General features: G+C 31.7%; 4 protein-coding genes across 8 annotated transcripts; 2 read left to right on the top strand and 2 right to left on the bottom strand.

The window, feature by feature from the left end:
- Positions 1-20,273: 20,273 nt before the first annotated feature.
- On the top strand, positions 20,274-26,119 carry LOC116142981. 4 transcript variants are annotated; one of them, XM_031428402.1, is made up of 15 exons: positions 20,274-20,624; positions 21,725-21,847; positions 22,048-22,086; positions 22,169-22,264; positions 22,913-22,993; positions 23,078-23,196; positions 23,287-23,388; positions 23,560-23,679; positions 23,828-23,890; positions 24,043-24,109; positions 24,444-24,497; positions 24,576-24,665; positions 25,266-25,316; positions 25,408-25,446; positions 25,552-26,117. In XM_031428402.1, the coding sequence occupies exons 1-15, from the start codon at positions 20,607-20,609 to the stop codon at positions 25,648-25,650; spliced, it is 1,161 nt and encodes a 386-aa protein (XP_031284262.1). In that variant the 5' UTR covers positions 20,274-20,606; the 3' UTR covers positions 25,651-26,117. The 4 variants fall into 4 exon arrangements, with proteins under 4 accessions (XP_031284262.1, XP_031284261.1, XP_031284263.1 ...); XM_031428401.1 differs by having other exon boundaries at positions 21,716-21,847; positions 25,552-26,115; XM_031428403.1 differs by lacking the exon at positions 20,274-20,624 and adding an exon at positions 20,699-20,739 and having other exon boundaries at positions 21,716-21,847.
- A 4,209-nt stretch (positions 26,120-30,328) lies between these two features.
- Positions 30,329-31,218, bottom strand: LOC116142984. Its single transcript, XM_031428406.1, has 2 exons — positions 30,915-31,218; positions 30,329-30,761 (listed from the first exon to the last, which is right to left on the bottom strand). The coding sequence occupies exons 1-2, from the start codon at positions 31,002-31,004 to the stop codon at positions 30,492-30,494; spliced, it is 360 nt and encodes a 119-aa protein (XP_031284266.1). The 5' UTR covers positions 31,005-31,218; the 3' UTR covers positions 30,329-30,491.
- A 12,137-nt stretch (positions 31,219-43,355) lies between these two features.
- Positions 43,356-50,225, bottom strand: LOC116142963 (zinc finger CCCH domain-containing protein ZFN-like). Of its 2 annotated transcripts, XM_031428380.1 has the most exons (9): positions 50,070-50,225; positions 48,669-48,826; positions 48,198-48,260; positions 47,145-47,264; positions 46,348-46,638; positions 45,594-45,920; positions 43,961-44,770; positions 43,736-43,848; positions 43,356-43,645 (listed from the first exon to the last, which is right to left on the bottom strand). In XM_031428380.1, the coding sequence occupies exons 1-7, from the start codon at positions 50,152-50,154 to the stop codon at positions 44,507-44,509; spliced, it is 1,308 nt and encodes a 435-aa protein (XP_031284240.1). In that variant the 5' UTR covers positions 50,155-50,225; the 3' UTR covers positions 43,356-43,645; positions 43,736-43,848; positions 43,961-44,506. The 2 variants fall into 2 exon arrangements, with proteins under 2 accessions (XP_031284240.1, XP_031284239.1); XM_031428379.1 differs by having other exon boundaries at positions 43,736-44,770.
- Positions 50,226-65,744: 15,519 nt separating this feature from the next.
- On the top strand, positions 65,745-67,878 carry LOC116143000 (GDT1-like protein 3). The gene is made up of 7 exons (XM_031428418.1): positions 65,745-65,828; positions 65,912-65,980; positions 66,365-66,478; positions 66,657-66,755; positions 66,952-67,024; positions 67,635-67,720; positions 67,816-67,878. The coding sequence occupies exons 1-7, from the start codon at positions 65,745-65,747 to the stop codon at positions 67,876-67,878; spliced, it is 588 nt and encodes a 195-aa protein (XP_031284278.1).
- Positions 67,879-72,089: the final 4,211 nt, after the last annotated feature.

Raw genomic sequence — 72,089 nt, 5'->3', positions numbered from 1 at the left:
ATTTTTGAATGATTTTAAATCTAGAGCTCTTCATTTAAAGAATTTGCTTCAATGCTCTAAAAAAATTGTCTGGAGTTCTCAGACGAACGACGTGGTCATTTGTCACTCAAGCTCCTTTGAACTTTCAAGTATATGTCTCCTATTTGTATGTGCTTTTCCTTTCAATCAATTTCTCTTTTTTCTTAAAATTGTTGGGCTGTTAGTTTTCAGTTTACGCAATGATATCATGTGTCCATGTGACTATCACATAAATTTTTTTCATATTTTTATTTTAGATCTGCTCCATAGATGTTTTCCTTGAGCTACAACTTTGATTTCCTTAAATTGGAGGAGTGGCTAAGTAGATGAAGATGTTATGCCAATGCTTGGAGGCTTGCAGATCCCAAACATCAATCCCGCCCTTGCCGATTTTGAATGTGAAGATGGCAGAGTACTGAGTACCTATAAATAACTCAAGCTACTTTTAATCCTGATCTGGTTCATTGATTATTAATTTTGTGTTAATCAATTCTCTTTCAGTTTTTTCTCTTCATCTCCTATTGCCTTCTAATTAAGTAACTTGGGAAGAAGAAGTAAATGATTTTGTGAGCTCCTAAGTTGCCAAGACTATTTTTCGGTGAAAGTCAAAAGCAAATTTGTACAAATTTGGATCCAGAACGGATAATAACTTGACAATAGACCGAGTGTTTCAATAATAATATCAGCCCGTACAAGCTTGGACTCAAAGCAAATGATATTTTAACTGATGGATGTTTCAATAATAAAAATCAGCAAATTGTTCCCCGTGAAGTTCTAGAAAGAGTAAAATTACTTGAAATTCTACAATTTGATTTCTATGAATTGGAGGAGTGGCATGTAGATCAAGACGCAATGCCAATGCTTAGAGACTTGAAGATCCTAGAGATCTCCTAAGTTCAGATTTCCAGAAAGGCTAAGATCAATTCCGCCCTGGCCGAATGGGGATGTGAAGATGCCTAAAGCTACTTTGAATTCTAATCTCGTTCGTTGGTTATTGTGTATGTGGTAATCAATTTCCTTGAAGTTTTCTTCCTTATTTTTTTTATTTTCTCGCAGCTGATTGTTTTCTCTATGCACTTCTCTTGTACATTCGTTTGTTTTCTTTGCACTTCTCTTGCACATTCGTTTGCCTCGGTATTGCATCCATTGCTATATAATTATGATACCGAATACTCGGTATTGTCCTCTGGTTATGGCTTTGTGCTTTGTGACAACCCATTCATGTCTAGGCTTGGACCGACTAAGGCCCATTTATACAGTGTCAATTGGGTCGTGGTGGGCTGTGAATTACAGTAACTAGTCCAATTTTACAACTTTTGTACAATGTGTAACAAACATATCCTAATTAATCAGAGAGATTAAATCCATAATTATTCAACAAAAGGAATAAGCAAATGTCGATACATATTCACAATGACTAATCCTTTAAATTTATGTTACATTTGGCCACATTAACTTAACAATTATTCAACATTTATAAATGTTTACATAATTTGTAAAACTGAATCCTAATTGCATATAATCAAGATGACAGTAATTGATCAAAGTAATTTAATATTATTACACATTACTTTTTTTCTTAAATTTAATTTTGTAGCAGTAATATTGAAAAATGGTTTAAAATCAAAACGTTTGCACAAGAGAATCTATAAATATATAATCAATACTTCTAAGTTAATGTATAGTATAGTTCAAATGGAAAAACACACTAAGACAAAGCATTCCAGTTACTAAATTTTTCATCAAAAACGAGCACGTACAGTCGAATATCTCCTGGTAGGGGCAGGGATTGATATCAATCTTTCTGGAATTCTCAACTCGGAGTTCTTTGGTTTGATCTCCAGATTTTTAAGCATAGGCATAGCTTCTTTCTCAACTTGCCATTCCTCCCACTCGTACAGTTTAAGAATTTCTAAACTTTCAAGCTGGGGAAAACCCTTTGTTAGGGCCAAAAATTGTCCTCGGCCCAAATAGGATAACACTTCTGACAAAGAGGAAAACCTAGGCCCTGTCCCAATGCGGCCCGAGCCAGAATCCCCCAGACGAGGCCCATGCACTACGAAATACAGTCGGTCCAAACCATCTGGACATAGGCCTCCCAGTCCAAATACACTTCATGGATCCGTGAACAAATTCAAAGCCCACGGCCACCTACGGATCACATTCTTGTTCGAACACTGATAGAGCAGCCCACTACCATCCTAACTCCTCCAAGGTCCGTGTTAGAATCATACTTGGACTCCCTTTCATGCCAGGATAAGGGGATCAAAGGATATATCCTTGGAGGAAACAGATTTCTACGAGGACTCCCAATCCTACCAAGATTGGGAGACCAGACAGTCACTATTTAAACAGAGGCCAGCCCTCTCAGAAGGCAGATTACACTACACCTACAGACCTCGGAGTTCCTGCTTGAGAACTTCACATCACAGTCATAGTCACAGTCCCCGACTAGACTTCTGGTAACCTCTCTACTCCCTAACCCTCACTAAATCAGTCTTTCAGCCTTACTGACTTGAGTGTCGGATTGTCTACGACAAACACCACCCCAGTGTTTCCCGTCGCTTCACGTTTATTTCTCTACGTGTGCAGGTACATCAGATCGCTAGTGGCCTCAACCTCACGGGATCAGACCCTCCTTTCGTATAGGTAGATTTTTGCGTCTACAGTTTGGCGCCCACCATGGGGCCACTAGCAATCATTCGGCTCAACGAACCTTGCTACGTAGAGGAACTTTCCATGGCTGATAATTCTGACAACGCTAACCCCGGCCTCAAGGCCAAACTGGAGGCTCTGATTGCCCTCATGCAACAGAATTCAAACAAGGTAGCCGCACTGGAAGTTGAGAACACTGCCGTCCGGACCGAAAACGCCTCCATTAGGGCTGAGAACCAGTCTCTGAAAGAAAAGGTAAGTCAGTTTTATGACCTCGAGCTTCTACCTTCTCAGGTACCACCTAATCGGTTCCGCGCCTCGGTTCCATCTATACAACCTCTCCAAACCCCAGAGCACAGGCCCGCGACCTCGGATAATAGGTCACGTCAACTAAGTTTGTCGGTGGTCGAAAATTCGGTCCTTATTCATAGAGAAAAAGATCTGCCAACAGAACCCTGCTCAGCCGATCCATCTCAGTCTCAATATCAAGACGCCCAAGTGACAGAAAACCCGCTCTAGCAAGACCAGCCCATCCTAGCCATCCCACCTCACTTCCAGTCGACCATCCCTACACAAACACCATTCGGCTTGGCTCACCCTCTTGGGTCAAACGGCACCCAAACCAAACTATCCCACTCAAGTCCATCCATCCTAACGGGCTGAACGAATACCAAACAACCCCCTAACCATCCATGTGGGGCGAAACACCCGATCTGTTACAATGGGAGTCATCCAACCAGAGGGAATGAATGGCGATCTAAGCTACCAGGATGTACACGAAGGAATGATCCACCAGGCTACACCATGTGGAATGACCCAACAAAATATACCAAGCGTGAATGCAATGGCTGACCTAGTCAAACGGGATGACCTAGTGGTATCCCCGTCTCCTATGGAACATATATTAGCCAAGAGACTGGCTGATGTAAAGGCAGTGATGAGGTGTATACCAGGAATGCCGATCCCCACCAAGAAGAGCATGCTGCACTACGACGCTGATTCGCCCTTTGTGGATGCGATCGCCCTAGCCAACATGCTCCACAAGTTTACTATTCCCAGCATGAAGCCCTATGACGGCATAACCGACCCAGATGATCACATACCCTCATACAAACAACGGATGTTCACTATCTCAATACCCCGATCATTGAGGGAAGCATGCATGTGTAAGAGTTTTGGTTCAAGCTTAGTCGGTCTAGCACTCCAATGGTACACAAATCTCCCAAACGGTTCCATCGACTCATTCGCACAACTCACCGACACCTTTGTGGAGTAGTTCGCCAGTAGCAAGAAGCTCAAGAAATTATCGGCTGATCTATACGGAGTATACCAGAAGAGGGGGGAACCACTGAGAGAGTGTGTCAGCAGATTCAACAAAGAGAAAATTTCCATTCCTTCCTGTAACCCCGAGATAGTCGTAGACGCATTTAGAAAAGGTCTCCTCCTGGATGGGGAATTATACAAAGAACTAACGAAGCTTGGTTGCACAACGATGGAAGACGCCTTGGCCAGAGCGGTGATACAAATAAGGTGGGGGGAAGATGAGATGAATCGAGCAATTCACGCCAGGTACGACCCCAGGCGGAATGATAGGAGACTAGAGCTCAGACCGACAGAACCCCATTACCAACCCCCTGCGCGTTACTTGAAAAAAGTTAGGAAACCATATGACTGCCAGCCATCTAGAGCCTGAAAGAACAGCATGCATGCATGAAGAGTGGTGGAAATGGAGAAGAAAGCATGAAAAGATGGATTTAAAAAAACGATTTTTAAACAAAGCATGGAAAAAAGATTATACCTCCTCCTTTGCTTTGGATTGATGAAGATTAGTCTCAAAGTAATAACACCTCCACACTTTAACACCACCTTGGGAGATTAGAGAGTGGCCATCGGTTTGAGAGAGAGTTTTAGTTTGTTTTGAGTAAACAAGTGAAGAATGAACTAAAATGCAACCTTTTGCATTTATATATACTTGGGCAATTTTGTAATTATTTTTTTTNCAAATAGACATGAATACTTCCTGATCAAAGCAAAGAGAGCCGGTCGATCTCGATTCGGAGTCTTTCCGTGATCGATTTTGAGCATAAAATTATCCAAGACATCCTCGGTATCATAAGCAATGTCTCTGATATCAGAAACCCACTTGCGAATCATAGCATCTTCAACTTGTTTTTCTTCGGCATCCTTGATGAAACATTGCATCCATTCAAGCTCATTCTTTAGCAACTGCACTTCATCTCTCACATCTCGTAAAAACGCTGCTTCTTGGATGATATAATCTCCAACCTTCTGTACCACATATGACACAACTGCATCAGCCATGCTTCGCAATTTTTTCTTTGAGTAGGAGTGGACTAAATTTTCAGTTATATGTTTATGTGAAATGAAATTGCAAGGATTTCAAGATGGAGAATCCAGAAATTGCTGCCCGTTTCGAGTGAAAGTTGTAGTGAATATTTATCGAATTTCATCATCGACTTCTAAGGTCTATTTCTTTGATTGCCTACAAAAATAGACTTAGACCCGCAATATTCAAAGTCAATATGCTGTCGAGGAATGAAATTGCCTGGATGTTTCTTTAAAGGGTGATGCTATGTGTACTAATGGATGAGTACTAATATGTGTACTAACTAAAGCATAGTACCTGTACTATGCGTATAGTACGGGTACTATATTTTAGTTAGTACACATATTAGTATTCATCCATTAGTACCCAAAGTATTATTCTTCTTTAAATTCTAATTTCTAAATATAAACAAGCAAAAGCAATGTGCAAATTATTGAATGAATTTAGGGTTGAAAAAAAAAAAAACCGAACCGAACTGGAAATATGTACCGAAATTGGTCCAAAAAATCAATTTTTCATAGTAATCGGTTCGGTTTTGGGTTTTTAAATTAAGAAAACCAAACATGTTTGGTTAATGATTCAAGTATAATACCGAAACTAGTTTTACAAATCGGTTTTTCCATAAAATTAAAACTTGAAACCAGATAAGTAAAGAGTGAGAGAGTTAACAAAATAAATAAATAAGTAATTGACAAATACGACACTACTAGAGAAGTACATATGTTAAGCTGTGTTTGGTTGCCAACGACGTGTGGCCAATCCAGATGGAAGCCTTTGTCGGTTGATTGCAATACTGGGAAACCACTTACGCCTTCATCGGCAACAAGCTTCCCACCACCATCCGTAACAACGCAACTGCAAGCCTCTCTTCCACACAATCTCATCTCCCATTTTCTTTAATCACCGGAGCTATAGCAAATGGGTTTCTTAGTTTTTGTAAGTTTTTTATTTTCTTTGGTTTTTCCTTAATGAATCTATGATTTTGGTCTTGTAAATGCAATTGAGAACTTAAAATATTAAGGAGAACAGTGTTAAAAGATTAGGAAGAAAGTTGGGATTATTTTGCAGTGTTAAAATTTTGGTTAAATTTGTTGATTCTTGTTGTGAGGATATGTATTAAAGTTGAAATAATCAGAGGTAGTGAATAAGTTTTGTTGTAGAGTTAGTTCTTCAATTTAAGATTTTGTATAAAACAGGTTAACTGGTTTTCAAACCGAATTATCAATTCGGTTAGAAACTGATTCATACGATATTCTGGTTCGGTTTTAGTTCAAAATATTGTTTGAACCGAAAAACCAGTTCGGTTCAAAAAACACCCCATACGGTCTGGTTAATTGGATTTCCACACCCCAAATGAAATTACATATTATATGTATACTGATTTGTTCTAAATTTTCACCTAATGTTTTTGTTTCCCAATCAATAGAGAAAATATAATCAAAATGAGATTGCAGTTATAATCATAAAAGAAAGGAACCATTTAAATATCTAATGTTTTAACGGATATTTGCCGTTAACTTTAATGGAAAATGACTAAATGACTTAAGTGTCCTTGCTTTTTTCTTTAGGTCAAGGAGGTTTGCTCATTCCTTAAATTTTTGGATTCAAACCTTGGGGCCACCTACCACAATAACATTATAGCTTACTTGGGTCTTTTGGGTTTGTAGGGTATTAAATAGACTCTAGAGATTAGTAGAGATACATGCAAATTAGCTCAAACACTTTGGTTACTAAAAAAAAAATTAATTTAGTTCTTAAAGTATAAAATTTAAAATGTTAAAATTAAAAAAATTAAAAAATAATAAGAAAAGATTAAAACCAATTTTTTGAGGGGATCAAAATTTTTTTTTTTTAAAAACTAAAAGAAAATTAAAAAAATTAAAGGAAAATAATAATAGCTTTTCTTCCTTTATTTTTTTTTAAATTTGTTTTTTTTAATCTTGATCATTTTTTATTTTTATTATTTAAAATTATAATTTAAAAAAAATTATTTTTTTTCTTAATTTTAGGTATTTAGTTTTATTATTTATCATTTTATATTTTTATGATTTATTTTGTAGAGAGAACAATTTAAATTTGTTCAATTACATCTTTACTTTCATATAAAATTAAATTTAAACTAACTAATTGTTTATTGTCCATTAATTGATGGATTTGTATAAAGGTGGAACAAATGGGCCGGGTTAGGCAGGTCAACCCTAACCCGGCCTGCATTAAAGGCGGGCCGGGTTGAACCCAACCCGCATGCAACCCCCAAACAGGGCGGGTTGCCATAAGGCAGTCCAAGTTGAACCCAACCCGCATGCAACCCCCGGACGGGCCGGGTTGCTATATGGCAACCCGCCAACCCAGCAGGTTGCTATTTTGTTTGCATTAGCCAACCCGCCAGGTTGGCCCAAAAAATTTTTTTTTAAAATAAAAAATTAATTATTTTTTTCAAGTTTCCCCTATTTTTTTAATTCTTTTAATTAAACTATTATGATTGAACTCTTACAAACGAATAATTTTATACAATAATATTAAACTATACTTCTAAATCATAAATATTAAAATGTATAAAACTTTGTAATATTTGACATATTGTTATTATTATTTTTTATGGTACGTAAAATATAAAAAAAATAAATATTAAAATCTTATTCTAAAATTTCCGTGTATTGTATAAAATATAATTCATTCTTCTGCTAAAATTTCATCAATTGAATGAATAAATCTAATTTTTCTTATACTACAATTTTATTGTATTAAAATTGAATTAATATTTGAAATGTTAACAAAAAAAATTATAATTTAATTGAATTATTGATATTTGAAAAGTTAACTAAAAACAATTACATTTATTCATTTATAAATTGTTAATTATTTATTTGAAAAGTTAAATAAATAAAATAAAATAAAAAATAAAAAAATAGGGCTAACCCGGTGGGTTAGGGTTGGCGAGCCGGGCTAGGCCAGCCATTTTCCCAAAAAATGACGGGTCTAACCCGGCCTGCCTTTGTTGGCGGGCGAGTTAGGACCAACCCGTCTAATTAAGTAACCCGCCATGGGCCGGGCCGGGCGGGTTACTTTTCCACCTCTAGATTTGTAACTTATGTCCTCCCATATAAAGTTTTAAAAAATTTATATCCTAATTGATAACACACACACACACACACACACACACACACACACACACACATATACACCAATTAGAGCGATCCGATTGACCTTGGTAGAATCGGAATTGATGTGGGCCTGATTACAAATAATCAGCAATGCTATGAATGTAGAAACAATAATGAAAGAACACGAAAGATTTTTAAAGTGGTTTGGCAAGTTTGAACCTTGAGCTTATGTCCATTGTTTTTTTATTTATTTATTTATCTACTTAGAAGCTTACAAAAAATCAATATATTGCCTAGAATAATTTGTCAACCCTTTTTCCATTGTTGGAAGGGGTTTATATACAGTTTTTTACAAAGGAAAAAGAAAAATTAAAAGAATTACAATTAAGATTGAAATGCAACTCCGATATTCTCGTAATTGAGCGCTAAGATCACGCCATTATTTCTGTTGATTTGATCTCTTCTAAAATATCAAGGATTTGAGCTTATCTGTAATTTGCTTGAACAACTGTTAAGATTGGTTACGACTAGCTTATGCTGGGTCGAGCTATATCTCAACAAGCTTATGTTGAGTCAGACAAGTGTTGAGTCAAATTGATAATAGATTGAACTATAATCTCGTGGAATTCTGACATCCTCAATATCATAAGCAATGTCTCTGATATCAGACACCCACTTGCGAATCATAGCATCTTCAACTTATTTTTCTTCGGCATCCTTGATGAAACATTGCATCCATTCAAGCTCATTCTTTAGCAGTTGCACTTCATTTCCCACATCTCGTAAAAATACTCCTTCTTGGATGATATATATAATCTCCAAGCTCATGAACCACAAATGACACAATTACGTCAACCATGCTTTACAATTTTTTCTTTGATAAAATCTCCAAGCTTTTGTACCACAAATGAGACTATTGAACAATGTTCATACAGGAAATACATGTTTATTTCACTATTCTCAAAATCCAATCTTATTCTATTCAATTTGAAATATTTAATTTTTTAACCCCTAGATTTATTAATTTAATTAAACACCCTCAAAAATAAAAGTTTATAAATTAACAAAAACACTCCCAATCACTCATATATTCCCAGCAGCCAATGGCTAGCTGCCGACATTTAATAGGTGCATGGGAGTGTTTTTATTAATTTTAAAACTTTTATTATAGGGGGTGTTTAACAAAATTAATAAATATAGAGAACTAAAAATTATCTTATTAAACACATTTTTAAATTCAAATCTTATCGTGGTAATAATAATTCAACTCAATTTTTCAAAAACACTACTCAAAATAATAAAATAATCACACCTATAACCATCAATTTGAGGGTCGGTGAACGGTTTATTTCTTTGACTGCGTACAAAAAAACAGAGCTTGACTTATCGGTTCCTTAGGCCACAAGAAATTCAAAGGCAATATGCTGAGGAAGAATGAAATTGACAACCATATAAAGTATAAATGCTTGCCGCCTTGCCTTTCTTTAACTGATGTTTTAAACCAATCACCTCTCCTGTGGTTTTCCAAATTCTTTAGTTGGCCCTTTGGTTATGTAAATTATGCAACCATCCGCCCTGTTGTTAGCTTTTTCCGTTAAAACTAACTTTTGACCCATTTTAACCGCTAAATGATAACATTAGCCCTAAAAGCAAACCTTTTAAAAACTCAAAAGAAAAGCCTAAAAATTTTACTTCTTTTTCTTTATAATTCCAAAAAAAATAAAAATCATAAAAATGTTTTAAAAATCTTCTGTTTTAGGTAATTTGATTGAAATTTTTATGTTAAGTTAATTTAATATAAAAAAAATTCAGATATTTTAACTAATTTTGTAGAAACTTATATTTAGGGGTAATTTGATCATTGCATAATTCAAAATCAGTCAAAAGTAAGTTTTAACAGTTTTAACGAAAAAAATACTAACAGTTGGGAAGGTAGTTGTGTAATTCAGGCATAACTAAGAGACCAACTTGTCAATTTCAAAAACTATAAGGGAGGTGATTGGTTTAAACCGTAATTAATTAAGATAAAATGACTCACCAGTGGAATTCCCACTGTATTAATATGTGATTGGTATCAAGATTCTCCGTTACATTCTAGAATTTTTTCTATTTTTTATTTTAATATGTGATATAAATGTAGTGATGGCAATGGGCCGGGCCGGGACCGGGTACCCCTTGGCCCAGGCCCAAGCCCAACCTCATGACAAAGGCCCAAGCCCAACCCCATGACAAAGGCCCAAGCCCGGCCCGGGCCCGTCACGGGTATAATAGATAAAGCCCGGCCCGACGGGCTTTTTGTAACCTTAGGCCTGGCCCAAGCCTGCCCATTTTTATAATTTCAATTTTTAAATATTAATAAATTTTAATTTTTTTTATATTTTTAATTCTAAAAATAGTTTTTAAATATTAATTTATTTTTGACTACTCATCAAATGAGATGAGATTAGGGTTTGGGAAAAATTGGTATATATATGTAGGATAATCTTGTAATTAAATATATAGTATAAAGATAATTTAGGAAAATTAATACTAAAATTGTCAGGCCGGGCCTGAAGGCATACCCGGGCCTGGCCCGTACCCGAGGTCAGGTCTTAAAATCAGGCCCAGGCCCAAGCCCAAGCTCGCAAACATCGGGCAAAGCCCAGCCTTTTCGGGTCGGGCCGGGCCGGGTACCCGAAAAATTCGGGCCCATTGCCATCTCTATATAAATGGTATCAAGTTCAAATTGTCTTGTTTTCTTGGTCAATCCCAATCAAACACTACCTTTATTTTAACTAATTATTGCAGATTTGAGCTTACGTGGGAAGATAGAGAAACTACCAAGCGGCATGGATGAAGTTTTACCAAATCTTGAAGGCCTATGTTTATCGTGTTAACTGGATGCCGTCCTTAGAGAAGTTGCGAAATCTCACGTTTCTTGTTTTATGATACAACTCTTTTATGGAAAAGAAGCTGATCTTCAGAGCAAATGGTTTTCCTCAGCTTGAAGTTCTAGAATTCGAACATTTAATGCAATTGGAGGATATGCCCAAGCTTAAAGGGTTGAATTTCAGAGAATGCTCTGGTAATTTGATGATTCCAGAAAGACTTAAGATCAATTCCTACTCCAGGAAAACGGGAATTCTCAGAGGAACGACCTGGTCATTTGTCATTCTAGCTCCTTTGAACTTTCAAGTACACGTCTCATTCCTTATTCATTGTGTGTGCTTTTCCTTTCCATTCGATTTCTCTTTTCTCTTTTGTGGAAAACTTATATTTGTCAAACTTATGAGTTGTGTGTGTGTACAAAAGTTCTGTGTGCACACTGGTTGCCAAACTTAAGTCTTGGCTTGCTTCGTTTAAAGTGTGTGTGCACAACAGTTTGTGTTTTCACTCTCGCTTAAGATATTTGTAACCCAACAAGAGTTGCAAGTCTGATAAAGTGAAAAAGATATTGTTTATCTTTGTCTCTCATTTTTTAGGACCTTTTTATATGTATCATAACATCCTTAAGTGGTCTTAGGGAATAAAGTTTTTTTTTCCGATTTGTTTTGTGGTCCAAACCAAAAGAATGAATACTTTCCTTATTTGGGTAAACATGCGTCAGTCTTTGTTAGTTGACTTTGCACTATATTGTTGAGCAAGAAACCCTTCATTATATAATACCCTTTCTTGCGTGTATGAATCTAACCTTTTGATATTTTGTTTTATTGTACTTTGATTTCCTTAAAGTATTTATTCTCTTAAGGTTCAAGGTTCATATCCATTTTTGTGTCAAAACTTCACCATATCAAACACTGTCTCAATGGCTCTTAGAACGTGGTTCCTTTGTTGAAGCTAGTGCGTGACGTCATTGCTTGAAGCTTGGTGGTTCATAAGCTGTTCACAGGTGTGTTCCTAACGTGAAGAAGATCCAAGGAGTTGCTACACGTTAAGGATTCAGATTGTGGTGCTAAATGTAAAGTTGAACATGAAGTTCTTTTTACTGTAACTTAGATCAACCTTAAAATATATCTTGTAATGTGTTTTTAACTTAATGGATTGCTTCGATCTAGACAAGGTCTCATAGATGTAAGCTAAAAGTGGATTTGGCCGAACCATATACATGGATGTGTTCTTTATTTTCCACATTTGTGTTTGATGTGTTTAAATTGGAAATGTTTTAATATACTTGGTAATTATTCCGCTGCACTTAAAATGGGTAACCGCACTCTAAAATGAATTAAATCTACAACTCTCTTCCTAACAAGTGCTATCAGAGCGTGTCCTGATAAGTTGCTTCAGTTGATCCTTACCCATTTTCATTGTTTTCATTGCATTTGAGTGGTTTGGTTGTTAGACGAAATCTGATTTGTGTTACTTTTAACAACTATCTCCAATAACAGGCAATACCCACCATATGGGCCTGTCCGTAAGAAAGAGTGTTAGAGTCTCATACTGACTAAACACGATCAAGCCTATTGGTTTATAAGAATGAGTAATCATCTCATTCAACAAGGTCTTATTGGGTGAGGAGTCAGATCCACCTCAAATCCTATCACTAACCAAGATAGAAAATTCTTTTTTATTGCGCCAATATGGATCAATCTTAGACCCTTAATTCTCATGTATGTTAGCCATGGAAGGTTTGCGCTATGTAGGGACGGAGCCACAAAGTGGTAAGTGAGGGCTCATACCCCCACTGAACTTGAAAAATGTTCAATTATTCCTTTATACTCTATGTTTTAACATTAACAACCCTTTATTTTATTTAATCAAACTTATTTTAAAAGTTTTGGGGATAGTTTTAATGCCCTAAAAGCAATAAAATATCAAACATATTTATTTGAAATCAATTTGTTTTATACATACTGCATGTATTACATAATAGATTATAAAACTCGTAACATGAAATGAAACGCCGTACATATCGTATTTACTAGTATCAATGTCGATGATCACATACCAGTACAAATGTTTAGGATTTAGGGTTTAGCATTTTGTATTTTTATTTTTATTTCTTTTTTTTTTTAGTTTCTTATTTATTATTATTATTGGTAGTACAAATATGTGATGGTGGGTTTGAATCTAAAAAGCCCAATTTCTTTACCAGCTTAAGGCCCAAAATCAGCCCATTACGATAGACCCAATTTCAGCTTTTTAAATGGGTTACTTTTTTGGTACTATCTACAACAATATCATTATGCTTAAATTTTGAAAAAAAAAAAAAAAAATTGTATATATCATTTACAGGTGATTATTTAGGATATATGTGATAAATTGAATCATTAAAAAGGGTTTATAATTTTAATTAAAAAGGTTCTAACTGCCTAAAAATTTTAATTAAACCATAACAACTCAGGAAAGACATGAGAAAATATCTCGTTATATATCACTGTAAACATAAAAAAAATAAAAAATACTGTTTCCATGGATTCTCAAGAGTCTTTAAGACTCGTAATAAGTCCAACTTGTTGGTAAATAGATAATAAGTTCACTAAAACGCTATTAAACTTCTTGCATTATTGGCTGGTTTATTTATTTATGATTTGTACTTGGAATTTGTTTGCGTTTGAAGTTTGAAGTGGCCAGTGGGTAACATTAAATATTAAATTTGGATAAGAAAAGGACAACATTTCCAAAAAAAAAAATTGGCAACACCGACAACAAGAAAAATAGAACTATAAATAAAACTAGAAGGACTAAAAGAGACGGTATAAAGGTAATGGTTTAAAGTCTTGTGCATAAAGACAATATTTAATGTGGCCATAAGGAAATCTGTACATTGACTAGAGGGGACCAGGGGAATATGCTAAATAAAAATCGAGTAAACGACTTTTTCCCACCTAAAAAAGTATCTTAATGACCCTTTTCCACAACTTTTAAAACACAACTTTCTCACTTAAAACATAAATCTATTAGTAATTTTTGTTGTAAAGAAGGACAAGATAGTCATAACCTAGTTAAAAGGAAGGGCAGAATGGTCATATTGTTATTTTCACCGAATATCTTTCCAAACTCTAATCGCCAATTTATACGGTTTGGCATGATTCTGACGACGTTGATCAACGTCGACTCCCAAAAAAAAAAATAACTCACTCATGGATAGCCCAACGGTAAAGGTGAACCAGAAGGTTGTGTATAACTTTAACTCACAATCCCACGTTCAATTACCTGCTAGGCGAAGATAATTTAAAGGATTTTTGTATATTATAAATGGGGCAGGATGAATAATCCCACATATTTCACACAAATTATGACTTTAATGTTTTAGCTTTGGATTTAGGAATTTTGAGTTGAGATTTCATATAACATAACCCATTTAATATATGTTGGAAAGGACATAATTTAGATGTGATTTCAACCATTAATTATAAATATGAAACCCATAAGGTTATTGAACCTATTAATTAATCACGATTGGATAAATAATAAAATAAATGTATGGTATGTGGTGTTAAATAGTGAAGCAAGTCTACATCGTGGAGAAACATTAGACATGTCAAGTGACAAGTGGTTCATTGCGCGTGCATGACTTTCTTTTCTATAAGCTTTGTTCCATTATCATTTTGTGGGGTATCATTTATAGCTTGAAAATTATCGATGAAAAAAAAAAAACAAAACTAGAAGCATCAATGAAAAAGATGGGTTTATATATATATATTATTTATTACATTCATGTTCCTTTCATAATAGTTAGTGGAAATAGATTTGTTGAGTAACCCATTTGACACAAAAGATTAAGAATATTAATTTTTTTTGTTTAAATTGATCTCTTATGTGATAGATGAATCTGATTTTTAAGTTATAATAAGTCCAAAGAGAGATTGGATCATAAATCCAATTTTTAAGGTCTAATTGTTTTGGCATGAGACCAACTTGAGATTGCAATTAGAATGATTGGTTAATTGACTTTATACTAATTCCCGATTAGGGATCGAGTAAATGCCCTTGGACACGAGCTACTTTCATTGAGATTTGAACCCTTGACATTACATGTCGTCCACTAAGAATTTAGTTATCAGTTGGACCACAACTCGCGGTTTAACCTGAAAGCTTAAGTGATAAGACTAATATTTTTTATTTTTTTATTTTTTTATTTTTATGATTGGAGTGTTCGAGTTAGTTTGGGTGTATCTCAACTAATCTTCAAGAGTCATTAAACCCTTTACAAGTCTAATGTTCTAAAATAAACCACAAATATGATAGGTGATCTCAAGGTGGTTTGATCCCACAAACTCAGTGACGGGAGCAAATTGACTCCAACATTTAAATCTATCAAACCTCTCACTTTTATGGATTTAATGAGAGATGAACTCCTAAATCTGTTTTTTAAAGTCTATCTGATCCGGCATGAGTCTGACTCAAGATTGGGATATTGGTGCTTGATGGAGTGAGTTGATAAATCGAGAAATGAGTTAGCTGTGTTGATTGATTTGTGAATAATAATAAGAGACATGTGAGGACACAATATTAATGTTCAAGTAATTGCTAAAAGATTTTAATGATTATTTCTGTAATTAAATGTTTTTATAAAATATTCCCATGTGTATTGCAATTTAATAAAATACATATATATTTTTCTTTTTTCTTTTATTTATTAAGAACCAACTCAATATCATCCTTAGACTAACAAAAAAAAAGTACATATTTTGGGATATAAAATTGATTGCTTCAATTTGTAGAATGTCCTGCTTCACCCTATTAATTATTTATTATATAATGATATAAGGAGAAGCATATTCTAATATCAATTAGGGGTCATTTGGATCAGTAATAAACAAGATAACAGGAGTAATCTTCGTTTATTTTTCAAGATTCCTGTATTTGGTTTGCAAGTAATAAAATATTATGGGAATCTTTTATTGCAAATAGTGTTTACTGTTGGTAATATGGGGGATAATCTTATTACCTTGCTAGGGGCACTATTAAAACATTATCAAGGTAATATGATTTTTCTACCCATTTTGTCCTTAATTAAAAACCATTTTGGATACAATTGCTCTCAAATGTCTACCAAATAACAATTACCCAGCCCCCTTACATTTGAGAAATTAGCTAAAACACCCCAGCTACTAAAAAGTTTATAAGTTAACAAAATACCCCCAACCGACTGTGACTCACCATCGGCGTCAGTCGCCATAATGGTGCACGTCCACCCTCAAATGGCATGACCAAAGATCTAGCCTTTTCACGGCCAGATTTGTGGCCGTTTCACGACCACATCTTTGGCTATGAAATAGCCATAAACTTGGTCGTTTTCCAGCCATGGATTCATTTCGGCTTGCCAGCGCATGACCAGCCATATACAGTCAGTCATGCGCCATTCTGTTGACTACTGGCAGCGGTGGTGGCTGGCTACCGCCAGTGACTTGGGGTGGGTAGGGGTGATTTTGCTATAAATTAAAGTTTTATATGACTGTGGTGTTTTAGCAAAATTTCAAATGTAAGGGATTAAAAGAAACGATTCAAAAAATAATAATAAAAAATATTATTATATTAATATTTAAAAAGGAGAGCAATTTAGTAATCTATATAACATACCAACCTATTTATCCTCCAAACCAAACATATTATTCACCAATTTATTCTAACTAATCAAACACATTTTCTGAACATTCTCTATACTCTTCAAGGTGCTATTTCTTTCTGTTAATATAATATACCTATATAATAAAACATTATATGATGCAAACACCCCCTTAGCATATACCTTTGACTTTCTAACTATTATTTTATTTTTAAATTTTTCTTTATGATTTTTTGATCAATTTTTAAGCAATCTCTCTTGATTTTTAATATAAGAAACTTCCTTTTAACCCAATTAAAAATTAAATAAATAAATTGTACCCTAATTCTTGTAAAATATAAATCAATTGGTACATATGTAGTGGTTCATTGCGCGTGCATGAATTTCTTTTCTATAAGCTTTGTTCCATTATCATTATGCGGGATATCATTTATAGCTTGAAAATTATTTGATTATCAAAAGAATTTCATTATGTTGAAGATTTATTGTTATGAATAAAACTACTACATATTTAAGGCTATGAGACAAATACATAAACCAAAACTAGAAGCATCAATAAAAAAAGATGGTTATATATATATATATAACATTCCTGTCTCTTTCATAATAGTTAGGTGAAATATATTTGTTGAGTAACCATTTGACACAGAAGCTTAAGAATATTAATTTTTTTTGTTTAAATTGATCTCTTATGTGATACATGAATCTAACTTTTAAGTTATAATAAATCCAATGAGAGTTTGGCTCATAAATTCAATTTTTAAGGTCTAATTGATCCGGCGTGAGACCAACTTGAGATTGCAATTAGAATGAATGATTGATTGATTTTATACTAATTCCTTATCGGGCCAGGTAAATGTCTCTGACTATGACCTGCTTCTAGTGAAATTTGAACCCTGACATTACAGGTGATTGATGGAGTGAGTTGATAAATCGAGAAATGAGTTATCCGTGGTGATTGATTTATGAATAATAATAAAGAAACATGTGAGGACACAATATTAATGTTCAAGTAACAAAATTAAAAACACTTAATTCATATATAAAAGGGGTTATCCATTTTCAATAGTGCTATATTCCTTACTTCAGCTACAAACTTTTACTTAAAAGTAATTGCTAAAAGATATTAATTTTTATTTCTGTAATTAAATGTTTTTATAAAATATTCCCATGTGTATTGCAATTTAATAAAACACATATTTTTTCTTTTATTTATTTAGAAACAACCCAATATCATCTTCAGACTAACCAATATATTATTTTGGGATATCCCAAAATCGATTGCTTCAATTTGTAGAATGTCCAGCTTTAATTATTTATTATATAATAATATAAGGAGAAGCATATTCTAATCTCAATTAATGTATACCTTTGACTTTCTAACAATTATTTTATTTTTAATATTTTTCTTTATGATTTTTTGATCAGATTTTAAGCAAACTCTCTTGAATTTTAATATAAGAAACTTCCTTTTTAACCCAAATAAGAATTAAATAAATAAAACTTACCCTTATTCTTGTAAAATATTGAAAAAAAATCATTAAAATTAGTTGTATATCAAATAATTGGCTAAATCAAGCCATTTAATTTTTAGTCAAATTTAACAATTTCTATAAAAGCACTTTCCTTTCTGCTTTTAAGATCACTTCTTTGTAACCAGTGCTTTACAAATAAACTTCCTCAAAAGTAATTTCCAAATAATCCAATATATTTTAGGACAAATTTGATATGCTAATAATGAAACTTTACAATTGATGAAAAATATTCATATTATCCCTAAAAGAGCACTTATTACTTGTCATTTCTCCTAAATCGAAAGTTATTAGGTAAATCACCTTGGGTTTTCAAAAGGAGTAATAGGAACTCTTAAATGTATTACTCAAAATGTCTTGAATTCGATTCCCTTGGATTGTTAATAGGGGAAAAAAAATCTTAGGTGTGATTTTTTTTTTAAATCTCGATTTGTCATCCAATCCTGACGTTAGAATGGAAGTTTGTATTAAAAGATAAATTTTCAATCGGTTATCTCCCCATCATTAAAAATCAAAACGTTCACGAAAAAGAATAATTCTTTCTTAAATATTGATACTATACTATGAAACATATACCAAGTAATTAAGTGATGTTATTTGAATTAATCATGATACCTAAATAAAAGAATTTAGGTACAATTAATCTAACTCTAATAAAGAATTAGATAAACTTAATCCAACTTAAAGAGATAGACTTTCTTTTTACTTCAAAACCTATCTAAATATATTTTATTTTTCTTGCTATTTAAGACCCATATATACTTCTTGAATAATAATATTATATATAAAATATTTTGTATTCTGTGAAAGTAAAAATTAATCAATCAAATAAACGAAAATAAACAATGAATGATGTCACAATAAAAGAGTAATTTTAGGTATTAGTTAGTTCAAAATGTGACGGGATCTCTTTGGACTCATTCAAACGTTTTCGGATCGAATCTTTGTAAAAAGATTTTGCTTAAATTTGCAAATTAAAAAATTAAAACAAAATTACATAAATTTATCTATTTAGGATCATTTAGAAGTATTATAAGAATTAAATGGCTTACTTTAGGTAAAATTACCCCACTTTAATTCCATAATATCTAAGGACACTTATATAACATTAAAAAAAAAAAATTGTAATCTATTTTTCATATTATTTTATTAATTTTATATCTTTATATTTTAGAATGAGAATCTACCTTGCCATTCGAGGAGAGAATAAATAAATAAATGGCAAGAACATGTCTGACACAAACTTCCAAACGTTTAATTGTTTTTAGTTGTTGAGGAAGTTTCTACGCCCCCAACATTTAGGATTAATTTTGTAGACACCTAATAGTTCATGGTTTAACATAAGGACCCAACTAATTTTTAAAATTTTAAGTATATATAATTATCATCACCATTATACTAGGGGCATATCAAACTAAACCAAGCAAAATTCAGTGGCTTGGTTTAGGTTTAAAGATATTAACATATAAAATGAACCAAATCAAATCGGAACAATATTAAAATATAAACGGGTCGATTTGAGTTTGAATTCACTATACAACTCAGAAAATCTCAAATCAAATCATATTATTCATTTATTAAAATTATAATGACAGAAATATGGATACATTTAAAACCTAAGAAACTATAATTTAAGCTAGATACAAGAAATAATAATTTTATTTAAACTCAAACCATTAACCTAAACCAAACCAAATCTGACATAAAGTAGTTTAGTTGATATGAATTTCTAATAGATGAGAGTTGGTGTATGTGTACGAATATACCTACACTAATGCATTGTCCATTAGAAGTTTAGAATGTCTGAAAGTCCGAGTTAAGCATGTTTGAGCGAGACTAACATTAGGAGGTAATTTCTTGAAAAGCTTACCCGTTAAATTTTTTCACAAAAAGAAAAAAGGAAAAAGAAAAGAGTTGGGGGCTAGGTTTTTTCATTTTTTATAACTCCGAAAACGTTTAGTTCAATATTGAGTTAAAAACTGATTCAACTCAAACCGTTATTTTATAAATATTTTGGGGGTGTTGTGTTACATTCAAAAACCATATGGGTTTTAGTGAATTATTCTCTTAGTTATTTTTCAATTGAAGATCGTGCTGAAACGCAAACAACAAAACTTGCTCAACTCACCGTGTAATTCGGGGCTTACAATTCTTCTCTCATCTTCATCCATTCACATTCATTTCCTGACACGCTATATCACTCTCCTTTTACACGTTTTTGTTTTTCAGTCTTTGTCTCAGTTCTAATCAACAACAACGTTGTTGTTGTGTTGTTTTACTTCTTCTCTTATTGTCACTGTTTCTGTTTCAAACTGCTTCTTCTTAACGCCAAAACAAAGCACGTTTCGTTACACCCCAGATGAAAAATTAAAACAACTCCTTTGTTTCATTACACCCCAGATGAAAAAACAGAACAACTTTTTTGTTCATTGTTGTTGCTTTCTTCTTCACGTTTGAGGGATATGCAGTCAACGAGTCATGTAAGTACTGTTTGATATTTGTTTCTTTATTTATTGCAAGCTTTGATTTTGATTCCTTTTTGAGATGGGTTTGTGCTGTAATGAGAAATATGGGATTGGATGGAGAGTTTTTGAGGTAAGAATTTGATGAAGAGAATCACTTTTGAGGTGATTATTTAAGCACTTAATTTTTAATACAGTACAACTGTTGAATTATGAGTTTTGATTGGAGTGAAGAATAGAAAGCTGTGGATTTTTATTGTGTTCTGTTTGGAACATTAATTACTGAAAGTGCTTTGTTTTATTATGAAACTTAGTGAAAGCACTTATGGAAAATGTAAGGAATTTGTTTAGGAGATTCACTTTTGAGGTGATTAAGCACTTTTTTTTTAATAACTACATCTGTTGAAGTTTTGGTTGGAGTTAAGATTAGAAAACTGGAGTTTATGTATATTCTTGTGGCTCTGTTCTAAAAATCACTAAAAGTACTTTGCTTTAGCATTGTACTTAATGAAAAAGCACTTTTTGCAATCCCAAAAGAGCTTTGATGGTCAGGATGTTGTAAAGAAATAAACTTTTGACTAGTATTCATTAGGTACTTTATAGTGATTGGAATATTTGAAACTTTTATAGATTTATTGAAATTGGATGTCATAGCTTGGTCAGGAATGGTCAAAAAGGGGTTTTACTTTCAGCTTGGTTTTGTTCTAAGAATGAGATATTAAATTCGAGTTCGGCTTTATTTTCATAAATTTACGTTGTGTAGTGCTAGAATATTGGTGGTTGCTGTGTGGATGTTTATGTTCTCGAGTTGATTTAATATTCAGTTTTGGTGGAAAATTCATTGTATATCATCAAAAAATTAGAGATTTCAAATTTTATCCCCTTATTAGGGACGAATGCATGTCAGTATTGCAGAAGCTTAAGATTTTGACCTTTTAATTGGTGACAGTAATTGTGGTGTAGTACTTTGTTCGATAACTGCTCATTGCCTGTGTTTTTCTCAGCAAAAAATTTCTTGATTAGTATAATACTTTTGCACCAAGCCTGAGGAGAAAGTTTTGTTTGTATAGCTATCTGAATCATTGCATCTTATCTTTTTTTATTTTTAGCCATTACAGGTATCTGTGCTTCCTGATTCTAAGCACGGGAGATCACGTTTCTGTGGCCTTCTTCCTGTGATTTCCGTGCTTTGTCTAATCTTATTTATAGGGAGTACAGTCATAGCACCGGACCATGAAATGGTATGAAATTATCTAATTATGCAGTATTTCCCATGTTGTATCATCGGCTATTTGTTTGACCTGAAACAGCTCATACATCTTAAATTATTTCATAAAGCAACAAATTGTTCTTGTTTCTGATATTATGCTTGACCTGAAGATTTGACTTTGAACGCTGATGCAACTTTGTTAACTAGTATAGCATTGATTCTGTTGTGCAGAAGCTCGATGTTTTTCCCAGTAAATTTAAAGGATGCAAGGTTTGTTTTTTGCTTCCCCAGGACACTATATATCTAATCAATTCTTAGGGATTTGTTACTTATTTTCATTTTACTGTTTTAGGCTCAATGCCGACCTCCTGGAAGTGAGAAATTACCAGAAGGCATTGTCTCAAAGACGACTAACTTGGATATGCGACCATTATGGGGCTTTCCCCAGGTAAAGAACATTGGATGAACAATGGATATTTCAATAAATGTTGACTAGTCATTCGAATTTTTTTAAATAGCATTTAATAATCATATGGCCATTTCTTGGTTTAATTTATAAACACCTACAGATGAAAACCTATTTATCAGTGTGTGAACTTGCCCTTTCTGCCTTGAAATTGTATTTCCATCTGTATTCAATAATGTTATCCTCTCACTGCAGACTGGAGAAATTGTTGAAAATTTTCCAAAGTTAGAACTGCAATTGGCTGGCTTCACTGCGAGTAAACAGTTTTAGCGAACTCTAGCAGTATAGTTTTGAAAACAAAAACTGGTTTATAACTTGACTGAAGTTTTTCAAATTCATTTGCTTATTACTTTTCAACATAGCCAATCGAAGACCTGTTACTTTTCAATTCTAGACAAGTCTTAATATATCTGCCCTGTATCCAAGACAATGAAAATGTCTTTAGCGGATCAATGGGGCCATTGGTTTAAAAGAAAAGATCTATGTGTTTTTACCGTATCCTTAAACTTAGATTATCAGGAAAAAAGATAGTGATCAATAGAGTTGGTTAACATCAAACCTAGTTTTCTGCTTTGCCTCATTTGTTTTTCTTGACATCACCATAAAGTTGACTTGCATCTACTTGGACAGAGAGACAATTCTTCTGTCAACTTATTTGCAATGGCCGTTGGAATCAACCAAAGTGATCTTGTGGATAAAATGGTCAAAAAGGTATGTAACGACATCGATCATTTTTTTTAATTGTAATGTTCTTCCACCTCTGTATTCGCTTAATTGTTATGCTCAAATTTGCAGTTCCTATCAAGTAATTTTGTTGTGATGCTTTTCCATTATGATGGAATTGTTGATGAGTGGAAGAATTTTGAATGGAGTAAGCGTGTCATACATGTTTCTGCACCAAATCAAACCAAATGGTCAGTTTGTCTTCGACTACATCATCAATTCTAACTGAAGGTACATTGTTCTGATACGTTCTCCTCGGTATTGGTTTTCTCAATGAATAGGTGGTTTGCAAAGCGTTTCTTACATCCAGATATAGTTGCCGAGTATAGTTACATTTTTCTTTGGGATGAGGACCTTGGTGTTGACAATTTCAACATTGAACAGTAAGTTGATTGCAACGCATTTAAATTAGCAAAATAAACTCATTCTAATTGAAAGTTTAAATCGGAAATCCTTTCTCGTTAGACCTATGTTAAACTGTTTGAGTACTATGCTATTTGGATATATCGCAGAGAAACTGATAATAATGAAGTATATCTTATTGACATTTTCAGCTATTTATCAATCATCAAGAGTGAAAGGCTTGAGATGTCACAACCGGCACTTGATCCTGCCACATCAGAGGTGCATCATCTAATTACAGCACGGGGGAGGAAATCATCGATAGTGCACAGGTCCTCCTGTTGATTCTCTTGCTCTTTTTTTAATCTTTATTTTCCTGTAATGGAATTTACAGTCTCAGCATAGAACTTGATAATCGTGACACATCAGTCACTAACTCTAGTAGCTTATTTGATATGTGTTGTTCAATGGTGTCTGCAGGAGGGCTTTCAAGCCCGGTGTTCATGGGTGTAACTCAAAAAGTATGGCGCCTCCGTGCACTGGGTAAACTCTCACTTGTAAAGTTCAATATTTTGATTGCCGTAGATGATTGGATTTTCTGTTGAAGCTATCTTAGGAATTTCATTTCTTTGATTATTAAGTGCTAGATAGAAATTTACTTCTTTTAGGAAACTAAGTTGAAACCCTTGTTATAGGTGGATCGAAATGATGGCCCCGGTTTTCTCAAGAGCTGCCTGGCAATGTGTATGGTACATGATCCAGGTGTGTCATTGTAACATGTTATTTTTCACGCATTTTACCTCTTATTGTTTTTTGTTGTTGGGCGGGTTCTAATGCAAAATATGATAGTACATATCTATAGTTTTCGGTCAAACTGAAGGAAACACTTCTCAAGATAGATTTTGTGAAGCTTTAGTGAAAAAAAAATTTAGTTAGCTTATCTGCACTGCTCTTCTCAAGAGCTGCCTGGCGCTGTAGTATGATGAACTTAGCCATTCATGGGTTGATAATGGTTACTCTTTTTAATTTTGGTGGAATATATTCATGTTAGCTCACATCCTAGTTAACTTGTGTACATCTTTTTGTGTTTTCACAGAATGACCTAATTCATGCTTGGGGTCTAGATAAGCAGCTCGGGTATTGTGCACAGGTAAGCTTCTTATGATTATTATTCTTTCACATCCAGTACTTCTGCCTAGACTGTTGCGTAATGATTTCTTTTTGATAGGGTGATCGAACTAAAAACATTGGTGTCGTCGATGCTGAGTACATAGTTCATTATGGTCGCCCTACACTTGGACGTGTGGATGAAAATAAGGTAATAAATATGATATCCTTGCTATCAATTAAACTACGTTATTACTTTCTTAACTTGAGCAATGTTGGTGAGCCAGTACCGAGCTCGTTGTCAAAATCTTTACAAGATTTTGACACTGCTCAATCTGCTTCGATTTGTGTAGAACCTTACATTTCTATGATTGTTTCGTGGTTTATATTCTCAATGAAATCATGTTGACAAAGGCATTAGTGGTTTTAGTTCAAACTGAAGGTCTAGTTTGCCTTGGTTGAGATATATATTGACGAAACTTCTCCCGTAAAGAATTCTATGAACATGCACTCCTGGTTTTCATTTTTATTGGAGAAACAAATAATCCTCGGAAGAATCCATTCTGATTACAAATGATTCAAACTGTTGGTAGACTTAAGGTGGCATATAGCTGGTGCTCGAAAGACTCAAACCCAGGCTCATGCACTTGTCAGCATGAGACTTTCACCCAGAATATGGCCAAATTTTGCGCCTAATTTTGTCCTTAATTATTAGATATCATCCTAAAAAAACCTTGCTCTTTCTTTATTGTGGAAAATATTTTGTACCGTGCAGTTTATTATTTACTTTAATCGATGTTCGTTTTTGCAGAAAAATTTGTCTGCAAATGTCAATAGTTCTGGAACAGAAAAATTATCGAGGGTACTAAAATCTCTGCTTTTTTCAAACCTTTCAAGTTCCTTACCTCATTTTGTCGTCAATAAAACTAACTGTTTTACTCACTCAATTGCAGGCAAAACATCAGCCTCGACCGATAAATCCTAGAGTGGAAGTAAGTATAGATGCAAAATTTATCTGTGGAAAAGGTTTTCTAAACTCAATAAAACACCAAAACTTAGCGCTTTCTTTTCTATTTTACTTTTAAATTTTTGAGCAGGTGAGGAGACAATCCTACATAGAATTGGATATCTTTAAAAAGCGATGGAAAAAAGCTGTTGATGAGGATCAATGCTGGAACGATCCGTATGCTCAATAGCAGGCAAGCAAACGATATACTCCAATCATGTATGGTCTCTTAAGGCAGTCTAAAATTTGTTTCGTTATGGATTATATATGATTTTTTACGAAAGACGGGGGCGGGGGAGATAGCCGGTGCCAGAATTGAAGGTACTTGGAAAGATTTCAAAGTTATAGAAGAGATGTTTATTGATTTAAAACACATACAAACAAGTATTTTCTTTGTCTTAGTATATAATTTAATTCAAGTCTTGTAATTAAATTATTCATTTTTTTCTTCTTAAAATAAGGGGAATGCAAAGTTGTAGATACAATCAAAAATAATAGTAAAAGTCTCTTTTTTACTATTATTATTATCATTTGATTATGGAGGTCCATCTTTCATAAGTTCAGGAGCAGAGGTAGGGAGTTTATTTTTGGGTGTTTAAGTGTAATATTCAACAAATGACAAGGTTAAAGTTGAAAAAAAGAATTTAAGAAGTTGCAATTAAGGGAGTTAAAGTGTCAATTTCAGCAAATTAGGGGGACCTGAAGGTAAAAATTGAATGTGTAGAAATAATATATTTATGTATCAATTGTAAAAATTTTTCTGGGGCCTCGTCGATGCTATTTGGTTCGGTTTGGTTCGGTTCGAGCTTCAAATAAATTTTATGATGTGAAAATTTTTGTATATATTTAATAATTTTAAGAAAGGTTTATGATTACTCGCGTAATGTCATTGATTTTATAATTCAAATACAATTATTGGAAGAAATGTTACGAATACATAATTGGTTGAAATATTTTTAAAATAATTTTTCAATACAAACTTAATTTTTTTTAATAAATAAACAAGTCAATGACATTAATCCTCTGAGGTACGACGGAGTAACAAAATTCTCTTGAGGTTTTTGAAATAATTTTAAAAATTTATACTGTTATAAATCAGTAAATATTATCAAATTGTTCTTTTATTATTTATTTTAGCACTTAAAACTTAATGATAATATGATTTTGTTATTTCTGAAACTTCTAAGGAGATTTTTGTTAATATATCACACCTTAAGGATCTAATTTTCATAATTTTTAGCTTCAATATCAATACTCAAATTTTAGATTGTATTTTAGTTTTTAAAAATCATTTTTAAATCACAAATAAATAAAAAGCAAAAAGAAATAGAAATAGAAATTATGAATGGAGTATTTGAAATGATGTTAGTGGATGTACAAGTCAAGCAACCGATTATAACACTATCAAGGGAAATGATTGACAATCCATTTACTATTTGAAAAAGGTTCCACTCCACTAACCTTACCAAGAGTTGATCGTTGTTACAATATTCAAGGCAACGTTATTGTNGTATTTTAGTTTTTAAAAATCATTTTTAAATCACAAATAAATAAAAAGCAAAAAGAAATAGAAATAGAAATTATGAATGGAGTATTTGAAATGATGTTAGTGGATGTACAAGTCAAGCAACCGATTATAACACTATCAAGGGAAATGATTGACAATCCATTTACTATTTGAAAAAGGTTCCACTCCAGTAACCTTACCAAGAGTTTGATCGTTGTTACAGTATTCAAGGCAACGTTATCGTTTATCAATTATTGATTGAATTATGCACTGTTTTAAAACCTAGACCAAACCGATCAGTCGAACTGGTCTGAACGGGACCTAACAGCTTCTCTAGTTCAAGTTTCAAGGGGCTTTTGTAATATTTCAAATTTACGGGGACTATTTTGTACGTTTCTTGGAGTGTTTTTGAGATAGGTCAAAAGTTTAAAGATTAATTGGTAATTTTTTGGGGTATTTTTGAAATAAATAAAAATTTTAAGAACTAATTTGAAAATTTTAAGGGTATTTTGTAATATACTAAAATTTAAAGGATTAATTACAATTTTATAAAAATAAAATTATTGTTGACATCACCAGTCCAACCGGTTGAACCAGTCAACCCATGACCCGATCACCTTACTGAGTCTCACAACAAGTCAACTTTTAAAACAATGGAATCATGATCCTAACTAAAGGGCAAAAGGTAACGTTACCTTCTAACAAGAATTGGTTCAATAATATTATGGTATTATGTAATATTATCGATTTAGTACCACAAAAGATTTCAATTATTACTAATTTTTATTTTTCTTTTGGGTAACTGAGGTGTCTTAGCCAACTCACGTACACCTCGACAAATTTTTAGAAAAAACTACTACACAATAATTCACCGAAAAAACTATTACACAATAATTCACCGTTGCGGTCCCCTAAGTAAAACATGAATAAAGATATTTTTGCATTCAACGAAGAATCGAACCAAGTTAAAGTGATGCACAATCTCTTTGGTTCGCCCTTAATGGTGGTCTATCCATGGTGGGTATTGTTACTATTTTTCTACCTGTATTGGGCCAACTTTATAGAAAATCATGTGCGGATATTCACATGCCAGTTTTATGATTCCAGCTTGCACCTCCACATTTTAGAAGCAAGTCGCTCTCAATAAATTAATAAGTCAAACTAAATTATACAAAGATTCTCTAAATTATTAAATCACAACCATGTCATATGATATGTAAATTCTTTAACATAATCTTTGGCCACAAATATTTTTGAGTGAGACAATTGTTTATCTGTATTTATAATAATAATTTTAATAATAATAATAGGGTATTAAATTAGGATAATACTATTTTCTTCGCGATATGATAATATTATCGAGTTAATTTTTAATTTCTACCCTTACATTGAGGTCAAGGGTAATACCCAAATTAGGTTAAATGATCGATCAATTCTATTAACTCAAACGGTAGGGAAAAAAAAAAGAGAAATCTACGACAATAAAGCCTCAAACCTTTCAGATACAATGCGTGTAACGAGTACAAAGGCTAAATATCGTTATATTGAATGACTCGAAACCATGAACACAAACTCTTGAATCCAAGATCAACATTAAATGTAGTCCGTGAATTAGACTTTATAAAATGTAATATTAGTTTTTTCTTGTCAAATTTTTTTTTTTTTTTGATAATCAGGATGTTCGGACCAGTTCGCACGCATCTCAACTATCCTCCGGACCTATTTTTGTCGATGAAGAGAAATGGACACAATTGGTCCATGGAAGCTCACATGGGTTTGTGTCCCAAAACACAGATGAGGTCAATGAGATTCCCAAAACACACTCTTCTCAAGACACCAAACTCAGATGTATGCATGTCTCTATATTTTCTTAACCCCCACAAACTCTTGAAAAAAAAAAAAAAAAATCAGGTAGCCTAATGGGAGTTTTAGCACCTAACATTAAAATATGTCCGATAATGTTTAGTTCGATAACATGCAACAAATTAAACCCCAGATGGGAAAATGAAATTTGACTTCACCTAGTCCAATGGGTGTTTTATGATCTGAAAACGACAAATTAAAATATAAATATAAATATAAATAAAGTACCAAATCGATAATGTTAAGGTAATATAACGAGTCTAATGCAGTACCAATCCGAGAACATTCTGAAAAGCAAGAAAACCAAAATATGAATATAGACATTGTCATTTTGGGATCGAGTTAATAAAATTATCGACCTTTTGAGAACCGTTATGATACCTCACTCAATGGTTTTTAATCGCCTATATCGTTAACAAGCTAGGACCATGGATATACTATACAGATATACAAATTAATGGTCTCTCAAGAACTATAAAGCTACCCACCTTATAATTTGGATGAAGTAGCTAGAATTAATTGCTACTATCCAACTTCCACCCACCTTAAGGTATGAGTTGGCTTCAACTATAAGCATTAATATCATTCTCATCAATCTTCATCCAACCAACCTATAAGCAAAACTCATCTCTTTAAGAGTAAATTTTACACCAACAATTAGCACTCTTCCATTTAAGGTAATTTAAAACTAGCCGTTCTTTTAGCTCTCATTTATCCCTTCAAAAGTGGGTGCACCATTTATCTATTGAACCACCAAAAACATCAACATAAAGATGAGTGTAGAAGTATGCAGATAACTTATCTCCTCGACTTCAATTACTAAACCCTGATTATCATTGCCGGTGCTAATCAGGTCAAGGATCTTCTCATAATCTGAGCTTTGCCTCAATAAGACTCAAACTTATAATCTATCATATAGATCAAGAAAGGATGCTAATTCACGACGGACACATACAAAATCAAGGATCTTCTCATAATCTGAGTTTTGCCTGAGTACTTGAATTTATAATTCTCGAACATAAACGCGATCATAATTCACTAATAACATAGTGATCGCATGTCACACAATCATATAGATCAGGAGAGAATTCTAATTCTCGAACAACACATACAAGGAGTAAAGAGTAGAAGCAAATATAATTAAAGCATTAAGTAGTGGATGCAGGGGAAAAATTAATGGAAATTAAGAAAAGGATAGTGATAGTAAAATAATAATTAAAGCAATACCCTACATATTGCTAATAGCATAAGCGCATTACACCCACTTGAAGAACTAAAAAAACACAGAAAATGAAATAAAATAATAGAAAGATATGTGTTTGTCATGAGTAACACAGCAGCCCTACTGAGCACTAACATTAAAATAAGGTTTAAACAAAGATTAGCTTCATAAACAAAGGACAATGTCTTCTTAAATACTCAACAATTGCTCTAATTTATAGCATTCTACCTCCAAGTATTCCTATTTTTTTTTTTTTTTTCCTTAAAAACTAATAGCAAATCCCCAAATAATAATACTACTTGCTAACACTTACAACAATAAATTATGACAAAAATTATAAACAAACAAACAAATCAAGAACAGATATTCTTTCTTTCTTCCCCATTTCACACTCCCAAACAAAGACTAAAACTAAATTTTTTATGAAAAGAGATTTTACTCAGAGATGACAGCCAAAGCAATTACAGGTCTTGGGAGTGAAAGAACAGAATCCAAAAGGCCTATTTGGAATGTTGCAATTAATTGCATAGCAACAAGGAGATGGCAAACACATCCCTTTTGCTCCTCCACAGCAAGTACAAAGAGCACATATCCGAAAACTATTGAGCTTTCTTCTTGTTTCATTCACCATCATCACAAATTTATCCTCCATTAAAGGCACCATCAAGCTCTCTTGGCTCCTCTTCTCCTCCAAGGAAGGCCCATTTTCCTCAAAATGATCAAGAAACAAAAATAATAAACACTCAATACACAATAAACCCACAAAAAAAACAATAAACCCACAAAAAAAAATCTTCAATCTTTACAACAAAAGGGGGCAGAAGATCTAAACTTTAAAAACAAAAACAAAAAAAACACTTACTGGGGTCGGTGAAGTTGCTTCAATAGAAGTGATCACATTAGCCAAAATGAGGAGAAACAAGAAAGAGAAAGGCATTCTACAAGGAGACATGATGCTTTGGGAAGTGGGTTTTAGTGCGTTTGAGCTAAAACAAGTGGGAATTTTGGTGAAGACAATGAAAAGGTGGGAAATGGGTTTGGGTTTTGGGTTTGCTGTTGAGACCTTTTTCGTGAAGAGGGTTTTGGACTTTCGTTTTTGGTTTCTTTGATTTGATTTGATATCTAAATATATAGAAAATTAAATTAAATTAAAAGTAAAAAGTTGGAGTCTTTATAATCTTTGGTTTGATGATGGGTGGGATTTAAATTAATTCTTGGGACTTTGTTTGGACGAGTAAATAGAAAATGGAGGAGAAAATGGTCGGTGCACTTTTTGGACTAGAAGTGAAGAGAGAGACAAAGTGAGTGAGTTGTGATTGGAGTGTGAATGTAATTATGGGAAGGCACTATAAAGTATTATGTAAGATTATATTAATTTTAATTACCACATTTGATTATTGATTATGGATCTAGAGCAATCTAAAGAATTTGAGAGAGAGAGAGAGAGAGTTAATTAGATATTTTTTAAGGTTTTTTTTCTTTTTTTTTAATTTGAATTAGGTTAGTAATTATTAACCTTAATCTAGAGTTAATAATCCAACAAATTGACGAACGAAATAAGATGTTGGGGCGTTTTGTAGGGAGGAGGCTCAATGAAGCTTAGGATGGTGGCAAATTGGATTTTGAAGGTCAATATTGGCCGAAATCCAACCTGAGAGGGTCAATCGTGCGAAGTACAAAACATGCAATTGTTGATGATTTTTTAGGGCAACGGGGTTAGGGGTTTTGGTGTGGGAGGTTCAGGGAATCAGATGGTGGTGGTGGGGGGTCGTAACGATGTTGGAATCGACTGATGGGCACAAAACAACAGTCACGCAGTTGGTTGTGGGAAGGTGAAAATTTGGTCGATAAGACTAGGCAAGTGTGTTATCAAGGTTAGGGTGGCTTTTCGGTCTATTTTGATGAAGAATCCGGCAAGAACCAACAGCAAACAGCCGATGGTAAAATGACATAATTAACCTTTGACTTGTTTTGAATTTATTATTCTATCATTCTTCAATTAATCTTAACTGACAAATATTAATGGAAAGTGAGTAATTGTTGTTTTCAAACTTTTTGGATACGAAATTGTTTTTAGGGCAAACTTCGGTTGATGACGTTTGGCCATATTAAATTGTAATGGATTGATGACTATTAATTAGTGTTAACAATTGAAGTGATAATACGTCAATAATGTAACATCAATAAGTTGATGTAATGTAACTAGTTGTTTTAAATATCAAAATTCATATTGATTATTAAAATTAGTATAAATACTTGACATAATTGCATAAAATTATTATAAACTTTTCTTAAAAATAGTATAAATAATTAAAAATTTGGAAAAAAAAATATATATCATGGACTATTAATAAAATTAGTATGAATAATTACTTTACCATTGAAAGTATGGATATATTCTCTAGCTTTTAAAACCATTATAAACTTTTCTTTAAATTGGTATACATAATTATGCATAGAATGGGTTTCTATTTTTTAACAGACTTTTCCTAAAATTAGTACAAATAATTACATGTAAACTCATCTAAAAAATAGAAATATTCTCTAGGTTTTCTTAAAATTGATATTAATAAATACGATATTTTAAAATTTAAAACTTTCTCTATCTTTTGAAACCCGGTATAATTTTCTTTTTCTAAAAATTGTTATAAATAACTAAATATAGAAATCTTATTTGAAAAATAGAAAACTCTTAAACTTTTGCAAATTTTAGAAAATTTTCATCAATTTTTCGTAATTGATAATAATTGTTTAAAAACTCTCCCTTAAATTTGTCAAATTCCTCTTTGTAAATTATGGGGGTCTATTGATATTTTAGCTATACCGTAAAAGAGTAAGTTATATTACAGAAAAGTAACCTTTCACTGAGATCATTATACCATAAGTTCAATTAATCTTTAGACTATGGTCTTAAGGGTTTAAGCACGAGGTAACAATGTCTCGGTGCTGTAAATTAAACTAATCAAAATCTTATATTAAAAAGTTATTGAATTCAAAAGTTACTGTAAGTTAACCTAATCAAGTGAGAGGTACCATTACCCCAATAATTCAAGTGAGAGGTAACAAAACTCCACACTGTATATTAACCTAATAAAACTTTGGCCGAACGACTTTCACCTATCCAAAGTATGGCATAAAGACAGATTGATACTCAAAAGGTTTGGAAATGACAAATAAATACTTCATGTCATATTCTATTAGGGATTTTTGTCTGCTGAAAAACAGTATAGTAATTCCACTCTCACCCCAAGCCAGTTTGCACAGCCCTCTTGCATCATCGATTGATTTTTTGACCGAATTTAGCGTTTTTCTGTGAAGTTCGGTGATAAACAGTGGCACTGGCCCTTGCTGGCATGCGTTGGGAATGGAGATCGATGGGTATTCCAGTCTTTTCATCATTTTTGTCTTTTAGCAGATAGAAATTTCTAATAGAACATGACGGAAAGTGGGTGTTTGTCATTTCCAAACCTTTTGGGTACCACTTTGTCTTTACAGCAAACCTTGGGTATGTGTAAGTTGTTCCCCCTAAAACTTTTTTATTAAGAAGTTGTTGTCAAACCATGAAACAATAGGTCATGTAAGAGACAACACTGTCTCGATGATGTAAGTTAACTTCATCAATATATATCTAATGACCAAAGTATCCGGATCAGTTTATGCGTACCTCAATTAATCTCGAGATTCATTGAATACTCTACAAACCCAATATTTCAAGATAAGTCATAAATGTGATAGATGACCCCAAAGTTCGAACTCAGAAAATCAATAAAGGGAGCAAATATTCTTGACCGGCAAACCATATGTTATATTAAAAAATTGTTGGTAAACTATATTACATAATTAAGATGAGAGGTAACGTTACTCACTAATTTGATAAAAATGTTATTTAGGATAGGGTTGTGCACTTGTCTCAATCAATAATTGAGCTGTCAACAAGGAGATAATTGCTTTGCCTAAAGTCTACAAATTTTGATGGATTTATTTTATGGTCCCATTGATGTGAGATCAGTTTCAACGAATATTAAATCATTCTAACATTAGTCAAAAGTTTCCGTAACTTTTGTTTACTCTCACGAAAATATATATATATACCACCTCCCAGTCATAAAAAATTATAATCCTAACTTGATCAGTTATAAATAAGAATAAATTTCACATTGTAACAAGTTATAATTTTTCTAAATCTCGTCTTAAGGAACTTGCCTTCACATAATAATAATTATATGTATATTACAAAAAATATATGTTGTATTACATTAAAAGTGTAAGATGAAATAAAATATTTATTTAAAGTTGTTTAGAACAATGATTTATGCTTTAGAGTTATTACCACATCTTTTATTTTGTGGATATGTAATAAGTCGTTAGCATATACACTTTCTTGTTGAACCCAAAATATATCTAGCTCTCAAATATGTTTAGAGCTTCTTGGTATGAAATTTTTGGTGTTTCCATATCATTCTTATGATTATCTCATTCCTCTTTTTGTCTAATTTCAGTAATAATTTCTTCTTCAGTTAAAATATACACGATTTATTGCTCATTTGGATGATTGAGGAAGTCATTAATATCCATTTAATTAGTGTAATAAAGTTGTCGAATCTAATTACTCAATTATATAGTAACTCTCTTCTATAATTAAAAAACTATCTTTAAAACCCAAACCTATCTGATATTGAAAACAACTTTTTAAGCATAATTAACTTTATTTTCCCAATTTGAAAAGTTAATTAATTTTTTTTTTTTTTTTTTTTTTTTTACATCATTTTTCCCAAATCAAAATTAATTACATTGTATTTTCATTAAACAAACAAATATTTAAATAAAACAAAAAGTTTCAATGATTATTAAAATTTAGATTTAAGATATGAAAATTTAGAGTCAAGGGTTTTATGTAAGATTAAATATTAAAAATAAAAATAAATACATAAAATCGAACATGAATATATTTAGAAATTATAATGTTATTTCTAGTAATTTAAATTAGGTTTAAGTTTGTCAAAACAGAAATAAATTAAAAAATGAGGGGTAAAGAAAAAATAGGTGGGACTAAAAATCACTTCCCTAAACCTAAATAAAATAACAAAAGTTTACTACCAACGCATACAACGAGTGTACTTGTCATTGTTTATTACGTATACAAACCTTTTTTTTTCCAAAAATAAAAAATTAGTTTAAAATTTTCAACACAAACAAATTGCCATTCTCAATCCATAATTCATAAAAAAAATAATGATAATAATATAATAAATAAGTTATAAAAAAAAATATGCAAATTGAAACCTGACTACACCTCCACCTCCATTAAAATCACAACACTAATACAAGACTTGGAGGTTCAGGAAAGAAACTGAAGCTCAGGAAATCACAGATATGGTAGAAGTTGGCAAGAGAAAGTGTTCCTCCCATAACCAAGAACTTCCTCAAGGAAAGGGCTGCTATAGATCTAGGGTTTAACAAGAGGATATAGAAAAGAAAAAGAAAAGACCCATTTTATTTTATTTTGTAACTGAGGTGTCTGGACCAACTTGTGTACACCTCAATTAATCCCCGAAGTCTATTGAACACCCTATAAACTCAAAAAACCAGGTAAGTTACGATGTGGTAAATGATCACATGCTTCGAACCCATGCACTCAATGAAAGGAGCAAACTTCATTGATCATAGGCCAACCCCTTGGCCTTGTAAAAGGCCCCTTTTATACTTTAAAATTAGTAGATAGAACAAACTGAAAATAATAATTACATCTTTTTGTTTTTTAAATTTTATTGCTAGAATTGCTAGAAGAAAATAGATGTGTTATTGATTTTGAGAAGCTAAGGCTAAGAAAATAGTTGATTAATAACTAAAATCATTTTGTAGGTGGGGGGATGTTAGAATTTTCTAATCTCTCGGGGGGTGGATAATTAAAACCTGTTCGAAGGTTGGCAGTAAGCTTACCTACTCCTTAAAAGTAAAAACAAAAAGACATAAACGCGGCAGACCAACACAAACACCATGGTAAAATAGCATAATTAACCTTTGACTTGTTTTGAATTTATTATTCTATCATTCTTCATTAATCTTAACACAAATATTAACGGAAAGTGAGTAATTGTTTTTCAAACTTTTGGATACGAAATTGTTTTTAGGGCAAACTTCGGTGATGACGTTTGGCCATATTTTGTAATGGATTGATGACTATTAATTAGTGTTAACAATTAAGTGATAAACGTCAATATTAACATCATAAGTTTGATGTAATGTAACTAGTTGTTTAAATACAAATCATATTGATTATAAAATTAGTATATACTTGACATAATTGCATAAATTATTATAAACTTTTCTTAAAAATAGTATAAATAATTAAAAATTTGGAAAAAAAAATATATATCATGGACATTAATAAATTATTATGAATAATTACTTACCATTGAAAGTATGGATAATTCTCTAGCTTTTAAAACCATTATAACTTTTCTTTAATTGGTATACATTTATGCATAGAATAGGCTTATTTTTTGAACAAACTTTTCCTAAAATTAGTACAATATTACATGTAACTCATCAAAAATAGAAATATTCTCTAGGTTTTCTTAAAATTGATATTAATATACGATATTTTAAAATTTAAAACTTTCTCTATCTTTGAAACCCGTATAATTTTCTTTTTCTAAAAATTGTTATAAAAACTAAATATAGAAATCTTATTTGAAAATAGAAAACTCTTAAACTTTTGCAAATTTTAGAAAATTTTCATCAATTTTTCGTAATGATAATAATTGTTTAAAACTCTCCCTAAATTTGTCAAATTCCTCTTTGTAAATATGGGGTCTATTTATTTTAGCTATACCGTAAAAGAGTAAGTTATATTACAGAAAAGTAACTTACCTTCACTGAGATCATTATACCATAAGTTCAATTAATCTTTAGACTATGGTCTTAAGGATTTAAGCACGAGGTAACAATGTCTCGGTGCTGTAAATTAAACTAATCAAAATCTTATATTAAAAAGTTATTGAATTCAAAGTTACTGTAAGTTAACCTAATCAAGTGAGAGGTACCATTACCCCAATAATTCGTGAGAGGTACAAACTCCACATGTATATTACCAATAAACTTTGGCCGAACGACTTTCACCTATCCAAGTATGGCATAAAGATTGATACTCAAAAGGTTTGGAAATGACAAATAAATACTTCATGTCATATTCTATTAGGATTTTTGTCTGCTGAAAAACAGTATAGTAATTCCACTCTCACCCCAAGCCAGTTTGCACAGCCCTCTTGCATCATCGTTGATTTTTTGACCGATTTTACGTTTTTTCTGTGAAGTTCGTGATAAACAGTGGCACTGGCCCTTGCTGGCATGCGTTGGGAATGGAGATCGATGGGTATTCCAGTCTTTTCATCATTTTTGTCTTTTAGCAGATAGAATTTCTAATAGACCATGACGGAAGTGGGTGTTTGTCATTTCCAAACCTTTTGGGTATTAAAAGTAAAAAGTTGGAGTCTTTATAATCTTTGGTTTGATGATGGGTGGGATTTAAATGAATTCTTGGGACTCTGTTTGGACGAGTAAATAGAAAATGGAGGAGAAAATGGTCGGTGCACTTTTTGGACTAGAAGTGGAGAGAGAGAAAGTGAGTGAGTTGTGATTGGAGTCTGAATGTAATTATGGGAAGGCACTATAAAGTATTATGTAAGATTACATTAATTTTAATTACCACATTTGATAATTGATTATGGATCTAGAGCAATCTAAACAATTTGAGAGAGAGAGTTAATTAGATATTTTTTAAGTTTTTTTTTTTTTTAATTTGAATTAGGTTAGTAATTATTAACCTTAATCTAGAGTTAATAATCCAACAAATTGATGAGCGAAATAAGATGTTGGGGGGTTTTTGTAGAGAGGAGACCCAATGGAGCTTGGGGTGGCGGCAGGTTGGATTTTGAAGGTCAATATCTGTCGAAATCCAACCTGAGAGGGGTGATCGCGCGAAGTACAAAACATGCAATTGTCGATGATTTTCGAGGGCGATGGGGTTCGGGGTAGAGGGGTTTTGGTGTGGGAGGTTCAAGGAATCAGATGGTGGTGGCAAGGGGTTGTAATGGTGTCAGAATCAGCCGATGGGCAAGAAACGACTATCACGCGATTGGTTGTGGGAAGGTGAAAATTTGGTCAATAAGGCTGGGTAAGTGTGTTATCGGGGTTAGGGTGGCTTTTCGATCTATTTCAATGAAGAATCCAACAAGAACCAACAACAAATTGGCTCTGGTGATGAGAAGATGGGAGTATATATATATATCGATTCTAAAAATTCTTCTGGAGCCTTGATGCTATTTGGTTCAGTTTGGCTCGGTTCGAGCTTCAAATAAATTTTGAAGGTCAATATCGACCAAAATCCAACTTGAGAGGGGCGATCGTGTGAAGTACAAAACATGCAATTGTTGGCAATTTTCAAGGGCGACGGGGTTAGAGGTAGAGGGGTTTTGGTGTGGGAGGTTCAGGGAATCAGATGGTGTTGGAATCGGTTGATGGGCACGAAACGACAGTCACACGGTTGGTTATGGGAAGGTGAAAATTTGGTCGAAAAACTGTCGATAAGACTAGGTAAGTGTGTTATTGGGGTTTGGGTGGCTTTTCGGTCTATTCTGATGAAGAATCCAGTAAGAACCAACAACAATCAGCTAGTGGTGACGAGAAGATGGGAGTATTTTTTTTTTTTTTTTAATATATATAGGAGTATAATGATATAATTAACCTTTGACTTGTTTTGAATTTACTATTCTATCATTCTTCAGTTAATCTTAACAAACAAATATTAACGGAAAGTGAGTAATTGTCATTTTCAAACTTTCTGGATACGAAATTATTTTTAGGGCAAACTTCGAGTGATGTCGTTCGGCCATATTAAATTGTAATAGATTGATGACTATTAATTAGTGTTAACAATTAAAGTGATAATACGCAATAATATAACATATCAATAAGTTGATGTAATGTAACTAGTTGTTTTAAACATCAAAATTCATATTGATTATTAAAATTAGTATAAATACTTGACATAATTGCATAAATTTATTATAAACTTTTCTTAAAAATAGTATAAATAATTAAAAATTTGGAAAAAAAAATATATATCATGGACTATTAATAAAATTAGTATGAATAATTACTTTACCATTGAAAGTATGGATATATTCTCTAGCTTTTAAAACCATTATAAACTTTTCTTTAAATTGGTATACATAATTATGCATAGAATGGGTTTCTATTTTTTAACAGACTTTTCCTAAAATTAGTACAAATAATTACATGTAAACTCATCTAAAAAATAGAAATATTCTCTAGGTTTTCTTAAAATTGATATTAATAAATACGATATTTTAAAATTTAAAACTTTCTCTATCTTTTGAAACCCGGTATAATTTTCTTTTTCTAAAAATTGTTATAAATAACTAAATATAGAAATCTTATTTGAAAAATAGAAAACTCTTAAACTTTTGCAAATTTTAGAAAATTTTCATCAATTTTTCGTAATTGATAATAATTGTTTAAAAACTCTCCCTTAAATTTGTCAAATTCCTCTTTGTAAATTATGGGGGTCTATTGATACTTTAGCTATACCGTAAAAGAGTAAGTTATATTACAGAAAAGTAACCTTTCACTGAGATCATTATACCATAAGTTCAATTAATCTTTAGACTATGGTCTTAAGGATTTAAGCACGAGGGAACAATGTCTCGGTGCTGTAAATTAAACTAATCAAAATCTTATATTAAAAAGTTATTGAATTCATAAGTTACTGTAAGTTAACCTAATCAAGTGAGAGGTACCATTACCCCAATAATTCAAGTGAGAGGTAACAAAACTCCACACTGTATATTAACCTAATAAAACTTTTTTATTAAGAAGTTGTTGTCAAACCATAAAACAATAGGTCATGTAAGATATAACACTGTCTCGATTAGGGTTGTTCAAAAAAATGTAAAAACCGAACCGAAAACACGGTTCGGTTACGGTTCGAAAAATTCAAAAAACTGAATTTTTGGTTCGGTTACCGGTTCGGAAGAAATTAGAAACGGTTAACCGAAAACCCGTTTTCTAAACCGGTTTTTCAAATATATATATATTAAATAAATAAATAATAACCTAAACTAAAATAAATCTCTAATTCACTCAATCTAAAATCCCAACCCAAATTTTTTTTCTTAGTTCCCAATGTATTGTCTATATTTACAATTAAATTTAGGACAAAATTTTAAAAAAAAATTTATAAAAAAAAAAGGGAAAACCGGTTCAAAATCTATTAACCGCTTTTTTAAAAATGGTTAACCGGTTTTTCGGTTAACCGATAAACCAGTTTTCCCTAAAATCGGTTCATTTCAGTTCGGTTTAGAAAAGCCGGTTAACCGCTTTTGAACACCCCTAGTCTCGATAATGTAAGTTAACTTCATCAATATATATATATATAAAATAATCAGAGTGTCCGAATCAGCTTATGCGCACCTCGACTAATCCCGAGGTTCATTGAATATTCTACAAACTCAATGTTTTAAGATAAGTCATAAATGTGGTAGGTGACCCCAAAGTTCAAACTCAGAAAATCAATAAAGGGATAACACTATCTCGATGCTGTAAGTTAACTTCATCAATATATATAATGACCAGAGTGTCTGGACCAGCTTATACGCATTTCGACTAATCCTGAGGTTCATTGAATACTCTACAAATCCAATGTTCCAAGATAAATCATAAATGTGGTAGGTGACCCCAAAGTTCGAACTCAGAAAATCAATAAAAAGTGCAAACATTCTTGATCGGAAAACCATATGTTATATTAAAAAATGAGTAATGTTACAGCCATTGAAGGTTATACACCGAATGACGTGGTAAAATTCTAACCGTTGATTAATTTTAACTTAATATTAATCGACAGTCAAGATTTTATCATGTTATTCGGTGTATAATCTTCAGTGGCTGTATCCTTTCCGTTAAAAAATTGTTGGTAAACTACATTACATAATTAAGATAAGAGGTAACGTAACTCACTAATTTGATAAAAATGTTATTGAGGATAGGGTTGTGCACTTGTTTCAATCAATAATTGAGCTGTCAACAAGGAGATAATTGCCTTTGCCTAAAGTCTACAAATTTTGATGGATTTATTTTATGGGCCCATTGATGTGAGATCAGTTTCAACGAATATTAAATCATTCAACATTAGTCAAAAGTTTCCGTAACTTTTGTTTACTCTCACGAAAATATATATATATATTAGCTTCTCTCTCTCTCTCTCTCTCTCTCTCTCTCTCTCTATCTATATATATATATATTAACTCCTCTCTAGTAAATATATATCTAGTAATATTTTATATAAAAATAACATTTATATAGTCATAACAAATTTTGATTTTTGTTCAATTATAAATAAGAATAAATTTCATATTGTAATAAATTTTATATATATAAACTCCTATTTATAGTGATATTTTATTCAACAAATTTTAATTTATGAGAAAAACCCATGTGTTACCTTTTTTACTATTTGTATAAAAAATTTTAAAGGACAAGATTTATATATTAAAGTAAACCTTTTAGTCCCCATGTAATTGATCTTTACCCCCATAGTTAAGTACACCTCTTCTATAATTAAAAAACTATCTTTAAAACCCAAACCTATCTGATATTGAAAACAACCTTTTAAGCATAATTAACTTTATTTTCCCAATTTGAAAAGTTAATTAATTTTTTTTTTTTTTTTTTTTTTTTTACATCATTTTTCCCAAATCAAAATTAATTACATTGTATTTTCATTAAATAAACAAATATTTAAAATAAAACAAAAAGTTTCAATGATTATTAAAATTTAGATTTAAGATATGGAAATTTAGAGTCAATGGTTTTATGTAAGATTAAATATTAAAAATAAAAATAAATACATAAAATCGAACATGAATAACTAAAATCATTTTGTGGGTGGGGGGATGTTTAGAATTTTCTAATCTCTCGGGGAGTGGATAATAAAAACCCGTTTGAAGGTTGGCAGTAAGCTTACCTACTCCTTAAAAGTAAAAACAAAAAGACATAAAAGCCCATCCTTTGTTCCTCTTCACAATTGATTTGAATTAGAATAAGGCCACTAAGTTGAAAAAGATAAATTTATGAATCCATTGATTCTAAAGACATTTGAAAATATAAAAGTAAAAAGCTACAATCTTCCAAAATAAACCAGACAATATTTGGAAGCAAGAAACAACCCTAAACCTTATGAGAGCAAACACCACATATGAGTCCATGACCATTCTCATTTATTGAGTGAACACTCGTTAATTCATTATGTACCACATCAATTTATATATAATTTGGTATTTATATAACTCATAAATATAAAATTATTCAAAGAATATACTGATATGTTTCAAGAAAAGAGTGCTTCTAAAGTGCCTTTAGGGGAGAGGTGGTGAATGATGTTAACATGAATAAAGTTTGACAACTTTTCCTAAAATCTAGAAAAGTAACTTTAATGAAGTAAATAAAAGGTGAATGCCCTAAGTTAGATGCATGTTATCATAAAGAGAGGTATTTAGATACGGCGAACTCGTTTTGCAACTCCATTTTCGAAACTAGAGATAATCTAGATATCTTTTGACTCGCTTTGCAAACCCATATTTGAAACTAGAACCCCGCAAAACGAACCCAAATTCAAAACTAGAGATAATTTGGATATCTTCCGATCTTGTTTTTGCAAACCTGTATTCGAAACTACAGCTAGCTCTCAAAAAGCAGGTAATTATGGCATTTGACTACGCTGCCTACAAGGGATTTTCACTAAAAATCCTGTGGGAGCAAACCACAAGCTTGACCATTCAACTAACTTGATTAAAGTTGGTCATTATAATATGGTACCAAGAGTCAATAAAGAAGCAAACAATGTCTGGTCTAAATTTGTGGAATAGTTTGGGAAGATTTATTTAACTCTATCCTGACTGATTAATAAAATGGCAAACAAGATCCGTCTGCCTAAAGCTAAAGCCTTAAAAATTTTCTAGCAAATATGATAAAGATCATGCATGCTTCTTATGAAGGAAATAGGTCCGACAACTCCATACTCTGGAGTGATCAAAGCTAAAGTAAAAGATAGCTAATATTCACAAACATTATCACGAGTGTATGTTGTGTGTGTGAATTAAGTCTGTTATTACTTGTGTTGAATTATAAGCGCGTAACCAAACAAATCAAAGCACAAAGGATTTGAACTCTTTTAATCTTGAATCACAAAACAGATCACCCAAAACCGATAGACATTTCTGGGGTGTATTTGCTCATGAATCACAATGCATTCCAATAAAAATAAATCCAGGCATAAAAAACATCTCTAAACCCATTAAAGAAAATAAGTTGGCTGCAAAAGAATACAAAACCTCTTACAGCATAAGCCAGAATTCCACCAAGTTCCCAATCATTGACTAGACCTTTAAAATTATAAATAGGCATCCCATTTTCATGTTCTTGTGATACCTGCATAATTTCTTCAAGGATCTTTATCAAAATCTGATGTGTTTACTGGACAGTTCTGTGAATGATACCTGTGCAACGTCAAGCCACCTGAAAAAAAGAAAATATAAGACCAAACTGTATAATGCAAAAAAGCAACCAAAGCAAATTCCAAAGAAGACAGAATAGAGATATATGCACATTTGATCACAGTATGTAGGAGAGCTATCTGCAAGATTTGGGGAACTTCGAAGAGTTCTTCTGGTGGGAACACGAGCAGCGTCATTTCACTTTATTCTTTGGCCTCCAATTTACTGTTCAAACAAAAAGGTTAACCACGAAGGCCTGTGCAAGACAAAACCTGTCTATCAAAATGATTAAGGCGATCAACCATAAAAATATAAATCAAACTTTTGAGGATCTCACAAAGGTTATTATTTCGATGTGGGGTGTGAAGGAAGAAAAATTGTACAACAGGAACCGAAGTGGAAATAAGAGAACCCTGCAACGGCAAAAGTAGTGAGAAGAAGCTGACAACAAGAAGATGACGATGATGACAAGACAATAACGGTAAGTAGTTCCATAAAAAGCAGGCAAAAACATATGCAACATTATGAGAGAGCTGGGGCCTGGGTGGGCGTTCACTGGAAAGGCAAAGCGAGGGCAAAAACTTGCAGAAGGGTGCTTTATATAACATATTGGACAAAAAATAAATCATAAATAACAAAAAGATGGGCTTTGGGAAAGAAGAAATGTTCACATTAGGTTTTACCAAATGTGACAATAATTTCAGATTTTTATACAATGCAGCAACATGAAATTCAGAGTCAAGGATGTCAACTGAATCAGAAGAACATAATGAACTTGACATGAAATCTGTACATCCCCATCAGCAGGAAACGAATTTACAGATTAATTTAGTTGTCCAACCAAATAGGCGAAAGTAACCAGCCCCATCATTTGAGACACCACTTATCCCTCTGTATCAATGTCATCATCACCAGAAGACATCTGCCTAGGCTCGGACAATGAGAGTCGCCTGGGCTTTCCTGAGCCTGCTTCAACAAGCCTTTCCGGTGATAAAGTCGGTGAGCCCAAATAGCGCCGAGCAGAGGCATCAGCTGAAGATGATGCAGAGAGATTGTAGGTGAAAATTCCCATAGGGTGGTCAAACTTGCAACTTGGGCCAAACTTGCATATACCATAACGGGAATAGAAGATGCACAAAGGTTCTCCCTGTTGAAGTTTATAAAGCAGCTTCATCAATCTCATCAATGACTTATGACTTGAGAGAAAAAAAAAAAAATAAAAAATAAATAAGATGTATGAAATTAATCAAAGCAACACTAAGGAAAAGGGGGAGACATTGTTAACAGGCTAAAATTACAATTAGAGATGAAGTAACTTGCAGTTTTAATGGCATTACTCCTAACCTTCTCATTAGTTCTTAATAAATTGAATGCTGAAATGCATACACTTCATATGAGGTATCCTGCATACTATTTATGTATTTCTATTGGCAATAACAGTAATATAAAAGAGAAATCCTTGAACAAAGACTTCTCTAATGAATCAAGCAAGATAAACAAGTGAATGCAATCTATCTAGGCATCATAAGAGAGAGAAAGACGTTAATGGCTAAATTGGTTTGTGCAATTAGGTATTGAAGTGTCAAAAGTAACCTAATGTGAGAACTTTAATAACAACTGTGAAACCAACTATGACTAGTAAAACCAAATTTTGGCCAGACCGGTGATGACACAATTACAATACAAGCAGAGCAGTAAAGAAAATTGCTGGAAGCAGCACAGATTCCGCATATTTCTTATAGCACAAGAAACACTTGATACAAAAAAAAATGATTAAAGCGAATTTAAGGACAAAAAAAAAATGTTTTTATACAGAAGTAGTCAGAAGCAATTTCATTACAAAACCCCATGGAAGTCAAGTAATCACAAAACACTTAAAAAGTATTACACCAAGAGTACAGATTCACTTCCATATGTTAAACTAGAAAATGCCAAATTCAAAGATAAAACTAATCACTATTGTGACTTACCGGACGTAATGGAAGGCCTATGGGGCTCAATACACAGTCTGGAACAGGAAGTAGTCTTTCTCTTGGATGATGGAATCTACAAACTGCACCAAACTTACAATCCCCGGTCTTCATGTAAAACTGGCATTCAGGCTGGTCAGGTCTCTCAGGAAATACATTCTCCCTCTGCAATGCATAAAACCCTACAGGGACAGAACGAGAACGATATGGAGAAAATGCCCCTGGAGATGAAGTTGCTGGTTCACTCTGGCGTGAGGCACCATAAATTTGACTGTTTCCCACTGTTTGTTGTAGGTTCTCAGAAGAAGAAACTGACCCCAGCTGACCCTGAAAGAATGGAGATCCATGAGCATGTTTCCAACCTCTCAAATTACACAAGTTTTATTAAGCAAAAACACACATTACCAAAATTAAAAAAAATCATGTATATCAACAGCTATATTTCTACATATCAACCATGAAATAAGACAAAATCATTTAAAATCAACACAGGTCTTTTAAGAAACAAAAAAACACTATTTGCAGAATCTAAAAGTTATATATGCATGTCTTTTTGTTCTACAAAATACATGTGTTGTAACAACCGTTAGATAGTACAAGTTATGTCAGTAGTTCAGTTTAATTTAGAATTATTGGAGCACATTGAGGACCATGATTTGCGTAAGTGCTTCTAGTCATACCTCTCTCAACACATGTAAACAAGCATACTTAATGTATTCATAGCATTCAGTAAAAAGGAGGACAAACAGCTTACACTGTACGCATTCCAACCCGGAACTGAAACCATTCCCTGAGGTAAAATTAAAGGCGCATAACTTGAAGGCACTTGCCAGCGTGGGCTAGGAATAAAAGATGCTCTAGACCAGTTCGTAATTCCTCCGGGATAAGACTGCTGACCAGGAGTGGTCGGAGATTGAACAGTAGGATAAACAGGAGAGCCACGCAATGAAACCATCATGTTGGTTGGTTGAGGATGGTGGAATTTACAAGTGCCTCCAAATTTGCATTGTCCAGTTCTTAAATAATAAGCACACTCAACCTCATTCTGTAAAGTAACAAGGAAAAAAGCAAATAAATAAATAATATGATCTAACCTAAGAAAAACAAAAATATCAACAAATAAAATGTCAGAAAAAGACAAGGTAGAACTACAGGAAGTTAAAGACACATTAATGAAGTCCAATATGTTAATGGCCATAAAATCTGATACCTATAAATGATAATTCAACAAAAATCACTACTCACTCTAAGCAAAATCAAAAGGTTCTGCCTAGCCACTAATGAGGATAGTCACGTAAATGCATAGATGTATGATGCAATTCATGTTTCACAACTATTACAAAATTAGACCAGTAACCATAGATGGCACAAATTTTATGTTCAGTGTTGTACATGCTAAAAGCAGCTAATCAAATCATTCACATTGAGAAAGCAAAGAAAAAAGAAAAACCGAAAGATATCAGAATGTGACAAAGACAAGTTAGGCATTTATATCAAATTATGAAATTAAAATTCTACTTATTGAATTAAAGGAAAATAAAGACTCCAAACCGGGCGAAGTGGATAGCCCAAAACGTTTAAAGAGACTCTTCCAGCAATCCCAGCCTTGTCTCTAGGATGATGAAACTTGCATGTTGCTCCAAACTTGCAAGTTCCTGTCTTCAGGTAGTACTGAAAAGTAGTTCAAAGCAGAATATTAACTTGTCAATACAAGAGGTTCAAGAAATTATAAGTTCTCTTTTAGATACAACATACGGGCCATTAAAGAAATAAAAATCTTCCATCTAAATTTCTTTAAGATAGCAACTATGGGAAACAAGAGCAAAAGCAATTACAGATTTAAAGATTCACTAACGATTTCCCCTTAAACCAACTCCCACAACCGAAATGTGAGTAGGATTACAAACTAGAACCTTTTCAAAAATTATAAGAGACCTTACCAGATAAACTAAATGGTGTTTAATTTCCAAATTATCTAATCAAATAGAATTTCAAACTAAAATTTGAATACTATCCATAGAATCATCATATCAATAGAAACAAGTTTTAGCTGATAGGCGAGCACCTAACTATAGTATGTAAGCTCAAATACAGTGCAATGTGGAACCAAACATGAGCATAACAATGACAGTTCAATGGTCAAAAATCATATTCATACAAACCCTGCAAGGAGAACATCCTAAATTTCTGAGACTTAATAGGAAATTTCCATAGAAATTGTGAATTACGCAATCTGAGACATGATCAGGATGTATACAAGGCATCTCATCAATCGTCATCAAGTTAATGTGACATCAGTCAACTTTCTGGGTCAACTGTCGAGTACAATGAATTGATAACACTTGAAACTGCAGCTATAGTTTTTATAAAAACAATTAAGTTGAAACCCCCAGTAGCTGTTTTCATTTTCCCAAGTAAATACCCTATTCACTACTAGAGGCACCTCGCATCAAAGAGGGAGCATATGACTCTTATAATACCTAAAGGTTCTTAGTATTAATATTTCTTCTATTCTTTACTATTTTCAGAAGAAATGAAGTAATGTAAAGCAAGAGATAAAAAATGCAGTGTTTTCATTCAGATAAAAGGAGAACAATTACATGCCTGGCATTCTGGTTGTCCTATTCTTTCTGGGAACTCTCCTTTAATCCTTGCAGTAGCAATCGCCTGGAATTCAAAAAAACCTTGGTGAATATATTGAATCCCAAAAGGCAAAAATTGTGTCATGGTACAATCCATGAACCATGATGTTCAAATTTTTAGCAGGATAGTCAACTTGGAAAAAAAGAAAAGAATATCGATGATAATGTGCAGGTCGGTATGCGTATGTGCCTACATGTGTACTAAATAATGAGTCTCTAAATTAATTTTATGAGAATATTTTTTATTAAGTACCCCATAGTGCAAAAATTTATGTGACTAGCCATTTAACCATCTTCAATGATAATACATCGGCAGAAGAAGAAAAGGCTTCAAAACTAAGAACCTCACTGGAAATATATTAATATTATCTCATTTGTCTATAATTTACTCTTTGAGTTCTTAAGAATTGTCCAAACATGGTGCAGCTTATACCAGCTTCCGGTTAGGAGGATGATTAAATCGACATGTTGCCCCAAATCTACAAAGGCCTGTTCTGATGTAGTAAGAACAATCTGGCTCTCCGGGACGCTCAGGATAGGATCCAGATTCCATTGCTTCATTTGTTCTCAAGTTCATTTGCCACATAGCATCTAAAAGAACATTAAAGGAGTAGAATCAAAACATCTTGACAAATCCGTTCCAAACAACAATCGAGTTATATAATTTCAGGTTTCAATTCCTCCACCAATTTTATTCCAGAAACATAAAAAGCCCACAATTCATCTCAGGGTAGCGTATCTTCAATTGAAATATACTTGGTAATCACAAAGGGAAGTCCCCAAAAGGCAAAACAAATTTGAAAAATCGCAAAAAATAAATGAAGCATAAAGGTCGGTAGTATGATCCCCTAGAGAAGTGAGAGTTCCAAACATTTATGCATACGTTCAAAATTGCTTGTGTAGAAAAAAAGAAAGAGGGAAACATATTAATTGCAATGCCCTGGAAAAAAAGCCTTTCAAAAGAACTTTTTCTAATACTTTCCTAGATCCAAAATACACCAAGCTTAACTTCTTGTTTCTACCTTCATTGACTAACATATGGCATCATACAAAGAATCTTTTATTTCTCCTTCCAGTAATACGTAAATAGAACTGATATATATACCCTAAAACGCAATTCCAGAAAACAAATAAGACCTAACTCCGGAATTTGTACACATTGAACATATTAAATTTAATCAAGTAGCAAAACACTGAAAAAAAAAAAAAAAGGAACTAAAGTCAAAGTTACATAGCTCAATACTAAATCAATCCAAAAGCACAACCACTGTAGAAGAATCCATCACAATAAAACAGTCAACAACAAATTTGTTCACGATGGATGAAAGAATATCCTTAATTCTTCATAACTTCCAAAACTCTTCAACCATTTATCTTAAAAGCATGCAAATTCCTCGTTTCTAATTCCACAAGCACCATGCAATGGAAAAATCTCACACACTTCCTCTTCCTCATTTTCTTCACATAACTTTACCATAAATAATTTAATGAATAAAAATAAAAAATAAAAATAAAAAAAACAAATATTTCATCAAATTTAAGCTTGCAAGCGAAATTAAAATACAAGTTTCATTCACAAAATGAAATGAAACAAACCAAATTTGACTTGCATATAAACATTACATTAAAAATATAATAGTAAAACAAATTCAGCCGATGATCAATATGTACAAATCACAACACATCAGAAGGACAAAACAGACAATTCACAACATCAAACAACCGCTAAGACCTGAAAATGAACCATCATCACCAATTAAAAAAAAAAACTGCAACAACAACCAAAAAAAAAAAGTAAAAAAAAAAAGTCAATTCGTATTTTAAACAAACAAACCTTGGTTCAACGACGGCGACAGTGACGGCCCCTCTGTCACACCACCACCGCCACGGGACATCGGAATTCCGGTTTCAAACTCCATTTTTCATCCATCACCACCACACTCCCTCTCCACTCCTCTCCACCACCGTCACCTCCATTCCCCCTCTTCCTCCTCCTTCCGCCACACCACTTGTCGTCGCTCTATAATCGAAGGCACCACAAAATCAGATACGGAAGGATGGATGGTTGAGACAAAGTAGTAGAGAGAATAAATTATGATAGCACGAGTAGAGCACGAATACAGCAACCACAACAAACAACAGCAGGAAAAAAGAATGAATTACTGTTATTATTGTTGTGTGAAGTGAATTTTGATGATGTCAATTTTATTTGATTGTTTTGATTTTGTTTGATGATGCGAGAGAGAAAGAAAGAAAGAAAAAAAGGAAGAAAAAAAAAAAAAGAAGAAAGAAAGTAGAAGAGAGAGAGAGCGCGTTCTCTTCTCCTCTCCACAGAAACTGAAAAATAAAAATAAAAAGAATAAAAACCAACCAACCATGAACCATCCATCCAAACCAGACATCACCCTTTTCTCACCCGCGTTTTGCACTAAACCGACGACGCTACTGTCTTCCCAATCGCGAGAGTGGTTCGAATTCTGTACTCGCTTCCATTGGTTTCCACGTGTTATTCTATCTGATTTGTTGGGGAAGTACAGTATGCGTTCAGTTATTGATTGTGTGGTGTGTATGATGACGTGGCAATCTCTCATTGGTTGTTACTTGTCTATAAATTTAGGCTTATTACCTTACCTCCCCTAAGGTTTAGGAAAAGATCAACAAGACCTAAAACAGTTTATCCTATTTTAAAAATAATACTTGTATACAAAGAATTATGGGCAGACGTTAGTTTTGTTATTTTTGATAGGATTTTGGAAATAATACTAGGTAGTTGAATAGAATGAGTATTACGAGGTAAAATTTAAAAATTAAAAGTCCCACAGGTTTGCTAATTTAACTAAGGGAGAACGACTTATACATACCCAAGGTTTATTGAAACGATAAGTTGGTACCCAAAAGGTTTTGAAACGATAAATAGGTACCTTCCGTCATGTTCTGTTAGTGATTTCTATTTATTAATAGTGAAAAGACTAAAATACCCTTGACAATTTATTATTTTAGATTTTTATAAATTTAAAAATTTTCAAAAAACCCCCTAAGTTTGCTAATTTAACCAAACACCCCTATATATAAAAAGTTTGATAAATAACAAAAACACCTCCACCACCCGCAGTGCCAGATTCCGGCCACCACCGCAGGACTCTGGCGGAAAAATTGTGTTACGATACAGACCCATCGGATCTGTGTCTTAACGTGTCGATCTAACCTTTTTTGGCCAGATCCGTGGCTGATCTGGCTGGAAACGGCCAAATCTGGCAGTCGATGCCGCAAATGGAGTTTTGCGGCACAAATAGTATTTCTTAAAATATAATAGTATTTCTCAAATAATTAAACAAATAGATATTTTAGGAATAGGATAGGTAATAGGGTTTGAAATAATAAAAAAAGGGACCATGCATTTTGCACATTAATCAAGTCAAGATGCAAGTCAGTCTTCGCTCTCTTTATAACATTAATAAAGTCGGTAAAGAGTAAGTATAACTATGTAATAGGACTTCTTTTATTTTTTCCTCAAATATAATCATTTGTCGTAAGATGTCTCATCGAGCACTCGAATTTTCGTCAACCACGGGCACAAACACACGTAAAACGAATTTTAAACAAGCACAAATTGTGATTTAAAAATAACAATTTGCTTTATAGTATGATATGTTTCAACTTATATAAAGAAATCGACAGATTTACACCTGAAATTTAGTAAAATCTTAAATTGATACCTCTGATTACATTTAATCCAGATTTTCACTCTTAAAATAACATCGTTCCTTTTATTTTAACAGCTTCTCAGCTTTTCATTATAACGTTTGTGTACGTTAGTATGCTAAAGTGCATCAACGTTTTCTTTCGTAGAAGATGGGCTTCACATAAATAAAAAACGACTCACGTTAGTAGCATCCAAGCCAACAATTTTTAGCTTTTTTCAACCAATTTCAAAGTTCAAAATCACTTATGAGACTACTGTTGGACTCCTCACAATCTTCTCTACAAAATTTATACATTCACTTATTGACCTTATTCACCGTTTTTTACCACCTCTAACAGTCACTAATAATATCAATTTAAAAGTAAAAATTTATACAACCAACAGATTTCGTTAAATCTGGATGAGAATATGTTTTTTACTCACTTATATAATATATATGTTTCTCATAAACCTGATTTGCCCACGTGGCGTGTGTCTAACTTTCAACACACGTGTGTATATTGTATGATAGATTTCCCCATGTCTTGGTCTTTGAGTAGTATTATTTCAGCTAAAGGAGTAGTTAACCGGACACGTGGAGGATAAAGAGAGCGAGTAGAGGAACGTTTAGGCGAGAAAGCGGGAGTGAAGTCGAACCGGATACCAGAATCTCGGACCGCTTCTTAGAACTGCCTTTTTACTATTTCCAAGTGAATTTTTAATATGTTCCAGTAACTGCTCTTTTTTTTTTTTTTTTTTTTTCAAATTCTATTTAAATTGTAGATGAAAATGACATAAATCTCCTCTCAAGCTGACGACAATATTCTGATATATCTTTTTCAAATTTTTTATGGGTTTTCATTAAATTGAAATTTCTGCAAATTTTATTAAACATTATTTACAAATTTGTTGATAAAATTGAAGAAAAATAAAATGAGATAATACAATACAATACAATACAACAATAAAATAATCACTACATTTAAATTGAAGATGAAAACGACAATTTTCTGATAAATTTCACAAATTCTTTTAAGGATTTTAATTCATTTTAAATTTCTGTAAATTTTATAAAAGATTATATAAAGATTTTTATTATGTGTATATAAATTGATATAACAAAAAATTATTATATGTGTGATAAAATTAAAGAAAAAAAAAGAATGGATAATACGATAATAAAAAAATTCTTAAATATAAATTGTAGAATGATAAATTTTAAGAATTTGAAATAAATTTTACAAAATTTTGAAAATTATAACCCCACCTTTTTTTTTTTAATTTATGCATATTATCATGAGTAATATTTTATAGGCATTGTAGTATATATTGTGATATTATTATAGATTAATATAACAAAAAATAAGTAATACCTAACTATATTTTAGTGAGTGTAAATATCTATATTTTTTTTAATAGTTTCAAGTAGTGTTAAAAGTCAAAATTTCACAATTAATAATATCAAAAAAATTTAATAAAATTTATTATACCTTTTGGCATTTACCAACCTACCCCTCAACAATTTCACAATCTATAAATACATTTTAAAAAAAAAAATTATTTATTAAAGCTAGTTTTAATAATGAATCACTACTTGAGTTCAATTAATTATTGAAATATTGCTTATTTCTCTAATAACAAATAAAATTTAGAGAGACAAAGTGTTATGGATGAGTAGTATCACTTGACCATGTCACTTCATAAGGGTCAAAACTTGGGCCCTTTGAAATAATTATCATTGCTAGATGTGCACATTTTTCAAAATTTCTTTTTCCACCTTTAACGACTTGGGAATACTTTCAACTCTTGTTTTTCCGATACCAACTCATTATTTACTACTACTTTTTACTCTTTTTATTTTTTTATTTTTTCAAATAATGATCGGAGCGTCAGACTAGTTTTTTTCTCTTTTTTCATTTTCGCCCGTTTATGCATATCTTAATTAATCCTCTTAAGTTTTGGTATTATCGATCGGATATGAGTCCCAGTGATTACTCTCATTAGTGTCTATGAAGATTCAAATTCAAGAGCTTATGAAATTTCATTTTGCTCTTTTATCATTAAACCACCCAGTGATGGTTTGTCTCTATCAGTTTGCACACACCTATTTTATCTTTTATCTTTTGTATAATCATGAAGGCTCCGTTTGGTTCAAAATTTGGGGGGTTTGGGAAAAGTTTTTTGAAAAAAATTAAAAAAAAGTTGAATTGGGCGGATATTACGATGTAGGATTTATAAATTAATAAAATACCCTATATATTTATTTTTTTACAAAATACCCCTTANTTAATTATTGAAATATTGCTTATTTCTCTAATAACAAATAAAATTTAGAGAGACAAAGTGTTATGGATGAGCAGTATTACTTGACCATGTCACTTCATAAGGGTCAAAACTTGGGCCCTTTGAAATAATTATCATTGCTAGATGTGCACATTTTTCAAAATTTCTTTTTCAACCTTGGGAATCTTACTTTCAACTCTTGTTTTTCCGACTCCTCATCAACTCATTATTTACTTTTTTTTTTTTTTTTTTTTTTTTTTTTTTTTTTTTTTTTTTTTTTTTTTTTTTTTTTTTATTTTTTTTTTTTTTTTTTTTTTTTTTTTTTTACCAGTTTGTGCATACTTCAATTAATTCTCTTGAGTTTTAGTATTGTTGATCGGATATGAACCCTAGTGATTACTCTCATTAGTGTTTGGGAATATTTAAACTCAGAAACTTATGAAATCTCATTTTGCTCTTTTATCATTCGACCATCCAGTAATAGTTTGTTTAAATCAGTTTGCGCGTACCTATTTTATCTTTTATCCTTTGTACAATCATGAAATGTGACTAAAGCATGATGTTTATTGTTTTCCAATTTTGTATATGGACTTCTTACTCAAAATTATATTCTACCACAAATAACACAACGGTAACATTGCAACATTATTAACCACCTTTGGATATCCAACCTTTGGATCAAAGATCTAAAGCTGAGTAGCCTTATCCACCATTACAATAACATAATCCAAATTCTACAATTATATTGTTTACTACAAAATGGTTCGCCGTAAAGATATATATATATATAAAAAAAAAAAAAAAAAAAAGGGTTAAAGACATGAGCTCTCCTAGGTTTTCACAATAACAAAGATTTTTCCATTGTTAATAAATAATTAATGAACTGTTATAACTTACACTATTATAAGTTAATGAATATTTATTTAATTATCCTCAAGCCGTTAATTTTAACATATAAAAACTTGTTGGTAAGGGGATATTTGTTATTTTAAAAATTTTATGGGAGTTTTTAAAATTCAAACAAACCTTAGTAGGATTATTAACATTTTAAATAATAAAATAAAAAGGAAGAAAATAAAAAGAGTGGAAACATTCAAAATTGTGGTGAAAATAATAAAAAATTTGGTGGCAAACATGAGGATCCCGTTTCCAATTGGGAATTATTAAAAATAAAAGGAGAGGAAAGGGCCCAGCCCATTAACTTTTTAGACCTGCGCCACCTTTTCTTTTTATTTTATTGGCTTTTAAAAAGGAAAACCGAAAGGATCCAATCACATCTCTAGACGTGGACAAGTTTCGTCATCACTTGGACGGGCAAGTCTAACTCGTGCCGACACGTTATTTGTATGTGTGATCAATAAAATTTTTATATAACAAGCAAATGACAAGATATATTATTATCATCCAATTTAGTTGAGTAAATAAAAAAACTCAACATATTCAGAAAATAAAAGAATTCTTGTGCAAATAATAAAAAAAAAATATGTAATTTGAGATATCTTAATAAATAAATTATTATCTTAAAAAATATATATATTTGGAATAAATTTCATTCATGTTAAGGAAAATGAAATATAACATTCAAAATATTTATGTGTTTTAAAAGGCCAAAAACAATTTTGTAATGCTTTTATTTTATTAGTCTTCATAATTAATTCAACTAACCACTATTGAGTGGTCTAATGGTAAAAATAGTAAGAGGAGGATCTAATATGATCTTTTAAGTTAGAATTCCCTTAATAGTAAAATAACAAGAGAAAGATTTAACATGGTCTCTCAAGTTCGAGTCTTTTTTATGCTAAAATAGTAATAGAATGATCTAACATGGTCTCCTAAGTTCGAGTCCACAGGACTCTTGATAGTGGTGGCCACTGGAACAATTATTCGGTCAGTAATTTTAAGGTTTCGAGGGATTGGTTGAGGTACACACAAGCCGGCTTGGATACCCCGATCATTAAAAAAAAAAAAAAAAACCTCTGTAAACTATTTTTATGTACCTCTTGTGCTTTTATTTAATTTGAAGCACACCTATTTTTTTTTTTATAAATAATAAAAAAACCCCTCTTATAATTATTAAAAATCATTTAACATAGTTTTTTTTTTTTAAAAAAAAAAAAACAATTTACGGGAGTTTTCAATGGATTCCAAAAAACTTGAATGCACTCAAATAAAACCATGCACTAAAGGGTACATAAATTAACTAGACATAGGGCCTACGCGCGTTACTCAGATATATTTATTGATTTTATTCAATGTTTTTTAAATAGATTGTAAATAAATCTATTATAACAAAATAAACTAATTATATTAAGACATAATAATTATTAAATTATACAAATTTTAAAGTAAATACAAATTATATATATATATATTAAAGTTGTGTTAAGATAAAATTAATAATTGTATTTGTATAATTATTAATATCAATTATAGGTAGATATCATTAAATCATTCATCCAACTTGAGAAGATCACGTAGATGTCATTAAATCATTCATCCAATTTGAGAAGATCACCTGAATATTATATGGTCTAATTATATTTTAAAGATCATTACCTTATACAATTGATATTATTTTTGCAGACATGTCTTTGATATTCAATGTCAGTATTTTGTAGTGAATCGTGTATGATATTTAAAATCATCTGAATATTATCAAGATCAACTATTTAAGCTTAAAATTTAAACTGACCTTTCGCAATTTCTGTAACTTGTATTCATTTTCAAGTTGTGTTGCGTAAGTATGTTTATTATATATATTTTTTACATTATTATTGGTTTTTTGTGTTTTAAATATATATTTTCTATATTGAAGTTCATTTTATATTGAATTGATAATTAAAAAATCAATACATAAAATATCCACAAATTGAACTCAAAGTCTATATCACATGGGTTTTCTCAAATATGTCATCATTTGAAATCTGTAACCACAAATTAAAACTTTGTCAAGAAAAGCAAAAAAAATTTGAAGGATAACCCACTGAGTATTATTGATAAGTCTATAAATCAATAAGAGAAAGAGAAACTTTGTTGAAAAATGTGAACTTTTACGCAAGAGACTTGCAGAGCCAAAGAAAAAATTGATTTTGATTGTTGAGAAGAGAAAATGAATTATTTTTATTATTATTATTTTAGAAATTAAAAAAAATTAAGAATGTTGAGAAGAGAACTCACATAGAAAGCAATAACAACTCAAACATTATAATCTAAAACAACTTAATTGAAGCATTGAAGAAGCCATGAAGATAAAGGTCCGGTAACACAAATCTATTTGCTGCAATTAGAATTGACCACTACCTATAACGAAAAAAAACATTTGATGATGGCATCCTAAAGAAAGATGATAACTGTAAAACCCACAAATCAAACAACAAAATCAATCCGAAAATCAACAAAAAGAGATAGAACAATTACAATTAAAACTACATATCAATATTTGTTTTTCTTTGTTATTACTAAAATTGAATTTGTTTTACGTGTGTAATGATAAAATGAATGGTCCGGCAGCAGGTTTATAGTTATCCTAATTCATCATATAATATATCAAATTAAATCCCTATCTTTCTAGTTTCTAAAGATTCAAACTGCTCATCAATTAGATTTTTATTATGCAAGTTATGACTAATTTACTACTGACTGTTCAGTGGAAATCAAGAAACATGAGAAACCAAAATGTATGTAGTAATAAAAGGAATGGTTCGATAGTGAGGCTATAATTATCCAAATTAAGTGTATAATATATCAAATTAAAGTTACGTCTGTCTAGTTTATAAAGATTTAAACCTCTTATCAATTGGATTTTTATTGAGCAAGTTATGGTCAATTTACTACTCACTATTCAGTGAAAACCGAAATGTTTGTGATGATAAAATGAATGGTTCGGCAGTGCGGCTACAATTATCAAAATTAAACGTATAATATATCAAATTAAAGTTCTATCTATCTAGTTTCTGGAGATTCAACCTCTCATCAATTGGATTTTTATTGAGAAAATTATGGTCAATTTACTACTTATTGTTCAGTGGAAACTAAAATGTGTGTGATGATAAAAGGAATTGTTCAACAGTGAGGCTACAATTATCCAAATTAAGTGTATAATATATCAAACTAAAGCTTATCTGTCTAGTTTCTAAATATTACAACCTCTCATCAATTAGAGTTTTATTGAGCAAGTTATGATCAATTTACTATTGATTATTCAATGAAAACCTAAATGTGTGTGATGATAAAATGAATGATTTACTAAGCCACATGGTTTAGCATCAAACATCAGTTGATATTTGTTAAATAAATGAAATTAGTTATATTCAGCAACAACCTCTTTTCATGATATATGTATGTAACATAAAAAGATATCAACAAAAAGAGATAGAACAATTACAATTAAAACTACATATCAATATTTGTTTTCCTTTAAGGTAAATAATAATGGTTCGGCATATTATAAATGGTTTACTAAGGCTACATGGTTTGGCAACAAACATCAGATGATATTTGTGATACAAATGAAATTTGTTATATTCAACAACAACCTGTTTTTTATATATGTATGTAACATAAAAAAATATCAACAAAAAAAGATAGAACAAATACAATTAAAACTGCATATCAATATTTGTTTCCCCTTGTCATCACTAAAATTAAATTGGTTTTATGTGTGTGATGATAAAATGAATGGTTCGGCAACAAATCTATAATTATCCAATTTCATCGTATAATATGTCAAATTAAATCCCTCTCTTTCTAGTTTCCAAATATTCAAACCGCTTATCAATTAGATTTTTGTTGAGTAAGTTATGATCAATTTACTACTAATTGTTTAGTGAAAATCGAGAAACAGGGGAAACTAAAATGTGTGTGATAATAAAAGAAATTGTTTGAAAATGGGGCTACATTTATCAAAATTGAGCAATAATATATCAAATTAAAGATCTATTTGTTTAGTTTCTAAATATTCAAACCTCTCATCAATTAGAGTTTTATTGAGTAAGCTATGGTCAATTTACTACTGACTGTTCAGTGGAAACTGAAATATATGATGATAAAATGAATGGCTTGGAAATAGGGCTAAAGTTATCCAAATTAAGTGTATAATATACCAAATTAAATCCCTATATGTCTAGTTTTTAAATATTCAAACTCTCATCACTTGGAGTTTTATTGAGTAAGTCATGGTCAATTTACTACTGACTGTTCAATGAAAACTGAAATGTGTGTAATGATAAAAGGAATGGTTCGGAAGTGGAGCTACAGTGATCAAAATTAAGCGTATAATATATCCAATTAAAGCCCTATCTATCTAGTTTTTAAAGATTTAAACCACTCATCAATTTGATTTTTATTGAGCAAGTTATGCCTAATTTACTACTGACTATTCAGTGAAAATTGAGAAACAGGGAAAACTGAAATATGTGTGATAATAAAAGGAATGGTTTGGTAGTGGGGCCACAGTTATACAAATTAAGCATGTAATATATCAATTTAAAGCCCTGTCTGTCTATTTTTTTAAAGATGTAAACCTCTCATCAATTGGATTTTTATTGAGCAAGTTATGATCAATTTACTACTTACTGTTCAGTGGAAGTCGAAATGTGTATAATGATGAAAGGAATGGTTTGGCAGTAGGGCTATAGTTATCTAAATTAAGTGTATAATATATCAAATTAAAGCATGGTCTGTCTCGTTTCTAAAGATTCAATCCTCTCATCAATTAGATTTTTATTGAGCAAGTTATGGTCCATTTACTACTAATTGTTTGGGGAAACTGAAATGCGTGTGTTAAATAAATGAAATTACTTATATTCAAAAACAACCTCTTTTCATGATATATGTATGTAACATAAAAAGATATCAACAAAAAGAGATAGAACAATTATAATTAAAACTACATATCAATATTTGTTTTCTTTTATGGATAATAATAACGGTTCAACATATTATAAATAGTTTACTACAGGTACACGGTTCGACAACAAATATCATATGATATTTGTGATACAAATAAAATTTGTTATATCCAGCAACAACCTGTTTTCGATATATGTATGTAACATAAAAAAATATCAATAAAAAGAGATAAAACAAATACAATTAAGACTACATATCACTATTTTTTTTTCCTTTGTCATAATTAAAATTGAATTTATTTTATGTGTGTGATGATAAAATGAATGGTTCGACTGTAGGTCTATAGTTATTCAAATTCATTGTATAATATATCAAATTAAAGCTCTATCTTTCTAATTTCCAAAGATTTAAACCGCTCATCAATTGAATTTTTATTGAGTAAGTTATGACCATTTTACTACTGATTGTTTAGTAGAAATTGAGAAACAGGGGAAATCGAAATGTGTGTGATAATAAAAGAAATGGTTTAGAAGTAGGGCTACAGTTATCCAAATTAAATGTATAATATACCAAATTAAAACCCTATTTGTCTAGTTTCTAAAGATGTAAACCTCTCATCAGTTGGAGTTTTATTGAGCAAGTTACGGTCAATTTACTACTGACTATTTAATAAAAACTGAAACGTGTGTGATGACAAAATGAATGGTTTGATAGTGGGGTTATAGTTATCTAAATTAAACATATAATATCTCAATTAAATCCCTATCTGCCTAGTTTTCAAGGATTCAAATCGCTTATCAATTAAATTTTTATTGAACAAGTTATGACTAATTTACTACTGACTATTAAGTGAAAATTAAGAAACAAGGGAAACCGAAATATATGTGATGATAAAAGAAATAGTTCGGCAGTGGGGCTACAGTTATCCAAATTAGGTATATAATATATTAGTTTACATCCTATCTGTCTAGTTTCTAAAAATGTAAACCTCTCATTAATTTGATTTTTATTGAGCAAGTTATAGTCAATTTATTATTGATTGTTCAGTAAAAGTTGAAATGTGTGTGATGATGCAATTGATGGTTTGGCAGTGGGGCTATAGTTATGCAAATTAGGCATATAATATATCAAATTAAAGCACTATGTCTAGTTTTTAAAGATTCAATCTTCTCATCAATTTGATTTTTATTGAGCAAGTTATGGTCAATTCACTATTGATTGTTCAGTGAAAAACGAAATGTGTGTGTTGATAAAACGAATGGTTTACTTGACCCAAATTTAAGGGATTATCACATTTGGATTGATAAGAAATATTTCAAATAACACTTATTAATTGAAAACGGAATCAGTCAAAGTCAATTCATTTAACATATATACTCGCACATCAGCAGGACATAAACAATTAATAATTTATATAACAAATTAAAATACACGAATGTTTTTACAGAAAACGTATTCAACACAAATGAATTATTTCCACTAATATAGATGTAACACATACTCACAGATCGGCTAACAATAGGATCGTCCTCGATTTTATCTTAGTAAAGTACATGAACATTTCCTTGAAAACAAATATAACAAAATTTAATCGATCTTTATGTTAAGATTGTTAAGGAATAATTATTCATTCGTATAACAACTGTTACCTGAAAACGAAATCAACAAATGTTAATTAATCTTCATATTAAAATTGTTAAGGAATACACTTACCGTTCAGTAGGACTAACACAATTAATCATTCAAATAGATTGACCAAACAAAAACAATCATTCAACCAAATGATAACCGTTAAAATAGTTAGGAGATATATTTACAATTTTATATTAAAATAGTTAGAAGATATACTTACAGTTCAGAAGAACGAATCAAAATAACAACCCATTTGACAATGTCAATCGGACATCCTTCCTTTATTCCATACTAATTCATGAATCTTTGACCTCGAATGCCAGCACAATTAAATACGAATTAAATATGAAGAAAGGTTTGTAATGTCAATACAATGCACATATATAATTATTAACAAACATTTATGCTTATACTACCAATGCAACCTACGTAATTAAATCTTTATGTCTATTTATTTAGACTTTGGAATACTAATGCAACAATAAATATTGTCTACATCATCACCAATAAAATTCAACCACATGATAATCACAAATTCAAGATGTTATTATGGTTAGACCTTTAGAATACCAATGCAATGCACCTATATAATTAGTATTATTATTAATTATTAATACAACCAATGCAATGCACCTATGTAATCCAATCTTTATGTCTATTTATTTAGACTTTGGAATACCAATGTAACAATTAATATTGTTTACATCATCACCAATAAAATTCAACCACATAGCAATTATAAATCCAAGGTGTTATTATGATTAGACCTTTAGAATGCTAATGCAATACATATGTATTACCATTATTATTATTAATTATTAGTACAGATTTTTTTTAATTAATTAATAATTATAGATTGAGCAATAAATACTAACCTAACGTATCAAGATAGAACAATTTGATTGTCTTATCAATCCAATGTGTCAAAATGAAACAATTCTAGAGTTTTCAAAATATGCCACGTGTCGATCAACCCACATGGGTATCCAACTTTTTATATATATATATAGATCCTTAACCCAACTACCATTCAAAATCTGAAAAGAGTGATGCATACATTCTAAAAAATATCATTAAGACCCATATATATGGAAAATTATCTATGTGCCCTCACATTTTGACAAACCATCACTATCTTTCCTTAAACTAGTTAAGGAATATGAAGTTGATCTATAATGATTTATATTACAATACATTCTTCAAAGATTAAATCCCTATAACACCCTTCCACTAAACAAAACGATAAATTTATTTTTTCAATTAATATATGTTGATACGTGATTTTGACACTAAAGACTTCACACATGCAAAATGTCAAGAGATCACATGTGAGATGATTATTGTAAATGGGTAAGGTACTGTTTTCATAGTAGCATGCAAAGACGTAAATAATAAAGGAGACAGTAAGTTTTTATAGTGGTTCAGATGCTAAAAGCGAATCCTACATCCATTGTATTATTTTATATGAGTATGTTCTTAGTCGTTAGCTAAAATTACAAGAGGTCGCGAACTACGATTTGGTATTACAAGCGCTTGGTGGTCTAAGTATTTTTAGAGAATGTCAAGCTAGTCTCTTTCTCATAGTGTGTGACGGATGAAGATGTAGACTACATCATGAGAGAGATACATGAAGAGATTTGTGGTAATTACACTGTTGCACGCAATCTCTCGCCAATAAAATTATCCGACAAGTATATTATTGGCCCTTACTTCACGAAGACACTTACAACTTTGTGAAGAAGTGTGACAAATGTTAGAGATTCGTGAACATACCACAAGCTCATTCCTACCAATTGACAACGATGACTAACCCTTAGCCATTCATTATGTGGGGAATTGATCTCATCGGTCCCATGCCAACCGGTAAGGGTCGCATCAAGTATCTAATGGTCGCAATGAATTATTTCACAAAGTGGGTCGAAGCAGAATCTTTGGCCGTGATCAGTACATAGAAGTTCAAAGACTTTATCTTCAAGAATATAGTGTACCATTATGGAATTCCTTATATCCTTATCTCAGATAATGGAAAACAGTTCGACAATGAGAAATTCAAGCTGTTTTATGAATACTTGAGGATTCAGAAAAAATTCACCTTAGTAGCAAGACCACAAGCTAATGGGCAAGTTAAAGTTGATATGGGTAAGGATTTGTCAGCACCTCACTAAAGGTGAGCCATGGTTTTTTAAGGATAAATGGGTCTAGGTAACTTCTTTTAGAAGATCAGGGGAGGTTGATAATAAGATTGCTCTATTCTTCAAGCCTATTTTGTGTAGTTTCTTCACGATGAGCCTACTATAGTAGATCTTACAAAAGTAAAGCTTTTTATAAAGATCAGGAGTGGTTGTTAATAAGATTGCTCTATTCTTTGGGGCCATTTGGTGTAGTTTCTTCATGTCGAGCCTACTATAGTAGACCTTACAGAAGTAGAGCTTTTTATAAAGATCGGGGGCGGTCGTTAATAAGATTGCTCTATTCTTGGGGCCTGTTTGGTGTAGTTTCTTCACGTCGAGCCTAATATAGTAGATCGTACACAAGTAGAGCTTTTTATAAAGATTAGGAGAGGTTGTTAATAAGATTGCTCTATTCTTCGGCCCTATTTGGTGTAGTTTCTTCAGGTCGAGCGTACTATAGTAGATCTTACAAAAGTAAAGCTTTTTATAAAGCCATTGTGCTTTTAAGAAAATAGAGCTTTTATGAAACGGTTGAAAGATAAGTTATTTACCCATAGAAATGTACAAATATTTTCTACTCTTAAATTATCAGAAATTATTATAAAAATATATCAACTCAAATTTATAGAATAATATGATAATATTTTAAATTTCAACCCTATGAATAAGTTTAAGACTAGATAAAAGTAAAATAGGTTAGAGTATATTTGGTTTGTAATATGAAAATTTGTTTCAAAAACTAATACATGATTCAAAATTTTGAATTATATCTTAATATATTTTTTATTTGAAAAAATATTCAAAAATTGTTTTCGAATTATAAATTATAGAAAAATACGAGAACGATTAAAAGAAATCTCTGTTTTTTTTTTTTTTTTACAATAATTTTTAGGATTATATCCAACACAAAATCTGTAAAAACATTTCAACTCATTTTTTTGAGACATTTTCATAAAATTATTTTATCTCATATTTTTTTAAGCAAAAACTATATTTAAATTTTATATTAAACTATTTTACTTATGCTTGAGAGTTTTTTTCCACTGATTTTGAAAGGTTTATAATTAGATTGATTTTGAGATATTATAAAACCATTATTTATCAGATATTTTATGCATCGGTTTTGGTTGGCTCAAAAACCCTTCATAACCAATGTAGTGTATTTTTGAGAGGTTTATAAAACACTTCAAATTAGGGTGTTTTAGTTGGTTTTAAAATAATTTTAAACAATCATAAAAAAAATTTATTAAAATCTTATTTCTAGATGCTTTCTCGGAGAAGTGAAGTTATAATTTTTCAATTATTCATAATACTGCAAAGAACGACAAAAACGGATAAAGAGACTTTATCACATTTAAAGTTATAAAATACTAATAAGTAAAAAATAAATAAAGAATCCTTATCTTGTAATTAAAAAAATAAGATTCCCAAATACTAATTCAAGTTTGGTATTTTTATGAACATATGTATAAATTTAACATTTTAGAAAATTATCATAACCTTTGAAAAATAAACTCTCAAATATAGCTTAAATGTTACGAAAGTTGCTACTAAAAATCAGTTAAAGCCGCTGCCTGTACCCTCGTAATCGCTATAGTGTTTTACCCTAGTAGCTTTTACTATGAAACTCCCCCTCAGAAGATTTCGCTATAATTGCTTAATCTTTAATCTTCCATAGTCAAAATTCTTTGAATTTGCAGCCATTTTTAATTTATATATGTAAACTTTTTCTTTCTCACGCCTTTGCTTAGAGATCTCAGCAGGATCTCTCTGACTCTGTCTCTCTTTACCACCAGATCTCATTTCATTAGACCCCAACTTTGCCACCAATTTTCTTGCCAACCAAGCAAACCCGTGCCACAGAAACTCGCTTTCTTCTTCGTTTTTCGACATGGGTTCGTGCTCAAACCCCTCAAAACGCTTCCTCTTTGTAGCCCTTTTCGTCGTTTTGGCTCTCTCTCCGATCTTTGCTCAGGTTTTTTTCTTATTCTTTTTTCATGAGTGTGTGTTTTGTTTTGTTTTGAATTGTTTTGTTTTAACGTGTTGTGGGTTTTGCAGGAGGCTTTTGTTGATGCGGAGAATGACGATTTAAGTCGATCAGTTAAAGATTTGGGCCGCCGTGGCATGGTGAGTTAAGTTTATTGTTTGGTTGCTGAGAAAATTTGAGAGAAAATAGGGGTAGAAAGACAAATTTGAACCTTTGGGTAGATTTGACTTCTGAGTCGACCCTTTTAGAAGTTTGGTCTAAGCAGAGGAAGAGCCCTATGTTTGGTATAGAACTTCGGGGAGGTGAAAGAAAATTTAAGTTTGTTATTTCTTGTTTGTTAGCTGAGAAAACTTATGAGAAAAAAGGGAAACAAATTGAATTTTGAACCTTTGGATAGATTATACGATCCTTTAGAGGTTTGGTCTAATTATTACGTCTGATGAAGAAAAACGAACAAACCTAGATGGTTTATCGGGTTCTTTTAGGGGAAAGAGTAGCAGATTTATTTTGTTACGGTTTTGCAGATTTTCAGAAACAACCTTGACACTGATATTGCTGCAATTGGTTATCATGTCGAATCTGGTCTTGGAGTATTTGATGCATTTGTTGCAAGTTTTTCGATGATTCTTGTCAGCGAGGTTGGTTGATTTTCAATTCGATCATTAGTTATTTATTGCATTCTTATGGATATGGTGACAATTTTGTTTTAATTCAATAGTTATGTCTCAAGGGGAAAAAAAAAAAAAAATATTTTAATTCTGTTTGCTATATATTTATCTAATGAACGTTTGGGTTGGTTGACAAAAATGCTACTAGATTGGAGATGAAACTTTTATAATAGCAGCTCTGCTGGCAATGCGGCATCCCAAGTCAATTGTTTTATCGGGTGCTCTTAGTGCCCTGATTGTTATGACTGTAAGTTGCTACTTCTTGTTTGGTTAAAGTATTATGCACTCCATTTTGTGACTTTGCTCATTGTGGTTTCTGATAATGCAATGCATTTGCACGGCGTTGTAATGAAATTGTTCCAGCAACAATGAAAAGCACTACCAAGTGCATTTCTCTTATACTTGATGTTATCAAGGTTAAAGTTATTGTACATGTCCATTAGGTGCTTTCTACTGGACTCGGTAGGATTGTGCCAAATTTGATATCAAGGAAGCATACCAATAGAGCAGCTACAGGTATTTATCTTTATTTTATTTTCCTCCCCGCTCCCTTGCCTCTTTTTACCCTGTTACCTCTAGCTCTTGTATTTCTCTTTCTCATCTTTTTACCCTTTATTTGTTGTTCATGTGCATATTTTTGTTGTGCATGGTTTTATTCTTTGGCTTTGTTAAGTCTTCGATTAGTATTGGAGTTTTTACTGTTATCCTTGCTTTTGGGTAAATCTAGTTTTATTGACACATGGAAAATCAATGTAACAACTTTTAGACTTAATTGAAAAGAGTGCTGGATGCCTTATAAGTAACTTTAAACTTTGAGGCCACAGACAACTTCAGCTAGTCTTGTAAAACAACTAGTTCTTAGTGAATTGCATTTTTATTTTATTTTTTTCTCCTAAGGATGGTTCAGTTTTGTTAACACAGTGAACTCAATTGAAAATTCATACCGATGATGGAACTGAATTCTTATATATCATGTGTCTTCGTATGAGATTTCTCAATCTTTCATTGCATTTTGTACTTATAGTATTTCGTCCTATTTCATTTCTATCTTGTTTGATAATGTGAGCTGTTCAAGCATTAAACAAAGTTAACATAGTCCATGCATTGTGTTCCTTTTTGTATGCAGTTCTTTATGCATTTTTTGGGATGCGGTTACTTTACATAGCTTGGAGATCAGATCCAAAATCGAGTCAGAAAAAGGAAATGGACGAAGTATGTTTGCATTTTTTCTCCCTGCAGAAGTCTCAAAATTGTCCATCTTATATGTTATTTTTGACCATTTACCCTGCTGTTTCTGATGTCATAAGACTATTAGGGAAATTGAGAACAGGGAAAACAATATGTGTGATAATAAAAGGAATGGTTTGTAGTGGGCCACAGTTATACAAATTAAGCATGTATATATCAATTTAAAGCCCTGTCTGTCTATTTTTTAAAGATGAAAACCTCTCATCAATTGGATTTTTATGAGCAAGTTATGATCAATTTACTACTTACTGTTCAGTGGAAGTCGAAATGTTGTATAATGAAAGGAATGTTGGCAGTAGGGCTATAGTTTCTAAATTAAGTGTATATATATCAAATTAAAGCATGGTCCTGTCTGTTTCTAAAGATTCAATCCCTCATCAATATATTTTATTGAGCAATTATGGTCTTTTACTACTAATTGTTTGGGAAACTGAAATGCGTGTGTTAATAAATGAAATTACTTATATTCAAACAACCTCTTTTCATGATATATGTATGTAACATAAAAAGATATCAACAAAAAGAGATAGACAATTATATTAAAACTACATATCAATATTTGTTTTCTTTTATGGATAATAATAACGGTTCAACATATATAATAGTTTACTACAGGTACACGGTTCGACAACAATATCATATGATATTTGTGATACAAATAAATTTGTTATATCCAGCAACAACCTGTTTTCGATATATGTATGTACATAAAAAAATATCATAAAAAGAGATAAAACAAATACAATTAAACTACATATCACTATTTTTTTTTCTCTTTGTCATAATTAAAATTGAATTTTTTTATGTGTGTGATGATAAAATATGGTTGACTGTAGTCTATAGTTATTCAAATTCATTGTATAATATATCAAATTAAAGCTCTATCTTTCTATTTCCAAAGATTTAAACCGCTCATCAATTGAATTTTTATTGAGTAGTTATGACCATTTTACTACTGATTGTTTAGTAAAATTGAGAAACAGGGGAAACGAAATGTGTGTATAATAAAAGAAATGGTTTAGAAGTAGGGCTACAGTTATCCAATTAATGTATAATATACCAATTAAAACCCTATTTGTCTAGTTTCTAAAGATGTAAACCTCTCATCAATTGGAGTTTTATTGAGCAGTTAGGTCAATTTACTACTGACTATTTAATAAAAACTGAAACTGTGTGATGACAAAAGAATGGTTTGATAGTGGGTTATAGTTCTAAATTAACTATATATCTCAATAACCCTATCTGCCTATTTTTCAAGGATTCAATCGCTTATCAATTAAATTTTTATTGAACAAGTTATGTACTATTTACTCTGACTATTAGTGAAAATAAGAAACAAGGGAAACCGAATATGTGATGATAAAAGAATAGTTCGGCAGTGGGGCTACAGTTATCCAATTAGGTATAATATATTAGTTTACATCCTATTTCTAGTTTCTAAAATGTAAACCTCTCTTAATTTGATTTTTATTGAGCAATTAGATCATATTATTGATTGTTCAGTAAAATTGAAATGTGTGTGATGATGCAATTGGGTTTGGCAGTGGGCTATAGTTATCACAAATTAGGCATTATATACAATTAAAGCACTATGTCTGTTTTTAAAGATTCAATCTTCTCATCAATTGATTTTTATTGAGCAAGTTAGTCATCCCTATTGATTGTTCAGTGAAAACGAAATGTGGTGTTGATAAAACGAATGGTTTACTTGACCCAATTTAGGGATTATCACATTTGGATTGATAAGAAATATTTCAAATAACACTTATTATTGAAAACGGAATCAGCAATCAATTCATTTAACATATATTCGCACACAGCAGACATAAATTAATATTAATAAACAAATTAAAATACACAATGTTTTTACAAGAAACTATTCACACAAAGAATTATTTCCACTAATAGATGTAACACATACTCACGATCGGCTAACAATAGTGTCCTCGATTTTATCTTAGTAAAGTACATGAACATTTCCTTGAAAACTAAAAAATTTAATCGATCTTTATGTTAGATTGTTAAGGAATAATTATTCATTCGATAACAACTGTTACCTGAAAACAAATCAACAAATGTTAATTAATCTTCATATTAAAATTGTTAAGGAATACACTTACCGTTCTAGGACTAACACAATTAATCATTCAAATAGATTGACCAAACAAAAAATCATTCAACCAATGATAACCTTAAATAGTTAGGAGATATATTTACAATTTATATTAAAATAGTTAGAAAATTACTTACAGTTCGAAGAACGAATCAAAATAACAACCCATTTGACATATGTCAATCGGACATCCTTCCTTTTCCATACTAATTCATGAATCTTTGACCTCGAATGCAGCACAAATACGAATTAAATAGAAGAAAGTTTTTTATGTCAATACAATGCACATTATAATTATTACCAAACATTTATGCTTATACTACCAATGCAACCTACTAATTAAATCTTTATGTCTATTTATTTAGACTTTGGAATACTAATGCAACATAAATATTGTCTACATCATCACCAATAAATTCAACCACATGATAATCACAAATTCAAGATGTTATTATGGTTAGCCCTTTAGAATACCAATGCAATGCACCTATATATTAGTATTATTATTAATTATTAATACAACCAATGCAATCACCTATGTAATCCAATCTTTATGTCTATTTATTTAGACTTTGTCAATGTACAATTAATATTGTTTACATCATCACCAATAAAATTCACCACTAGCAATTATAAATCCAAGGTGTATTATATTAGACCTTTAGAAGGCTAATGCAATACAATGTATTACATTATTATTATTAATTATTAGTACAATTTTTTTTAATTATTATAATTATAGATGAGCAATAAATACTAACCTAACGTATCAAGATAGAACATTTGATTGTCTTATCAATCCAATGTGTCAAAATGAAACAATTTAGAGTTTTCAAATATCCACATGTCATCAACCACATGGGTATCCACTTTTTATTATATATATAGATCTTAACAATACTTCAAATCTAAAGAGTGAATATCTTCTAAAAATATCATTAAGACCCATATATATGGAAAATTATCTATTGCCCTCACATTTTGACAAACCATCACTATCTTTCCTTAAACAGTTAAGGAATATGAAGTTGATCTATAATGATTTATTTACAATACATTTCAAGATTAAATCCTATAACACCCTCCACTAACAAACCGATAATTTATTTTTTCAATTAACATATGTTGATGCGTGATTTTGACTCCAAAGACTTCACACGTGCAAAATGTCAACAGTCACATGTGAGATGATTATTGTAAATGGTAAGTACTGTTTTCATAGTGCATGCAAAGACGTAAATAATAAAGGAGACATTAAGTTTTTATAGTGGTTCAGAGGCTAAAAGCGAATCCTACTTCATTGTATTTTTTATATGAGTATGTTCTTAGTCGTTAGCTAAAATTACAAGAGGTCGCAACTACGATCTGGTATTACAAGCGCTTGGTGGTCTAATTATTTTTAGAGAATGTCAAGCTAGTCTCTTTCTCGTAGTGTGTGACGGATGAAGATGTTACTACATCATGAGAGAGATACATGAGGGATTTGTGGTAATTACACTGTTGCACGCAATCTCTTGCCAATAAAATTATTCGACAGGTATATTATTGCCCTTACTTCACGAAGACACTTACAACTTTGTGAAGAAGTGTGACAAATGTTAGAGATTCGTGAACATACCGCAAGCTCATTCCTACCAATTGACAATGATGACTAACCCTTAGCCATTCATTATGTGGGAATTGATTTCATGGTCACCATGCCAGCGGTAAGGGTCGCGTCAAGTATTTGGTCACAATGATTATTTCACAAAGTGGGTTGAAGCAGAATCTTTGGCGTGATCATACATAGAAGTTCAAAGACTTTCTCAAGAATATAGTGTACCGCTATGGAATTCCATATCCTTATCTTAGATAATGGAAAACAGTTGACAATAAGAATTCAAGCTGTTTTATGAATACTGAGATTCAGAAAAAATTCACTCAAGACCACAATCTAATGGGCAAGTTAAAGTTGATATGGGTAAGGATTTGTCGCACCTCACTAAAGGTGAGCCATGGTTTTTTAAGGATAAATGGGTCTAGGTAACTTCTTTTAGAAGATCAGGGGAGGTTGATAATAAGTTGCTCTATTCTCAGCCTATTTTGTGTAGTTTCTTCACGTTACCTACTATGGTGATCTTACAAAATTAGAGCTTTTTATAAAGATCAGGAGTGGTTGTTATAAGATTGCTCTATTCTTTGGGCCATTTGTTAGTTTCTTCATGTCGAGCCTACTATAGT

Source organism: Pistacia vera, unplaced genomic scaffold (genome assembly GCF_008641045.1).
Source record: "Pistacia vera cultivar Batoury unplaced genomic scaffold, PisVer_v2 Contig423, whole genome shotgun sequence".
In the NCBI taxonomy this organism is placed as follows: Eukaryota; Viridiplantae; Streptophyta; class Magnoliopsida; order Sapindales; family Anacardiaceae; genus Pistacia; species Pistacia vera.
The sequence above is the reverse complement of the archived record's forward strand: the minus strand, read 5'-3'. Positions and strand labels throughout refer to the sequence as shown.

What these genes read in the sequence shown, in the direction of transcription:
- LOC116142981 (XM_031428401.1), top strand. An exon ending in GCACCAAATCAAACCAAATG is followed by an intron (nt 23,197 to 23,286) that starts GTCAGTTTGTCT and finishes CTCAATGAATAG; the next exon opens with GTGGTTTGCAAAGCGTTTCT. An exon ending in CGATAAATCCTAGAGTGGAA is followed by an intron (nt 25,447 to 25,551) that starts GTAAGTATAGAT and finishes ATTTTTGAGCAG; the next exon opens with GTGAGGAGACAATCCTACAT.
- LOC116142984 (XM_031428406.1), bottom strand. Translation starts at nt 31,004, where the DNA reads ATGTCTCCTTGTAGAATGCCTTTCTCTTTCTTGTTTCTCCTCATTTTG. An exon ending in AAGCAACTTCACCGACCCCA is followed by an intron (nt 30,762 to 30,914) that starts GTAAGTGTTTTT and finishes GATCATTTTGAG; the next exon opens with GAAAATGGGCCTTCCTTGGA.
- LOC116142963 (XM_031428379.1), bottom strand. Translation starts at nt 50,154, where the DNA reads ATGGAGTTTGAAACCGGAATTCCGATGTCCCGTGGCGGTGGTGGTGTG. An exon ending in TAGGACAACCAGAATGCCAG is followed by an intron (nt 47,265 to 48,197) that starts GCATGTAATTGT and finishes ACTACTTTTCAG; the next exon opens with TACTACCTGAAGACAGGAAC. An exon ending in CGGGTTGGAATGCGTACAGT is followed by an intron (nt 45,921 to 46,347) that starts GTAAGCTGTTTG and finishes CCATTCTTTCAG; the next exon opens with GGTCAGCTGGGGTCAGTTTC.
- LOC116143000 (XM_031428418.1), top strand. Translation starts at nt 65,745, where the DNA reads ATGGGTTCGTGCTCAAACCCCTCAAAACGCTTCCTCTTTGTAGCCCTT. An exon ending in TCTCTCCGATCTTTGCTCAG is followed by an intron (nt 65,829 to 65,911) that starts GTTTTTTTCTTA and finishes TGGGTTTTGCAG; the next exon opens with GAGGCTTTTGTTGATGCGGA. An exon ending in TACCAATAGAGCAGCTACAG is followed by an intron (nt 67,025 to 67,634) that starts GTATTTATCTTT and finishes TTTTGTATGCAG; the next exon opens with TTCTTTATGCATTTTTTGGG.